The following is a 72,089-nucleotide window of genomic DNA, read 5'->3' as shown; positions in this document are numbered from 1 at the left end:
GGTAGGTGGGAGCAGAGTGCAGTTCTCCCTGTGCCCAGCTGGAACACCTAGCTAGTCTTCTGAAGAACAGAGTGAACAGCCAATGGAATCCCAGCTTATATGAAGTTAGGAGGCCAAAAATTGTAGAGGATATTGAAAAGTAGACAGTGAGGAGATTACAATGGGACAGTAAGGTCCCTGGGATCTGCGCAGGGACCTAGGCTGCTGTGGCCCCTGGCCTGGTGCCTGTCGCAGGATATGGGGAGGACAGTTAGATTAACAGCTCCCTACCCTACCAGAGCAGGGAGGGCAAACTGGCACCAGGAGAAACCTGGATGTGGAAGTCACTGGGGCAATAGAGACAAAGTGGGAGACATGCAGGGGCTGTATACACCTGCTGGACTATGGATGCCAGCTAGGTCATTACCAGAGAAATTGGGGTGCCAGGTGACACTTGGAGAAGGGAGAAGAGTTGGATTGTGAAAGACCTTGACCTGGATAGTCTCCAGACTAGTTAGAGAGTTGGACTCTGTGAAAAGCCATATGCTTGTTAAGAACAACAGGCAGCTGCTTTGTAAGGAACTCTTGCAGAGCAGCTGGATAGCCCTAATAGTGATTTGAGCCATGCCCCTGAGCTTGATTCCCACTGCTCACCCAGAGGCTGAGTGATTCCACATGACCCAAGGCTGACTAGCACTGCTTTCCCTGCAGTGGGCTCCAGCCACAGTGAGCTCAAAAAGAGCAAGGAGGGGGTGAACCACATGGACCTCAGTGCAACTGGTGAATTAAAGGCACAAGCCTGGCAGCTCATGGAGGACCTGGGCTGGAAGCTGGGAAACTGTGAATATTGTGGCCCAGACCTAGTCCCTATCCTCGAAAAATCATAGGAAGGGAGAAAAGTGAAGCCCAGCCCACCTCTTCCTATGGCATACAGGAAGACCAGCAGAACTCACTCAATAGGTTTAAAGTCACAGGAGGCTTACTTTTTTTTATTTTCCTCTCTCTTTTTTCCTTTTTTTTCTTCCCCCAAGTGGGACAATAATACATGGAGTTATAAAAGGTCCAGAGACAGATCCAAAGGGGGAGCACAAGGCTAACCCACAAAATTGAGAAACTTAGACAAATGTCACTTTGCTATCCCATACAGCTAGCATTTTATTGTTTATTTGTATTATTATTTTTTCATTATTTTTACCACTGTTATTTTATTAGTATTTTTTATTTCTCTTCCTTATTTTGAATTTTCTTCATTGTATTTCTCTGTTTAATTGCATTGTTTAACTGGTTTTCCTTATTCTCTCTTTACTGTATTTTAATTTTTCTTCTTTCACTTCACTTGTGTTCCAATAACACACTACTCTTGATCATGTACTTTCTATTCTGGTTATTCAAATCATATATTTCTTATCATATTATTGTTGTTACAGTACTACTGTAAATAATTTTTGTTCCATATAATTGTAAATACTATACAGCAACCATCTCTGATCTTAGCCCACTTCACTTTATTCCTGAACTTTATTATGGTTGTGGTTAATTCCATTTTCTTGCACATTGTGTCTACTTTCTATCCTTTACTCTCACTATATCTCATCATCTAACCTTGCACAATTGCTCTGTTTTCTGGATTCAGCTTACAATCCTTCCCCTCTCTAACAAGGTCTTATCTCTCTTTCACCTTTTATAAAAAAATGGCTAGTTGGGTGAAATATCTCAGTTAATGCTATACTTATCCAAAGAATCTCTTGTCTCTTCTCTACTTGCTGGTACTTTAAATCCCATAGAATACTCTCCTTCTGTCTTCATCCATCTTGCCTACCCTTTTCCACTGATCACATACAAGAATAGGTGGTAACTGCAAACATCAGTATACATGATGGAGGAAAGAAACCACCAACAAAGGAACCATCAAAAGGTAAAAACTCAAGGACAATAAGAAAGCCCACACAAACAGAAGAAAGGGCAAACCTAGAGCATCCAGACAAGGAGATCAAAGAAACCACATCACTGAACCACATAGAATTCCTACCACAGAAGTTCACCCTACAAAGACTACTAGCAAAGCAAAACATCAGGAAGCACAGAAACAAAGAAAAAGAGTCACCTAAAATGGGGAGACAAAAAAAAGAACATGCAATCAAAAGGAATGGAAGACTCCCCACTAAAATAGCTAAGTGAAATGGAGGTAAGCAAACTATCAGACATAGAATTCAAATAATGGTTATAAAGATGCTGAAAGAAAACATAGACAACTACAAGGAACTGAGTGAGAACTACAACAGTATGAAAAAGGAAATAGAAACTATAAACAAAAACCAGGAAGAAATGAACAATAAAATCTTGAAATAAAGAACGCACTACAAGGATTTATAAGTAGACTGGATGAAGCAGAGAATCAAATCAGTGAGCTGGAGGACAAGGTAGAAAAAAACACCCAGAAAGAGCAAGAAAAGGAAAATAGACTCAGAAACAATGAAGAGGTGTTCAGGAAACTGCAGGACAACAAGAAACATAATATCCATATAATAGGGATGCTAGAAAGAGAAGAAGAGCAATGGACAGAAAACTTATTTGAAAAAGTAATGATGGAAAACTCTCCTAATTTGATGAGAGAAAAAGTCACACAAATCCAGGAAACACAGAGAGTCCCAATCAAGAGGAATCCAAAGATGCCCATTTCAAGACACATCATAATTAAAATGGCAAAATTCAAGACAAAGAAAGAGATTTAAAGGCAGCAAAAGAGAAACAGGAAGTAACATACAAGGGAGCCTAATTAGACTAGCACCTGACTTCTCAATGGAAAGGCTCCAAGTCAGAAGGGAATGGAAATGAATATTCCAAGCAATGAAAAACAAAAGCCTGAAACCAAGACTACTCTATCCAGCAAGGCTCTCAATTAAAGTGGAAGGCCAAATAAGGAGTTCCCCAGACAAAAGAAGTCTCAAAGAATACACCTTCACCAAACCAGCACTGCAAGAGATGCTAAAAGGTCTGCTTTAATAAAAGGAAAAAAAAGAGTGAGAAAGAAAGGAACACAGGTACAAAAAATGGTGATGAACAAGTACCTCTCAGTAATAACCTTACACCATAAATGGATTAAATGCTCCAATCAAAAGTATAGAATAGCTGATTGGGTAAGAAATCATGACTCACACATATGCTGCCTACAAGAGACCCACCGCAGGACAAAAGATCTACACAGACTGAAAGTGAAGGGCTGGAAACAAATTTTCCAAGCAAACAGACAGGAAAAAAAAAACAGGGGTAGCAATACTCATATCAGACAAAATACACTTCAAAAACAGGGCCATAAAAAGAGACCCAGATGGTCACTTCATAATACTCAAGGGAAGAATCCATCAAGAAAACATAAACATTGTAAATATATATGCAGCCAACATAGGAGTACCCAAATACATAAAGAAAGATATAGACAACAACACAATAATAGTAGGGGATTTTAACACCCCACTGCCAAAAATAGACAGGTCTTCCAAACAAAATATCAACAAAGATATTGTGGTATTGAACAATGCCCTAGATAAAATGGAATACACACACACACACACACAACCTTTCATCCCAAAGAAGCTAAATACACATGGAATGTTTTCAAAGATAGATCACATGATAGGACACAAAACAAGCCTCAACAAATTCAAGAAAATTGAAATCATATCAAACATTTTCTCCAACCACAAGGGACTGAAACTAGAAACCAACCCCAAGGGGAAAAAACCCAAACACTCAAAATCATGGTGATTGAATAACATGCTATTAAACAATGAATGGGTCAAGAATGAAATTAGGGAGGTAATAAAAAATTTTCTAGAAACAAATGAAAATGAACTCACAACAACCCAAAACTTATGGGACACAGCAAAAGGCAGTCCTGAGAGGGAAGTTCATAGTGATATAGGCCTAACTAAAAAAGATAGAAATATTTTAAACAAACAGCCTAACCCTATGCCTACAAGAATTTGAAGAACAACAACAAAGACAGCCCAGAGCAAGTAGAAGGAAGGAAATAACCAAGATCAAAGCAGAATTAAATGGCATAGAGACTAAAAGCAGAATTCTAAGGATAAATGAATCCAGGAGCTGCTTCTTTGAAAAGATAAACAAAATCAACAAGACTTTAAGCAGGCTTATCAAGAAAAAAAGAGAGAAGATCCAAATAAGCACAATCAGAAATTAAAGAGGAGAGATTATAACTTATAAGACAAAAATACAAAGGATTGTAAGAAATTACTATGAAGAACTATATGCCACAAAATTTGAAAACCTAGGTGAAATGGATGTTTCTAGAAATACATAATCTTCCAAAACTCACTGAAAAAGAAGCAGAAAGCCTGAACAGACCAATAACAGCAGCTGAAATTGAAGCAGTAATTAAAAAACAGCTTCCAACGCATAAAAGCCCTAGACCAGACAGTTTCACAAGAGGATTCTACAAAGCATTTAAGGAAGAACTAACCCCTATCCTTCACAGACTATTCTTAAACATCCAAGAAGATGGAAGACTCCCAAACTCTTTTTGAAGCCAGCATCATCCTAATCCAAAACCATAAAAAGACACAACAATTCTTTCTTTCAAAGAATTGTTGTAAAGAAAACTTCAGACCAATATCACTGATGAACATAGACGCTAAAATCCTCGACAAAATACCGGCAAACTGTATCCAGAAATACATTAAAAAGATCATACACCATGATTAAGTGAGATTCATCCCAGGGAATGTAAGGATGGTACAAAAGAAAAAAGGAAGAAAAATATTCACAAGATAATAAATGTAATGCATCACATAAACAAAAGCAAAGACAAAAACACATGATCATATCAATAGATGTGGGAAAAGCATTTGATAAGGTACAACACCCATTTAGGATAATAACACAGCACAGTGGGAACAGAGAGAGCATTCCTCACCCTAAAGGCCATATATGAGAGACCTACAGCCAACATTCTACTCAATAGGCAAAAACTAAAAGCTTTCCCACTAAGATCAGGAAGAAGACAAGGTTGTCCACTTTCACCACTTCTATTCAACATAGTATTGGAAGTTTTAGCCACAGAAATCAGATAACAAAATGAAATAAAAGGCATCCAAATTGGAAAAGAAGAAACAAAATTGTCATTGTTTGCAGATGACATGACAGTGCACATAGAAAATCCTATAGGCTCCACCAAAAACCTGCTCAACCTAATAAATGAATTGGCAAAACAGTGGGATACAAAGTCATTATCAAGAAATCAAAGGCACTTTGTATACCAACAATGAAACATCAAAAGCAGAAATCAGGAAAAAAAATCCCATTTGATATAACAATAAGAAAAATAAAATACCTAGGAATAAACCTAACCAAGGAGGTAAAAAACCTGTACTCAGAAACATACACAACACTGAAGAAAGAAATTAAGGAAGACACAAACAAATGAAAGCATGTACCATGCTCATGGATGGGAAGAATTAACATCATCAAAATGTCCATACTACCCAAAGGAATTTACAGATTCAGTTTAGTCCCTATTAAAGTACCAATGGCCTATTTCACAGATATAAAACAAACACTTCAAAAATTTATATGGAACCATAAATGACCCCAAATAGCTGCAGCAATTTTGAGAAAGAAGAGCAAAGTAGGAGGGATCATAATACCTGATGTCAAACTATATTAGAAAGCTACTCTTATTGAAACAGCCTGGCACTGGCATAAGAACAGACACATGGACCAATGGAACAGAATAGAGAGCTCAGAAATAAACCCAAGTCTCTAGGGTCAATTAATATTTGACAAAGGGGAAAAAAGCATAAATTGGGGTAAAAATAGCCTCTTCAACAAATGGTGTTGGGAGATCTGGTCAGCTACATGCAAAAAAAACCCAAAAACGAAAGTTGATCACCAACTTACAGCATACACAAACATAAATTCAAGGTGGGTAAAAGATTTAAATATAAGCCATGACACCATTAAAGTCCTAGAGGAGAACATAGGCAGGAAAATCTCTGATATTTCATGCAGCAACATTTTCACTGATATGTCTCCTAGAGCAAGGAACATAAGGGAAAGAATAAACAAATGGGATCTCATCCAAATAAAAAGCTTCTGCATGCTTACAGAAAACAGCATTAAAATGAAAAGAGAACTAACCATATGGGAAAACGTATTTGCCAATGATTCCTCAGACAAGGGTTTGATCTCCAAAATATATAAAGAGTTCACATGAATCCACTCTAGGAAGACAAACAACCAGATTAAAAAATGGGCAAAGGTCTTGAACAGACACTTTTCCAAGGAGGACATACAGAGGGTCCAGAGCATGGCTAGCCATCAGAGAGATGCAAATTAAAACCACAATGAGATACCACTTCACACAGGTCATAATGGCCATCATAAACAAAGCAATAAACAAGAAATGTTGGAGAGGTTGTGGAGAAAATAGTGGAATTACAGACTGGTGCAGCCACTATGGAAAACAATATGGAATTTCCTCAGAAAATTAAAAATAGAATTGCCTTTTGACCCAGCAATTCCACTACTAGGATTATATCATAAGAACCCTGAAACAGGAATCCAAATGTACCTATGCACCCTAATGTTCATAGCAGCACAGTTTACAATAGCCAAGTGCTGGAAGCAGCCTAAGCGCTCATCAACAAATGAGTGGATCAAAAAGCTATAGTACATTTACACAATGGAATACTACACAGCAGAAAGAAAGAAGGAGCTCCTACCCTTTGTGACAGCATAGATTGAACTGGAGAGCACTTTGCTAAGTGAAATAAGCCAGGTGGTGAGGGACAAATACCAGATGATCTCACCTACAAATGGAACCTAATCAACAAAACAAACAAGCAAGCAAAATATAACCAGAGACATTGAAATTAAGAACAAACAGACAGTAACCAGAGGGTGATGGGAGGGGATAATGGGGGAGAAAGGGTAAAGGGTTTTCAGGGACAACTATAAAGGACCCTTGGACAAAACCAATGTGGGGTGGAATCAGGAGAGGGAGGTGGGGATGGCTGCAGTGGGAGTGGGTGGTGGGAGGAAAAGGCAGAAAACTGTACTTCAACAACAATAAAATAAAAAAAAGAGTTGTAAAGAAATGAGTACCATATTGCACCAACAAGAATATGTGTTGTTTACAAAAATAAAACTATTTAAATAAAAATAATAATAATTGTTATTTTAATATTAACACAATTATTTATATTCAATAATTTTTAACACACTTATTTTAACATAATACTTAAGACAAGTAATGCTTACTATGTACCAGGCAATATGTTATATGCTGTTTTGTCTCATTTATTCCTGAAAATAAATCTATGAAGCAGATGTTGGTGTCTACATTCTGCAGATGGGGAAACTAAGGCTTAGGATGGTGAAAAGATTTGTTAAGAATAAGTCAACTAGTAGGGTTGGAGTAGAGACTTGGGCCCAGGTCTGAGGTCAGTCAGCTGTGCAGCACCTTGCTAGTTATGTCCTACACATAAGTTTAAATTTATATGTCTGGGCTTCAGATCAATAGATCTTTCCATCACAACAACCACCATTTAGGTGATTATCTTTCTATAAATAAGAGCATTCCAGTTGATGATCATCCAACATTTTTCCAAGTCAAGCAAGCTGAGGTTCTGAGTTCTATTCTGATGGGATTTGTTTTCCATTTGTTTGTATGTTTAATGTTTCCCATTGTAGACATGTCCTGTTTGACAGAGCTTTAGCCCAATAAACATTATGTCTTCAGCCCTCAAAAATGCTCCTTGATGACCTTGCTGTCCCTTATGTTCTCATTATCAATTGTTAATGATTAACAATGATCCCCAAATTTAGTGATATGAAACAACATAAGAATCTGTGTGTCAGGAATTTGGAAAAGTATAGTAGGAACAGCTTTTCTTTTCTTAAAACATCTGGTGTTTCTCCCAGCCTGGGAGTTCAGTACTGAAAGGTGAAGTCCCATGTGGGAACATGTGGAGAACAAGTATTTTCTTCAGTTTTCAGACTCATCCTGATGAATCAGATATGTCACTTCCTTTGTATTCTATGGCATTAGTAAATCACCAAGAAATGCCCAAATTCAAGAGAGGAAAATTAGATTCTACCTCTTGATGGGAAGCAAGGTTACAATGATGAGAAACATGTTGGATGGGAGATATTGTTATGTTAATCTTTGGAAAATACAATCTGCTACAACCTTCAACTCCACACTTTCTTATATCATTACACTGAACATCAAACACTTTGCAAGAAGTTAGGGGTTCTGGCCAAGATGGTGGTGTAGGTAGAGACTCTTTGCTTTCTCACACAACCAAAAGGGGGACAAAAACCAATCTGAAATCAATAAACAACCAAAAGTGCCAGAAAATCAAACTCATGGAACTCCAACAACCAAGGAATTAAAGAAAAAATCAACCAGAACCACCAGACCAGCATTGCTGCTGTGCAGCAAAGAGAATTGCCCTGCCTGGGTTAATACCTAAGCACCCCTCTCTGCTTACAACCTATCAGCTGTGCCAAGACAAAGAAATATGGCCCAAATGAAAGAACAGAGTAGAGCCTCAGAAAGAGAGCTAAGTGAGGAGAGATTGCCAACCTATCTGATGGAGAATTTAAAGCCCTGGTAATCAAAATGTTCACAGATCTGATTAAGCTTGGTCAAAAAATGAAAAAACAAATGAAGGATACCTACAGTAAAATAAAGCAGAATGTTCGGGGAACCAACATGATGAGAAGGGAACCAGGACTCAAAGCAATGATTTGGAACAAAAGGAAAAAAATAAGCATCTGTCCAGATCAAAATGAAGAAACAAGAATTCAAAAAAGTGAAGAGACTCTTACAAACCTCTGGGGCAACCTGAAGTATTCTAATATCTGAATTATAGGGATGCCAGAAGGAGAAGAACAACAGCAAGAAATTGAAAACTTATTTGAACAAATAATGAAGGAAAACTTCCCTAATCTCATGAAGGAAATAGACTTCCAGGAAATCCAGGGAGCCCAGAGAATCTTAAAGAGTTGGACCCAAAGAGGAACACAAAAAGGCACATCATCATTAAGTTACCCAAGATTAAAGACAAGGAGAGAATCTTAAAAGCTGAAAGAGAAAAGGAAAGAGTTACCTACAGAGGAGTTCCCATTAGACTATCAGCTGATCTCTCAAAAGAAACCTTACAGGCAGGAAGAGGCTGGAAAGAAGTATCTGAAGTCATGAAAGGCAAGGACCTACATCCAAGATTACTCTACCCAGAAAAGCTTTCATTTAGAATGGAAAGGCAGATAAAGTGCTTCCCAGATAAGGTTAAGTTAAAGAAGTCTGTCATCACCAAGCCCTTATTATATGAAATGTTAAAGGGACTTATCTAAGAAAAATATAAAAAATACGAACAGTAAAATGACAACAAACTCACAGCTATCAACAATGAACCTAAAAGAAAAGAATAACAACTGAAACAAAAACCAAGCAAACAACCAGAACAGGAACAGAATCAGAGAAATGGATATCATATGGAGGGATTTCACTGGGGAGGGGAAAGGGAGAAATAGGGGCAGAAAGGTACAGGGAAGAAGAATCATGGTTAGTAGGGATAAAGTAGACAGGGAGATGTAAAAAATGGTATGCGAAATAGAGGACTCAGAGAACTTATATGTACAACCCATGGACATGAATTAAGGTGGGGAATGCTGGAGGGTTGTGGGGGCAAGGCCGGGGGCAAGGTGGGGGGGAAATTGGGAAAACTGTAATAGCATAATCACTTAAAAATATTTTTTAAAAATTTTAAAAAAGAAAGAAGTCAAAAGCTTTTCTGAAAGCCTCAAATGATGTGGTAATGAGGAGAAAAAGAATTTAGTCAATATCTTGAACACCCTTAGAAAAAATTACCATTTGGTATAGAGCATGCCTTAATTCATAAACAGCAGTGTATAATGGAGGCTTTTCCAGTGTATAATGGAAAGTATCAAGAGGCATTTCTTACTCAAAACCAAAGGAGTTCTAAAGTGAGAAAAATTTATAGGAAAGAACTTTAATAAACAATTACCCTTTATTTGTACCTTTAAGCTATTTGTAGTATGCATGTAATTGTCACACTTAATGAAAAATAATATTTCAAGTTCTGTATAAGAGGAAAGTTGAGGAAACACTAGGTAACAGTTGAAGTTCTACCCTGATAAGAAGTGGTAGAGTGAAGATTCAGGCCCAACTCTCACACAATCATAGCCATGCAACAATAACCTGGTGATCTTCCCTGGAGATCAGTTAGTTTCAAACTCTTTTTCAGTTTTTGTTGTTTTGGATGATAAAAATACAACCAAATTTGGTTTATGTAACTGGCAAGTCATGGCAGTTACATGAACTTCAGACAAGGCTGGATCCAGGAGCTCCAACAATGTCCTTGTGAGTCTGTCCCTCTCCATCTCTAGGTTCTCCTTCCTTCTCTTTTGGTTTCTTTCTTAAGCAGCCTCTCCCCATGTGGCCACCATCAGCTATAAGTTTATATCCTAACACTGAACAAAGCTAACTGATATCCAGCTTTGCCTGTCTCTATAAATTTGAGAAAGGGTCTCTTTTATTTATGTGAACTAAACTCTGGTCTCAGTTGAAACACAAATCCATTCCTGAATCATCACCTGTGATCAGGAAGATGAAATAAGGTGGCTGGCCAGGTCTAAGTTGGGCTTTCATCAACAATACAGACTGGGCAATATAGTTGGACTTTCACAAGTAATACAGACTATGGAGAAGTGGTTTCCCCAAAACATATCATGATGAACTATTCAGGGGCAAGATAAAGGACACAGGGCAGGAAGAACATCAGGTGCTGACTACATCCTCATTTTGCAGATGGATTGTCTTGTAGCTGGAAAGGCTGATCCTTATTCCATTTTTATTAGTTGCTTTCCTTGGGCTCATACTGTTCTATTATTGTACCTGTTCCTCCTTCCTCAGAGGAAAAGAGTGGACAAATTTTTCACACTCAAGTGTGACTTGATCACCAAGAGTCTTTACATTCTAGCTTCTATAATGAGCATTCACTTATTTGATCAATTTGACTTACTGAGTATTCACTACACAACAGGCTTGTGCTCGATAAGCACTGCAGATACAGAGGTGAAACAGAGAAACATGTCTTAGATAGATCTGAGCATGTATTAATATTGTAATTAAAAATAGACTATATTTTCATTGTTAAAATGTTAAGGTTATCCAGAAAAGGGAAAATACTCAGGTATTTTCCAATTGAAAGAGTTCATAAATGTGTTTAGATCTGTTTTCTGTCCCCAGGCCTCAGAGATCTGATTCAGCAAGCCTGGAGAATGACGGAAGAATCTGAATTTTTATAAAGTACTGCCAGGAAATTTTGATGAAGATGGTTTTGGAGCCTAACATTGACTACTCTGGCTTTACTCAAAGGAATCATTCTCTAATGATTATATGTCTGAAGTGTAAAAATCTCAGAATCTTTCCTGAAAAGGAGAAATCTTGGAGCAAGGGTGCCTTTCCCTTAACAACTGCACAAGAAGCATCTGATTTGTTCTCACTATGGAGCACTCTCCTGCTCTTTCTGCATGCCAGGATTTACAAGGTAGATGAAGAATGCCATCACTTCCCTGCCCATAGTGCCAATGTCGTCACACTAATGCTGCCCAGTGAAACAATAGAGCTTTTGTCTGAGGGTTCCTTGCCTGGCTGAGTGAGCACACTTAGCTCATGCACATCCAGGTGGAAGACTGGAGAGTGAATGTCAGCAAAGGACTTGGTGGATACAGACCCCAGAGGTATATCAAGCATGTTCTTTTAGGGGTACTGGAGTCATGTTCTAAACTTTCTCTCAGAGCTCCCCATGGTTTTAAGCTCTACTTGTTCATAGTGGTAACTAGCTTGTGAAGGTCCCCATGCTCCAAGGCTTTCTTCCCTCCCTATCTCACATCCCAGTCACTCCTGATGTTTTCTGTGATCACTTCCTGTATAAAGGAGCAGCATTATAATTCTTCTCTCAAAGTAATCTTCTTGGGAAGCCTGAAGTAAACAACCATGTATGCCTGATTCTAAAAATTATATGCTATGCTTACATTTTTCTTAGCAATATTAAGTGCTGACAGTTGCCTCAAGGAAGAGGTTATAGGCAAGTATCTGAAAGAATCAAGCCAGTGCTTAAATTAGAATGAATTCTTCAATATCTGACACCCAAACTAGTACACATGCCCCCAGCTATCAAGCAGAAGATGAATACTTTATATTATTATTATTATTATTATTATTATTATTATTATTATTATTATTACCTTAACTTGGAAAAGAAGCACTCAGCACACATGCTAAATAGTTTTTCCAAAGAAGGATGTGTAGAAGGAACAGACTGATATTAAAATGTGATTATACTAAAATAGTACAGAAAGTGTAGAGTGTGTTTATTATGCAGAATGCATCCAAGGATGATTAGATGTTTGGCAGAATAAAAACTAGAAAATAGTGGAAAAAGCCGAGCAAAAAAACAGCCAGACTCAAAAATTTACTCAGAAAAGTGAACAGATAGAAAACTGTTTCTTGGGATTTGAATATTGATGAATAACTGGCATTTCCCTTCTTCATCTACTTTCAAATGGTAACAAATCGTTCTGATTATAATTACAGAATGTGTCTTTTTTGGGCAATCTGATGGTTATGGAAATCATACTATTTTGTGTTCTATTGATTACCCCCCAAGGTGAATTATGGGCTTTTAGAAGAACCTGAGAATAAATAGTAGTATCAGTGCTTTGATCCCTGGTATGAAGAGAAAAAGAAAAGAAAAATATTTCTTGAATGAACATATAAGGACAAAAATCAGTATTCAGAGAAGGCTGTATTATATGTTAATTTGCACATGGGCTAGCAGAGCTCTTGCAGATGAACATTCAAAATTCTTGTTTTTGTTCTTGCTGAAACTACCAAGGAAAGACCAGTTTAGAAATTTGTTTTCAGTTCTACACTTCTGACCTCCATTGGGTCATAGATGAAAACACAGTTGAAAAGCTCCTGAAATCAATTTTGCTGTATTTTTTTTATTCTGAGAATTTCAGATAATGCTATTTGTCTGCAAATACTTATTAGATATTTTTCAGAGATCATATCATTAAATCCTTTTGTCTACATCTAATTGTAGCAAAACCAACTACTTCAGTTAGGATTCTTAGTTTGCAAGTAATAGAAATTGATTGGGTCTGTCTAACTTAAACACCAAGAAATTCTTTTGGAAGTTCTGGGAAAAACTTTCAGATTTAGGGGAAAGGCTGAAGAACCAGATAGAGTAAACACTACCAGGAATCAGTGATGCCCTGAGGATCCTGGTAGCAAGAACAAATTGGCATATTCATCAGCCACTACATCTGGAATGAACCAGCTTCAGCTGTTTTTACTGCCTTCATATTAGTCCATTAAAGATTCAGAATACTGGAAAAGAAAGAATAATTTATCCAGCTTGGGTTACAGACCCACCTCTTAACAAGAAGAGGGCAGGGTACCTGGAATGACAATTCTACCAAGATGATCTGCAATAGGGAAAGTAATCAGTCCCCCAGAAGAAAATTAGGTCCTAGACCCAGAAGAGGGGGCTGCAGAGCCTGAGGATCTGGCTAGAAGTATTGATAAGTGATTAATAAAAAGCTTGTACAAAAAAAGGTACCAGCCTCAAAGCTCCTTGTCTCACTATCTCATGGTCTTGCTGTTTTGCCGCCTTCTCCAAAATATTTTCTTTATAGCCCTAATAACTAACATACTAGCATCTTTTGGAAAGACATCACTTTTGGAAGACACCCCTTTCTTACCACTAGCTGGTTTCTGCCTCCAGTCCCTGAAACTCCACTATCATTTCTCATTTGTCCTTCAAACTCCTGACACAGAGGCAGCTCTGACAGTCTCCCCTATCTCTACTGCTGTACATGGTACCTTAAAAAATCAAGTTTGAGGAACAAATTGTGCAACTCTCTGAGTTCTAATATATGATCAATTGCTATATGCTAGGAATTTGACATATTCCCTATATTAGGCACTATATATCTTATTCACCTCTGTTCAGGTAAACCCTATAGTATAAAACAAAACTAATAATGGTAATAAAACAACCATTGAGAGTCCAGTGGAATATATTCGAAAGCCCTTGAAAACCACCAAGTTTTCAAATATATCTCCTTGAATCATATTTTTCCCCACAAAATGCTATAAAGCATAACTGAGAAACCCTAAATAATCCCTCTGTCTTTAATGACTCGATAAATATAGGACTGAAGTCATTTACAAAGCCATTAGAATAACTACTGGCTGGAGCACTCACTGAAACAATTTCACAGGTCATTTTTTTTCCTAATGGAAAGTGTAGAGATTTGACTGATTGCTGAATATATAACATTCTCCTCTTTAATGTCTTCAATACGTGTAATTCTGGATAAGAACTCCTAATTTTGTAAACCTCTTTATGTTCACCACCAATCCTGCAATGGGGAGGTAGGTAATGAGGAAGGCTTTGGAATTTGACTTTTCATATTCAAATGCTGGCTTTACCAGTTAGTTCCATGAGAACTTGACAAGGCCCCTCTGTAGTAAGCCTTGTTTTCCTCACCTGTAAAATGGTGTAATGACAATATTTCCAAATGACAATTTATATTAAGCACTTAGTGTCTAGTACTCTATAAATGTTCAATATACATTAGCTACTACTTTTTTTAAAAGTCTTTAAAATAATTACCTTAGGAAAGCAATTGCTTCTGCAAAGGTGAATAAAGAAGAGTAATGCACCTTAAAATATATATGCTGGGTACTCAGCAAGGCTCATTCACCAACTAGGTGACTCATTCCCCACATAATTCATATTTGCGTCCTAGAAAAATTAAAAATTCCTTTGTAGGTTCAGCCTTCAAGGCCACCAACAAATAATTGAAATACTAAGTCCATATACACCAAAAATCTAGCAGAGTCTACAAATAATTGGGGAGTAAAACAACAATCTTCTAGAAGAAATGTCCCTGAAATATTATCTGATTTTTTGAAAAAATGAAAGCACATTAAAGTGTATAGCAAAGCAATTCAAAAAATAACTGAACAAAAAATAATAAAAATTTAATTTAATTTAAAAATAACTGAGCTACAGAATGTTGTACATGACATTATATAATCCTCTGAGTGAGTTAATTAGAACTTCAGGTTAATACAAAACCAATTAGATAGTTCAGTTCACTGAAGCAAATCCCATGATGATAATATAGAATTTCCCAGGAAATGCATTGGAGTTGCTGAAATGGATGCAAAGCATAGAAAATAAATTAAAATTCCACAATTTTTTTCTCCTCATCAGAAAGTTGACTTTAAAATGCCACAGGAGACACATTAATGGTAAAGTCTACATTACTACTAACAAATTAACACCAAAGTAAAAGAGCTAATTGATGATAGCTATTTGGTGGCCAGAATTCAGCATTAATTTTTATGGAAACTATCCTCTCAAGTTCATCAGGGAACATTATACATGTTAACTAAAACACAGGGCTGTCTATGCACAGAATTTGAATCAATAGAAATGTGGTGCAGTATATAAATGGTCTCAGAGAAGATATGTGACTCCAATTAAACAAGGAACCAAAAGATGTCAAATAAATATTTCTCTCAAGGACTCCTCTCAGCCCAAGAGGCCCAGGAGATTTAGCTAGAAGGAAATTTACTAGTAAGCACTTTCCCTCTTTGGCAACACTACTGAGGAATAGCTTTCTAACAGTGGAGCTTTGTTTGATCTAATAATGGACTTTTACACACTGCCCTGGGTTTCACTGATTAGGACAATGATCCACAAATACCTCCAACCCCTACATCCAGATGTCAGAGAACCCAAACATATCAGCAGTATCCTTCAATCCTTCAGATTACCCATTCTTATAGCAGTAGATCTTATTTAAAATGCAAATACTCCTGGAGAAGGCAACACATTATTACTATTGCCTTAGTATGAGTTAATTAAAAGCAACCAAATTCTATTAACACATAGGAAAAAGAGATAGCATATATATGTATGGTATGAAAGAGGGGTGGCTCTGCTGTGAAACGAAAAGGAATTCAGCTGAGATAAGTGGACACTCAAGGAAAATATTGTTTTACGTGTATGCCAATTTTCAAACTGTGACAGATGAGATTATTTTCAGCAAATATTTACTTCCTTCCTCTAATCCCACTTGGAGTGGAGTACTGACTTTTAGCCTGTCCACATGACTCATTTTACCCGATAGAATGTGGACATGTTATAAACATTTCATTTGTTAGCATGCTTTGACTTGCTCTCTTGCACTCAACATTTATGCCAAGAGGAACATCCTTAGGTAGTCACTGATCTAAGGAGGATGAGCAAAACCTATCACATAGCCTTGCATAAGCCAAGTCCAGTCAACCCACAGCATGCCACGGAACCATTTCAGCTGATATTCAGGCCCATGGACAAGAAAAATAAATGCTTTTTATTACAAGCTACTGACTTGTGGTGTGATTTTTTTATGCAGCATTACTGAATGATAATTGACTGATTAATAACAACAGGTAATACCAGTTGAACCCTCACACTGTGCCAGGCACTAAACTAAGGACTTCATGATTTATTTTAATTCTTAAAGAAACTAGTGGGGTGGAAATTATTCCCCTAGTAAAATGTAAAGTGATTGGACTGAAGACACATAATTAGCAAGTGGCAGAGATAAGATTCAAGTCCAGGGCAATCTGATTCTGATGCCCAGTTATTTTCTCCTGTTCCACATCACCTATCTGAGTTCATTCAGGTGAGTTGAAGAGTCAAGAAACCATTCTTCTGCTGGTCTTGAATTCACTTGTCTTCCATTAATAACTATTTATTGTGTACTTACTACATACTATGTATTGAGTATTGCATACAGTAAGCATTAACTGTTTGGCTGTGTGTTAGCTATTATTACATTTATTGTGTGAATAGGTGAAAAAATTTAAACAGGCAATGAGGTCTTAATAAAGGTTCTATAAATAGTATATTTGATGTAACTGAAAAAAGAAATTACTTCTCATTGTTTACATTAAATGATTGATGATCATCAAATAAGATCTTAGATTTAATTTTATTATCATAGCAAATAAATTCATTTAGAACATAAAATAAAATTGTATTCTAATTATTTCACCTTTCTCACTGACAACTGTTATATTCTAAACTATCTCTTAGAGCTTAAACTTTTTAAAAACAAAAAATATCCTAAAACTCTTTTTCTCTTTCTTATATTTGTTAATTGAGAAGGGATTATATGGGGGCCAAAATATTTCTAGATAGAAAAAAATGACTATATTCCAAAACAAGAGTCTAGGGTGTACCAGAAAGACATTTCTGGTACACTTAACACTATTTAATAAAACACGCTTGTTTTAAATTTGAGGAAATCACAGAAAGTGTTCACAATGTCCCTTCACCACACAGCTAAGTATGATCAATTGAAACTTAGAATCAAGGTTCCTCTGATCTAATAAATCAGTAATCTTGTTTTGCCAGAACCAGACCAGAACCAGAAAAGTGAAAGACATTGATCTAGTCCTGGAGTCACAAATATAAACACCTGCAAGTCCCTTCAAATAAAGTAAATAAGTAAAGATGGTCAGGGGTAATACCATAGGGAGTGAAGAGGACTGTGGTGAAATGAGAGCACAAGTCTGTCGCAGTCCCTGCTGGTTGCCCAACAGGAGTCATTCCTGAAACCATGTCCTTGCTAACAGAATGCCGACTTTGTTCAGGGCATAGTATTCACAACACCAAATGATAAATCTTTATTGGTGTAAACAACTAATGGTATCTCCTTATCCTTTGCCAGCTAGTAAGGGGGGCCATGGGAGCTATCTCTGTAAAATGAGATCAAGAGAAAGACTTCCAGGCAGCTTCTGGGAAATCTTTCTTTTCCTTAAAAAGGAGATAAATGGGCAAGGAGCACTCTCTTCAGTGACCTCTTTCCCTTCTTACTGATATGATAGGGAAGAAAAAAAAAGCTTATACACTGCAGATGGCAGCAAAAGATAGAAAGATACTATTACTAAACTCTTGAAGGATGCCCAAACAAACCTGCCACCAGACCCCTTGCAAAACAAGTAAAACATGTCTGTGTAGTTTAAGGCTCTCCTACTTGCAGCAGAAAGCATTCTTAACAACTCTCTGTCCCAACTAATAAAGCAGCTGATATTCAGCTCCTGCTGAATACTGAATGCAGGACTGCAGGCCCAGTGTTGCCACACCTTCCAGTAAGTTAGAAATTTTATTTAAAAGAAGCAAAATCACATGTTTTTCTTTTTAATCTTTTTTATTTCTTTTAGAGTATAGTTGACACACAATATTAGTTTCAGGTGTGTGACATAGTAATTTGGCACCTATATACCTTATAAAGTGACTACCAAGACAATTCTAGAAATCATCTGTTTTTAAAATACTTGCTACTAAATCAAATTAATGAAACATTTTGCATACCAAAAAAACCCCACATACTTTTAGGGCAATTCTGATAGCTATAATTCTATAGTTCTTGATTGCTGTGCATATCAAATTTGTAAATTCTGTACTAAATTAACTACCTTTTTTGCTGGGTGGTCTAGTAGGAAGTCCACAAAAGGACCACCAGAAAGTAATTATTATGAAAGCACTGAATCCTGGAGATGTAATAATCCAGATTTGCCTTTCTAGCTGTGAGGAGAAAAGAAATGACTTCATCATACCAGTGGCCATGGGTTTAAAAAGAAAGTTGAATTATCAGGTCATAGAGAGGATTGAATCTGTTCAAACATTTCAGTGGGTCTGTTTTCCAAATTGATTTGTCTTTCTATTGATAAGATTCCAGAAACTGATTGCAAAGCTACTTGGAGCTCAGGGTTCATGCCACTTTCATCAAAAGAGAGAAAAATATATGGCCTTTTATATGTGAATAATCAAACCGGGACCTGCTATTAATCTCTGGTGTATTGTCTGACTTTGGATACTGACTCAGGCTAGAATAAAAATAGCAGCAATGCTAGTGCTAGAATAAAAATAGCAGCAATGTTAATGACCACAACAATAACAGCAATGACCTCCATAGAATCTAAGCACTGAAACTGATTTTTGTTGTTTATACATTGGGAAACTGCTTTGCCCTGCCCCATATGGTACCGACTGAACTAACTGTAAATTCCATGGGCTTGACTACCTTATACATGCAAGGGGAAGTGCAAGACCCAAATGTGGCCCATCATCTTCCCATGATACTGGCTGGAAAGATGGGCATGTGATGCAAGCAGGGAAAATCAGAGTTCCTTAATGAGAGTTGACACGTGGCAAGGCATTGTCTCTTTCATCTTCCATCATCCTCGACTGTAAAGAAGAAAGCTATGCAATATCAGGCACCCTATAATCATCAGATTCATAAAGCCTGTCTGAAAAATAAGTCAACTGATTTATGCATAGCATTACAGTAAGGAGATGCACAGAGTGCCTGAAAATAGTATTTAAATTCCCTGATCCAACTGTGCCTGGACATTGCAATTAAGTAATACAATGAATTCCTTGAGAAATATTGCTGAAGAGTCAGACTAAAAGGTGTCAATATGATGAGAATATGGGGCCACTAAATATGGTGTAAACCATATTTGACTGCCTAGGATGGGTAGAAGGCCAATTTCAATTCATATGCCTATCAGAAAATTCTCAATGGAAGTACACATTGTGTTTATAGGAACAAAAAAAAGTTATACAGTACATAGAAATGTAATAAAAATTTTCTGCTTCCTATTTTTAACAAGAGGCCCCATCTTAAATTGTCTTCTTTTCATTTCTTTTTCCCCCCAGTGACCCCAAATAAACTATGCAGTTTATAGACACCCAGGACATGATCTCCAGTGAACGATGCTCCACAGACAGGCATCTTGCACGCCAGATAAACCTGTATCTTTCTGAAGCCTTTCTCTTGCTCATTGTTAACAAGTTACATTCTTTTACTGGCAAGGAAAAATAAACATTTCATGGTTCTAAACACAGATGCAGATTTTGGGTCACATAGATTTTGTTTGGAGTCTCAGATCTACCCATAACCAGTTGTGATACTTAAATAAGTTACTTCATCTACATAAGTCTCAGTATTCTCCAAAGTAATATAAGTTTTATTGAGCATTCCACAGGCCATTCAGTATCAAAGTACATAGCACAATGCCTTGCATGTTATATAAGCTCAAATCAAGAGGTATTTGACACTCAGTGCTTTTTTTCTGTTATCTCTATTTTTTTTGCCCTCAGACTTTCAATCTCATGGTTTTCTTTTCTTGTTATTTCACTCTTAATCCATGTTTTCTCTGACCATATCTCTTTTGTTTCTCTCCCAGAATGTAGCATAATGGAGAACACACCATGGTGTTCAATGAATCCCCTGCCCAAACTTACTCTTTGAGCTTCTACATTGTATTTTCAATTGCTTCTTTGACATTTTCACTTAGCTGTCCAACCGACACCTCAATTAACACAGCCAAATAGAAATCTTGATTTTTTCCATATCCCCAAGACTGTTTCCTCAGTCTTCCCCATCTGAGGAAATGGCACTACCATCTACCCAGTGCCCAGCTGAGTTTGTTGATATATTTACCCCCACCTCCAAGTCATCCACTAGTCCTATGGGCCCCACCTTCTGAATATATGATGCACCCTTGTTGCCAATGTTATCACCCAAATTCAAGCTACTATCATCTCATGGCTGATATCCTGTAGTTCCAACAAGTCTATTACTAAGTTCAGAGTTTGCCTAACTTGATTACCAAAAACGGAACTGATCTCCAACATCACTACTGTTTGTCCTTTGGACACTTTAAAGATCATACTCAACCAAGGAGAATTCACTGCATACTATAAAAATCAAAGCACTGTGCCATGAATTTTCTCAATACAGGACAAAGTCCAGGAATTCTTGAGAATCAGGAATCTGAGTGTCATGCTGGAGAAACATAAGCTGACATCAACTGGCACCAGGTCACATATATTCTTTCAAGCTTAGCCTTTCTTTCTAGGTTTATTTTCTCACCCCAGTAACACTAGGAAGGAGACCTGGCTTCTTATACTCATAAGAACTTCACAGAAACCTCATGAATTAATTAGAACTCTGTGAATTTCAAAATCACTACCCAAAGCCCTGAAAGGACAGGTAGCAATTAATCTCAGATTTCTACTGCTCAAACAAACAAGAACATCTAGACTACTGGGTTACTAGACTTAGAATCTTGGCAACAATTATAGCTACCCTTTAGGAATAATAATATTTAATTTAACCACATGAAATTGCCATTTTTGTAGATCAAAATGAGTAAATAATAGCAACTTCTATTATTTAAACTAATAATAGAATCTAATTTTATTTATTGTTTACTATGTGTTAGGAACTTTATGAATACTCTATGTGCATAGTATGAAAGGGCTTAATACAATTAAAGGAATTCATAATTACTTGCAGTAATTATAATAGTTAATAATGTATCACTCAATCTCACAATAATCATATAGAGTATTACTATCCTGTATTATAAATCAGGAAACTGAGAGTGGGAAAGGCTAAGTAACTTAACCCAAATTTAAACTAGTAGTAAATGGCAGAGTCAAATAATCACAGGTCTTTCAGATTCTAAATGCCATGGGTTACTGCTTTTTAAAGTACCTACGATGTACTGGGCACTTAAAATACACTGCTTCGAATTATCACAAACATGCATGAAAAGTAAAGATCATCCCCATTAAAGAGAAGATAACTGAGCCTCCAAGAGGCTGAGTGGCCCAAAGTCTGACAATACATGGCACAGCTGTGAATTTAAACCCAGAGCTCCCTGATTCCACAACACTTATTTTTTTTCAGTATGCCAACCTGATTTCACATTTGGAAGAAACTGGTTTTGCGTTTTTTAAGGAGAGGCAGATACACACACAGGTGTAAGCATGCATGCATACACATACACCCATGGGTACACACACATACCTTTTGGACAATGATACAAATCTCATGGTCTCCAGAAGTCAAAGAAAATAGGGTTTTCTTTTGTTATAAAAATAACCCATTAGTCTAAAAAAATCATACATTGTTAAGACAAATGGGCTGGATTTATAACAAAATTTAACAAACTGTTAAAACCAATCAGCTGTATTTAAAACAAAAGAAATCTATTTCCTTTGACTTCTGGAGACCATGTGATTAGTATCATTGTCCCAAGAGTATCCTGTACATACTAATCAACATAGAGCTCAGAAATGAAACCAAGGACACTGAGCCCCAAATATGTAGTGGATAAAGTGCTGCTGATGGCTTCCTGTTTGCCAGTGAACTTTTGAGCCCTGCAGTCCCTAATTCGAAACCCTCCTGCCTCCTCTCACCTACCCTCAGGGAGCCAGGGCCAACAATGTGTGTGGAATGACTCACCAAAACGTTGTGTAAATGAGCAGATCTTTCTGAAGCTGTCAGCCAACACTGACAAATTTGGTATAGACTGTCAACCAAATGGAACTTGATTCATCTCTATTACGATGGTGGGAATGAGTCAATTCTCAGGAGCCTTGAAACTTTCATTTCAGTTAGTCCAAATAATGTAAAGCAAATGCTTTTAAACCACTAAAATTCAACAAGCTGCCCACACCTTCGCCTAAGTGCCCACCTCTACTCTTTTCCACTTTCCCTTTGCCCTGACACAAGAAATTGCTAATGTCCAAGGACAGCCTTTCACTAGAATCATTTTCTCCTCACTCATATATTGACTGAAGTTTATAGCTGCCAGTATTCTAATTTGATCAGCCATATTTTTTTCTATAAGGCTACCCTAGGTGAAGAACTCAGAAGATTAAAATTAGGAATCACCACCATAATAGAAAAGAATGTGTTTTGGAATAATTACTTATTTCCTAGATAAACACATGAATGCCAAATGTTTATTATCTATTATGTGAATATATTTTCTGTTTTATTAATAATAATATTGAGTTTAAAAGCATGGCTCTGAAATCAGACTGATCTGTGTTAAAATTCTGGCTCTAGCACTTATGATCTATATAGATACAGACAGTTTTCTTAAAAACACCCCACCTCACTTCTCTCACCTGTAAAATAGGACTATGATTAGTTCCTAGTTCATAGGATTTTTTTAAAGATTAAATGAAATATAAAGCTTGTTAAGTGCTTAGAACAATGTTTGGAACATAATAAGTGCTCAATAAATTTCATGTGGTATCCTTTTATCATCTGGGGAGTAGACAATAATCTTTTCTTGTAATCAAGAGAAACCCCATTTAAACAGGCATAAGCAAAAAAATAAAACAAAAATAAAATTTATAAAGTAGAAACTTCTAGACTCACATAACTTACAAGTTTAGGAGGTTCAGCCATAGCTGGGTCTAAAAACTCAACTTATATCACCAAGTCTGAGTATTCATTAGCAGCTTATTTTTACACTTAGAAAGAGAATCTTTTCCCAATAGTTTCATTGAAAGTCAGTTCCGTCTCATACTGATAAAATTCTTACCTAACCATCTCTCAACTAATTCTTGTGACTCTTCATGATGACCAGGCCTGAATCAACTCTCCACACCCAGATGCAGTGGAATGCAGCAAACCCCATTTGAACTCCACAGTCTGGGAGTTGGGGAAAAATGAGTCTCTAAAATAAAACTGATATTCCATTATCAGGAAAAGGAGGGTTGAGCCAGAGAGGTAAAGGTAGCAGGAGTTAAAAGTTAAAAGTTTTGAGTCCCCAGGAGTTAAAACTGGCTTGAGATGTCAAGTCCAAGCCAGTAAAGTTTCTTGTGATTTATCCTATAGAAACCAGCAAACTTTGAGGGTGACATGGAGAGTGTCTTTTTTCCAAAAGCCATTCTCCATTCTGAATCCACTCAATACCCTGAGTCAAGTAAATAGGCTTTAGATTATTTTAAATTCTTTTCAAGACTGCTGTAATATGACTGGTCACACCCAAGATGGCATTTTCTAGTTTAGTTAAAATCACTACTAAAAGTATAAAAATTTGAAGAGGCACCTTTCCCTCTGGAAGAATAGCCTGCAACTCTATATACATTCTTTATTTAATTCTCAACCCTGAAAATTAGGTATCTTTGTTACCATTTTACAGATAAGGAAACTGACACTCAGCAAATATGAGTGAACTACTAAAGCCATGCAGGTTCATGTGAACATGCTGGTTATGTTTCCAATCCAAGTTTGTCAGATTCCAAAGTTTATACTTTCCCTACAATAACTGGCCATCACTCTCCTCGGCAACTTCCCTTTTTGGCTCCTTGTTCCATATTTGCAGTGCTTTGTAAAGTAGTTAGAATAACCCTGAATGAAACTGAAAGTCTCCATACAAAAACCATCTTTTTCATCACAACACCAAATACAGGTGAAAAAGCAATTTTACAATAGTTGAGGCTCTGCCACTTCTCACAAACTCTTTAATTTGGACTATCTCACTCTGCATCTCAGCTCAAGGGCCAGTGCTTTTAAAACACCCTAAGGAAAAATTCCTTCAGCCATTGTGAGTCAAGAAAGTGTGGGAAAGCAGACATTTCTCCATTCCACAATGAGCCTGTTCGATGGTTCTTATACTCACATGCTGTGGAAATTCCAACTCTCACAACAGCTAGCTTGACATGTCAAAGATTTTTCTGAAGTGAAATGTGTCAGAAAACACATGTGTGAAGTGAAATGTGTTAGAAAGAGAAAAATTGTGCTAAAATTGTTCTGTGGTTATTGTTGAGAGATTTTATATTTATTTTCTTTTGAGTTTACAAGCATGGTAGTCATGGGTATCGCCTGAACTGATTAACAGGTGTGGGGTAATTTGGGGAAATTTTCCAAATAAGAGAAATTTCCTACTTCCCCCATTCAGGAGATTATCTGTTAGAGGAGATAGTTTATCTGAGACAACTTCTTTCCTTGGAATGTGGCTCAAATTATGCTATGTTACTTGAAAGTATCCCACCACATAATTCCTCACTGACAACCTCAGTTCAGATACAAAAAGCTTTAAATCTGGACTTCCTGCTTCCAGAAGGACTGAAGAACATTCTAGATTGCATCATTCATCCTGTTAGGCTGAAGCCAGTGATGATCCATCCATTCCTTTATTCACTTAATTCCCAAAGCTCCCAGCTCCATGACTGGCCATGACCAGTTCTCCATATGTTGATAGATTTTGTAGAAAGGCTGTTGGTCCTGGTGATCCTAATGGTTACCTTGACTGAGCTTTTCCCAATTACTTTTACAGGAGGAATGAATTGGACTCTGGCAGTCAGCACATAGAAGATGAAGGTATCAAATACCTGTTCTAAAAATTCCCACATATATTTCCTTCAAACTATGTGATAGGAGGCACAAAGATACATACACACACATGTACCAGATAGACAGATAATCTACAAAGTTAGAACTAATAGGGATTGTAAAAACATTATTAGCCTACAGATTTTTCTTCCAAGCCTGCAACTAATATGACAATTAAGAATAAATAAAAATTTCCATTCTTTTTTCATTTCAAAGGGGCTTATGAAGTGTAGAAATTTACTTTTTAAAACTCGTGATGCCTCATATAATAGCAGTATATATGTATGTGGCAGCTACTCAATAAGTAATTGTTAATGAAAGAAAAAACAACTTATACAACTTTGTAATTCCTTGGCATTTGGCAATTTCTTCTGGTATTGCTGTAATGTGTAAGAAATATTTAATATTTATCGTTTTCCTAGTTACCTCAGAAGCAGCAGTCCAAGAGACAAGAACTAGAGTTCAGTAGCCTGAGGGGTGATTCCAGGAAGCACCAATAAAGGAGAAAGTGCTTTCCCTAGCAGGTTACCACTGAGGGCAATTAGAGCTCAGTGCCCCCAGAGACACTGGGGATGCAATGTGGCCTCAGAGTTCTTGGATGTTTTTTCAGCTACTCCCTTTCTTAACTGAGTGAGGCCTGTTCCTGTAAATATTAAATGCCCAGCACCTGGTCTGTCCCACCTGTGAGCCACTTATGCTCCTGTGGCCAGAGAAAGCCCTGGGAGTATTGCAGGTTCTTGAGGTAGGATGCCATTACTTGTACTAGAATGGTGCATGCAATATATATGTACAATGTATGCCATGGAAGACAGCCTCCTTATGACCCTCAATACTCCCCACCTCCTGCTATTCACAATTTGTATAACCTTCTTCCCTTGAGCATGAGCTGAATCTAATGACTCATTCTAAAGAATACACTGTGGTAAAAGTAAAAGGATGTCAATTTTGGAATTAGGTTACAAAAATCTCTCTCTCCCTCTATCTCTGTCATGGGAAAAACTAGCAGTTCTTCTGTGAGCTGCACAATGGAGAGGCCCATGTGACCTGGCAAAAAGAAGAGGCTCTCAGACCAAGAGCCCACTGGGACTAATGCCTGCTAACAGCCATGTGAGTGGCCTTAGAAGTGGATATAGTTTTCAAATGACTGGAGCCCAGCCTGAGTTCCTGTGAGGGACCCTGAGCCAGAGGCACACAGTGGTTCACACCCAGATTTCTGACCTATAGAGACTGTGAGATAATAAACATCTGTTGGTTTAAGCTGCTCAGTTTTGGGATAATTTGTTACACAGCAAACTATAACTAATACAGTTGCATTATAAAGACCAAAAACATTCCTACCACTTTCTAATGACAAAGTATAAGCTACAGAAGAGGTATTATCTTGTTTTTACCACCAAGATGTACTGTCTTTAAAAGACTTTCAGAGAAGAATTTAAATAGGTCAGTGGAGTTGATGGCCCAGCCCTTTACATTTTTAATTGATTTAATTGGGCCTAATTTATCATCTAGAACAATAACTCATTTATTGGACACAGTAGCTGAAGTTATAATCTTGAACAAATGTATTTGAAATGAAATGTGTTACAGCCAAATGAGGATCAATTAACTTCACACAATTGGTTACTAACTCTTATGTTTATTATGTGTTTGTCAAAGTGATTGAGTGAAACTCTGAGCCCTGCTACTCTTAGTCTTAAAATAACTAAAGCTAGGAAAATAGTCATTAACTGACATAAAGTTTGGGTTATACAATATTGAAATACAGTTCAGGAACTCATAGATTTGAGACTATAGGGGTTTGTTTTTTAACTTGGGACAGAGACATCATGTAACCCTTCATGCTCACTTCAAACTTGAACATTCTATCTTGACCTAAAGGGTAGTCAGTTGGTCAAGTTATTTTATTATGGGATAAACCTATTTTGTCTCCTCTTCCTCAGTCCACTGGTGACAGGATCCCCATTTTAGGGTTGATGGGGATGACCAAACACATGATACTGACCCTGAACAGATGAGATTGACAGTAGTTTATTAGTCTCCTATACTCACAGCCTGGGGGAGGAGGACACTACATGCCACACAGGGCCACATGGGGGTGCTTCTCTCAGGATCATGGTGAATAATCAAGGACCCTGAGAGGGAGGGTTTGTAGTAGAAAGAGGGTGGGATGACCCCTGGTTGCATGGGAGGGCATAGTTAGCTTGCTGAGTAACTTTATGGGCTGACAGGGAATAGAAACCTGCTACTCAGGGGAAGAAGAAATTTGGTCTACTTGATAAGAAGGCTAGGGGATTTTTCCATGGAGCAAAGTGGGGAAGGGAACTTACAGTTAGACTATTCAAGACCCCCCTGATTTTACCAGATATCAAGGAAGCACATAATATTAATTTTACACCTCATACTACAAAACCCTTGGACATTTCCCCTACAAGGGACCCAGGAGTCTCCATTTACAGTTCCTCTTGGGATGTTGATGGGAAAAATAGACTAGGTAAGCTATTAGACTCATGCAACATGTAATAAAATTTACATGCACTTTACTTGAAGATAGGCCAAATATCTACAAAATGATGCACATGTTCCTTTCACAAATTCCCTGAGCAAATCCCTTTGTGGTTTAGAAAATTTTCTTGCTTGATTTTTATGATTTTACAAAAGAAGTTCAAAGTGACAAAGTCAGCCCTCAAAGTCACAGATGATATTAAAGACTACTGTTTGAAGAAGCCTAGGCCCACAATTTCTTCCCTGAAGGTACCAACAACAGAAGTTACATTAACATTTACAGTTACAACCACAGATTTGCAGGTAACCCCTATATTGTCGGCCTACAACAATGCAACAGCTTTCTGGTGTCTAAGACTAATTGGCATAATAAGGAATTCAGAAAAAACAGTTCTGGAAAACTTCTGCATATTGCTAAGCACTAGATTTGATTGGAAATAAAGGTTTAGTAAATTCCTTTTGTCAAATTTCTGTTCCTTTTAGTCCTTTTCATTAACATAAAGTATCACATACCATACTGTTTTAAGAAAGGAGATATCCTCAAACTGTATTACAAGACCACTGTAATCAAAACAGCCTGGTACTGGCATAAAAACAGGCACATAGATCAATGGAACAGAACAGAAAGCCCATAAATAAACCCAAGTCTTTAGGGTCAATTAATATTTGACAAAGGGGGAAGAATACATTGGAGTAAAAATAGCCTCTTCAACAAATGGTCTTGGGAGATCTGGACAGCTACATGCAAAAAGATGAAACTCAATCACCAACTTACACCATACACAAAACTAAATTCAAGGTGGATAAAGGGCTTAAATATAAGTAGTGACACCGTAAAAGTCCTAGTGGAAAACATTGGCAGGAAAGTCTCAGACAATCTGCACAGCATCTTCACACAGCAACATCAATATGTCCCCTAAAGCAAGGAACATAAAGCAAAGAATAAACAAATGGGATCTCATCAAATTAAAAAACTTCTGTATGGCTAAAGAAAACAGCATTAAGATGAAAAGAGAACCAGTTGCATGGGAAAACATATTTGCCAATGATACCTCAGACAAGGGTTTGATCTCCAAAATATATACACATGACTTCACCCCAGGAAGACAAAAAACCCGGTTAAAAAATGGGCAAAACACTTGAATAGACACTTCTCCAAGGAGGACATACAGAGGATCCAGAGACAGATGAAAAGATGCTCAGCATCAGAGACATGCAAATTAAAACCACAATGAGATACCACCTCACACCTGTCAGAATGGCCATCATAAATAATCATAAACAAAGCAACAAACAATAAGTGTTGGAGAGAGTTGTGGAGAAAAGGGGACCTTAGTGCACTGTTGGTGGGAATGCAGACTGGTACAACCACTATGGAAAACAGTATGGAATTTCCTCAAAAAACTAAAAATGGATCTGCCTTTGTCTTTCACTGCCTGGCTTGTTTCACTAAGCATAATGTTTTCCAGCTCCATCCACGCTGTTGCAAAGGGTAGAAGCTCCTTCTTTCTTTCTGCTGCATAGAATTCCATTGTGTAAATGTACCATAGTTTTTTGATCCACTCATTTGTTGATGAGCACTTAGGTTGCTTCCAGCACTTGGCTATTGTAAATTGTGCTGCTATGAACATTGGGGTGCATAGGTTCTTTTGAATTGGTGTCCTAGTATTCTTAGGATAGAGTCCCAGCAGTGGAATTGCAGGGTCAAAAGGCAGATCCATTTTTAGTTTTCTGAGGAAGTTCCATATGCTTTCCATAGTGGTTGTACCAGTCTGCAGTCCCACCAGCAGTGCACTAGGGTCCCCTTTTCTCCACAACCTCTCCAACACTTATTGTTTGTTGCTTTGTTTATGATGGCCATTCTGTCTGGTGTGAAGTGGTATCTCATTGTGGTTTTAATTTGCATCTCTCTGATAGCTAGCGATATTGAACATCGTTTCATGTGTCTTTGGATTTTCTGTATGTCCTCCTTGGAGAAGTGTCTGTTCAAGTCCTTTGTCCACTTTTTAATTGGATTCCTTGTCTTCTTAGAGTGCAGTCATGTAAGTTCTCTATATATTTTGGAGAGTAAACCCTTGTCTGAGGTGTCATTGGCAAATACGTTTTCCCATACAGTTGGTTCTCTTTTAATTTTGATACTGTTTTCTTTAGCTGTGCAGAAGCTTTTAATTTTGATGGGGTCCCATTTGTTTATTCTTTCCTTTATGTCCCTTGCTCTAGGGGACACGTCAGTAAAAAAGTTTCTTCGTGAAATATCTGAGATTTTCCTACCTACGTTCTCCTCTAGGACTTTAATGGTGTCATGTTTTATACTGAAGTCTTTTATCCACCTTGAATTTATTTTTGTATATGGTGTAAGTTTGTGCTCAAGGTTCATTTTTTTTGCACGTGGCTGTCCAGGTCTCCCAACACCATTTGTTGAAGAGGCTATTTTTATTCCATTTTATGTTGCTGCCTCCTTTGTCAAATATTAATTGACCATAGAGACTTGGGCTTATTTCTGGGCTCTCTGTTCTGTTCCATTGGTCTATCTGCCTGTTTTTATGCCAGTACCAGGCTGTTTTGATTACAGTAGCCTTGTAGTATAGTTTAGTGTTGGGTATTGTGATCCCTCCTACTTTACTCTTCTTTCTCAAAATTGCAGCAGCTATTCGGGGTCATTTACAATTCCATATAAATTTTTGAAGTGTTTGTTCTATGTCTTTGAAATATGCCATTGGTACTTTAATAGGAATTGCATTGAATGTGTAAATTGCTTTGGGTAGTATGGACATTTTGATGATATTAATTCTTCCAATCCATGGACATGGTATATGTTTCCATTTGTTTGTGTCTTTCTTGATTTCTTTCTTCAGTGTTGTGTAGTTTTCTGAATACAGGTCTTTTACCTGTTTGGTTAGGTTTATTCCTAGATATTTTATTTTTCTTTTTGCTATTTCAAATGGGATTTTTTCCTTGATCTCTGCTTCTGCTATTTCATTGTTGGTGTACAGAAATGCCTTTGATTTCTGGATATTGACTTTGTATCCCGCTGTTTTGCCAAATTCATTTATTAGGTCAAACAGTTTTTTGGTAGAGTCTATAGGATTTTCTATGTATACTATCATGTCATCTGCAAACAGTGACAGTTTTGTTTCCTCCTTTCTGATTTGAATGCCTTTTATTTCTTTTTCTTGTCTGATTGCTGTGGCTAAAACTTCCAGTACTATATTGAATAGTAGTGGTGAAAGTGGACAGCCTTGTCTTGTTCCTGATCTTAATGGAAAAGGTTTTAATTTTTGCCCATTGAGAATGATGTTGGCTGAAGGTCTCTCATATATGGCCTTTATTATGTTGAGGAATGCTCCCTCTATTTCCACTTTGCCAAGTGTTTTTATCATGAATGGGTGCTGTACCTTGTCAAATGCTTTTTCTGCATCAATTGATATGATCATGTGGTTTTTGTCTTTGCTTTTGTTTATGCGATGTATTACATTTACTGATTTGCAAATGTTGAACCATCCTTGCATCCCTGGAATGAATCCCACTTGGTCATGGTGTATAATCTTTTTAATGTATTGTTGGATGCGGTTTACCAATATTTTGTTGAGTATTTTAGCGTCAATGTTCATCAGGGATATTGGCCTGAAGTTTTCTTTCTTTGTTGTGTCTTTATTTGGTTTTGGAATTAGGAGGATGTTGGCCTCATAAAAAGAGTTTGGGAGACTCCCATCTTTTTGGATTTTTTGGAATAGTCTGAAGGATAGGGGTTAACTCTTCCTTAAATGCTTTGTAGAATTCTCCTGTGAAATCATCTGGTCCCGGGCTTTTGTGTGTTGGGAGTTTTGTGATTACTGCTTCAATTTCTTTTGTTGTTATTGGTCTGTTCAGGCTTTCTGCTTCTTTTTCATTGAGTTTTGGAAGATTATATTTTTCTAGAAATGTGTCCATTTCATCTAGGTTTTCAAATTTCTTGGCATTCAGCTCTTTGTAGTAATTTCTTACAATCCTTTGTATTTCTGTGGTATCTGTTGTAATCTCTCCTCTTTCATTTCTGATTGTGTTTATTTGGGTCTTCTCTCTTTTTTTCTTGATGAGTCTGCTTAAAGGCTTGTCGATTTTGTTTATCTTTTCAAAGAACCAGCTCTTGGATTCATTGATCCTTAGAATTGTGCTTTTAGTCTCTATGTCATTTAATTCTGCTCCGATCTTGGTTATTTCCTTCCTTCTGCTTGCTCTGGGCTGCCTTTGTTGTTGTTCCTCGAGTTCTTGTAGACATAGGGTTAGGTTGTTTGTTTGGAATGTTTCTAACCTTTTTAAGGTGGGCCTGTATTGCTATGAACTTCCCTCTCAGGACTGCCTTGGCTGTGTCCCATAAGTTTTGGGTTGTTGTGAGTTCATTTTCATTTGTTTCCAGAAACCTTTTGATTTCTTCCCTAATATCATTCTTGACCCATTCATTGTTTAATAGCATGGTATTCAATCTCCATGATTTTGAGTGTTTTTTTTTTTCCTTCGGGTTGGTGTCTAGCTTCAGTCCCTTGTGGTCTGAGAAAATGCTTGGTATGATTTTAATTTTCTTGAAATTCTTGAGGCTTGTTTTGTGTCCTATCATGTGGTCTATCTTTGAGAATGTTCCGTGTACATTTGAAAAGAATGTATATTTAGCTTCTTTTGGATGGAAGGCTCAGTATATATCAGTAAAGTCCATTTCATCAAGGGTATTGTTCAATGCCACAATATCTTTGTTGATATTTTGTTTAGAAGATCTGTCCATTTTTGATAGTGGGGTGTTAAAATCTCCCACTATAATTGTGTTGCTGTCCATATCTTTCTTGAAGTCCTCTAAGATTTTCTTTATGTATTTGGGTGCTCCTATGTTGGGTGCATATATATTTACAATATTTATGTCTTCTTGATGGATTCTCCCCTTGAGTATTATGAAGTGACCTTCTGGGTCTCTCTTTATGGACCTTTTTTGGAAGTCTACATTGTCTGATATGAGTATTGCTACCCCGGCTTTTTTTTTCCTGTCCATTTGCTTGGAAGATTTGTTTCCAGCCCTTCACTTTCAGCCTGTGTAGGTCTTTTATCCTGAGGTGGGTCTCTTGTAGACAGCAGATATGTGGGTCATTTTTTTCTTATCCAATCAGCTATTCTATGTCTTTTGATTGGAGCATTTAATCCATTTACATTTAAGGTTATTATTGATAGGTACTTATTCATTGTCTTTTATGTACATGTGTTCCTCTCTCTCTCTCTCTCTCTTTTTCTTCTCTCTTCCTTAAAGCAGTCCTTTTAGAATCTCTTGCAGAGCTGGTTTGGTCGAGGTGTATTCTTTTAGACTTCTTTTGTCTCAGAAGCTTCTTATTTGGCCTTCTATCTTGATCGAGAGCCTTGCTGGATATAGTAGCCTTGGTTGCAGACCTCTGGTTCTCATTACCTGGAGTATTTCTTGCCATTCTCTTCTGGCTTGAAGTGTTTCCATTGAGAAGTCAGCTGTTAGCCTTATTGGGGCTCCCTTGTATGTTTCTTCCTTCTTCTCCCTTGCTGCCTTTAAGATTCTCTCTTTGTCTTGAAATTTTGTCATTTTAATTATGATGTGCCTTGGGGTGGGTCTCTTTGGGTTCCTCTTGATTGGGACTCTCTGTGTTTCCTGGATTTGTGTGACTTTTTCTCTTGACAAATTAGGGAAGTTCTCCTTCATTACTTGTTCAACTAGGTTTTCGATCCCTTGCTCTTCTTTTCCTTCTGGTATCCCTATTATACGGATATTATTATGTTCATATTGTCTTGCATTTCTCTTAATCCCTCCTCATTCTTTCTGAGCCTCTTTTCCTTTTCTTGCTCTTTCTGGATGCTGTTTTCCACTTTGTCCTCCAGCTCGCTAATCCGATCTTCTGCTTCATCGATCCTGCTTTTCATTCCTTCTACTGTGTTCTTCAGTTCAGAAATTGTATTCTTCATTTCCTCTTGACCTTTGTTGAGAGTTTCTATTTCCTTTTTCATGTTTATATAGTTTGCAGTGAGATTGATGTAGTTTCCCTCTAATTTCTGAAAGCTCATTGTGAGTTTATTGAACTTCCTGGTAATCATTGTTTTGAACTCACTATCTGATAGTTGAGTTGCCTCTATTTCATTTAGCATTTTTCCTGAGGCTTCCTCGTGTCCCTTCAATTGGGGGTTGTTTCTTTGTTTTCTCATTGTTCATGGGTTTCTTCTTTTTTCTTCTTGTTTGTTAATTTGAACTGTTCTGATTCCCTGTAATTATGGTGTGAACTTCTGTGGTAGAATATTTGTGTGTTTCAGTGGTGCAATCTCCTTCGTGTATCCTGGTGTTCACAGCTTCCCCCTACTCTTTTTTGGGATCAGTTGGAGGAGTAAGGCAAAATGGTTTAAAACAGCAAGACAGTATACTATGATATTTACTTTAGCACCCAGTAGAGAAGAGATGGGTTATCCTTTGGCTCCTTATAGTGTTAACTATGATCCTCCACCCCACTATCCACGTTTTAGAAAGGATGGAAAGAAGGTAAGACTCTTATTGGGGCCGAGAGGATTGTTAGTTGGATCTAGAAAGCTGTGAGGCTGTGGGAGGTCAGCTTCTAAGGTAGGGTTGGACTAAAGATTAGTATATAGGAGTAGTGAGTAAAAGAATAGAGACAACCCCCACAATAGTATAGTTCAGAAAATTGCAAAGTGGGCTGTGATCAGGTAGGGGTATTGAGAAGCATTTACAATTGTATAGACTAGGTCTCACTAGCAGTAATAGTAAAGTGACAGTCTTGTGGCAGAATCAATGAGGTCTAGATAACAAGAATAAAGAGTATAGAACCTTGAGAGGTGTATTAATGGAACACAGATAAAGGATAGTAACTTATCAACACCTTGTGACTGAGATACCAGGGGGAACCTATCAAATGACAGTATAACCAGCCAAGCAAAGAAGATTATACAGAAAGAAAAAAGAATACCAAAATATTATTAAAATAAAAAATGTCGGAAAAGTGAGAAAATGATAATACAAATTTACAGTAACTTGTAAGATTAAAAAAAAAGGAAAGAAAAGCAGAAGATGTAGTGCAGGAGAGATAAATTTGGAGTGGAAAGAATAATATTAGGTTGAATGGAAGAGAAACATAAGGGACTGCGAGATAAAAATAATAAGAATTAAAAAAAAAGTCACATAAAACACAAGATAAAATCAATCAACCAACAACAGCCAGAGAAACCAAACAAAACCAAACAAAACCAAAACAAACAAACAAACAAACAAACAAACAAACCTCTTGTTGGTTTCTAACTGGCCAGACCAGTTTTTCTGATCTTGCTGGCTTCAGCTGGCTGAGGGGCCTTTGAAATGCTTCTCTCTCTCCCAGTCAGATCTCAGCAAGTCTGTCAGGTACCCTGGGTGTTCCTGAACACACTGGTGCATGAGAGTCAGTCTTCTCGAGGATGGTGCACGAGCCCAGCTGTTTCCAGCTCCGTGTTCCCCGCCGAACTGCACTCCGAGCGGGTGTTGGCGCCTTTCCTGGTTCCCCCAGTCAGGCTGGCTAGAAATCTCTGAGCCAGCACTGCATGAATGCACCCAGCACCACGTCCCTCCCGGATCGTAGCGCAAGATTCCAGGAGCGCAGTGAGAGACTCCGGCCTCCCTATGGGGCATTAGCTAAGCTCGGCCGGCTAGTACTCTCCACCGATCTGCACTTCCACCAGGTTAGAGATGCCCCTGGTCCTGTTGGCTAGAGGTTCTCACTTCTCCCCGATCTCTGGGCGGGTGTTCATATTCCCTGGGCGATTTTTTTCTCAGTCCAACTGGCCAATCTGTTTCTTCTAGCAACCCGTTCTCCCCTGGAGTTGCTCATCCCCATATTCGGGGGGAGGGAGGGAACAACGACTTCCCTCTCCCTGGAGCCCTGGGGCAGAGCCCGGAGCACCAGGCGGGCCTGGGGTCTGTGCACCCCCAGACCCCACGCTGATCCCTGGGCCCCTTTTGTCCTGTAGCAGACTCCTTACCTTCTGGTTTTCCAGTGAGTGCAGTAATTTCTGATGTCCTGCTTTCAAAAGTGATTCAGCAACCCAGCCCACTTGCTTGGCCTCTCCAAGGATCCGTGAGTTTCCCCCCTCTTCACAGAAGCCGAGAAAACCGCTGCCTAGAGTAAAGCCACCATCTTCCCTCTAGAATAAATTCCATTTTCTAACATGCTAGATAATAAGTGCTCCGATGAAAACTGAAAAAGGGAAAGATAAGGAGTGCTGAGGGTGAGGATGGAAATAAGCAATATAGTTATCTGAGAAGGCTATTCTGAGAAGATGTCATCTAAGCAAAGACCTGAGAGGGTTAAGGGATCAGGATGTTTCAATTATAGACAACCGCAAGTGCAAAGTTCCTGGGGGCAGAAGCAAAGCTGTAAGGCTGTGTTTCAGGAAGGGCAAGGAGGTCAATGTGGCTGAAAAAGTGAGCAAAGTAACAGAAGAGGCCATAAATATAAGGTGGGGTCAAATTGTGAGGGATTTATAGGCTGTGGTGAAGATTTTTGCACTTACTCCGAGTGAGATGGGAGGGTTAGGACATGGAAATGGTACTGTCTGATGTATGTTTTAAAGGATCACTCTGGTTGCTGAGTTGGAAGTAGAGTGGGAGATGCAAGTAAGAGATGATGCAGACTGAGAGATAATGTTGGTTCAGACTGTAGTGGTAATAGCGGAACTGGTGAGAAATTATAATTGTGGAAATATTTTAAATGTAAAACCAACAGTGCATAATTAGATTAGGAGTTTAAAAAAAGAGAGAAAAGTTGAAGGTGACTCTGAAGTGTTTGGCTGAAGCCACTGGAAGAAGGGTGCAACATTTATGAGAATGAAGAGGGGAGAAGATTTCCTAGATGTGGGGATGTGAAGTTAAGAGTTTGGAAACATTAGTTTGAAATGCTGACTTAAATGATTGAGTAGAGGCTTCAAGGAGACAGTAGTTCAGGAGTCTGGATTTCAGGGGAGAAAGCCAGGTAAGAGATTGTGATTTGAAAACCAAGGACCAAGACCCGAGCTCTGGGGCTTCCAGTTTTTTTGTGAGGGAGATGAGGAGAAATCAGTTTGTAATCTCAGCAAATGGGTTCTCTCCCAAACTGTTTTTCTTCAGGGCCAAAGAAAGGCCTGGCTGGAAAGCCTGGCTGTTGAAGAATGTTTCTTAGGCAAGAAAAAGACAAATCAGCAGGCACCTCTCTTAGTGTTCTGCACCCTGTGTCTAAGCTGCTACTGACTTAGCTCCCCTTAATTTCAGGCACAGGTTTCAGGGCGGGGGTTGGGGACAAGAAGAAAGCTGCACGGGGTCACTCGAGCTCCCTTTCTCCACCCCCTGCACTCAGGACAGCTGCTTGAAGCACTGGGTATTTTTCCACTGGAGAAGTGCTTAGAGTAAATGTGGTGATAAAAACTCTTCCTTGAAGATGACTCAGCTGCTCTGGTCTTCTGCCAAAGTCGTGTTGGAGAGGGAGTTGAAAGTAACGCCAGACAAGGAGGATGGAACACCTGCAGGAGAAATGTTCTGTGGTCAGAGTTCCACCTTTTACACTTCCTTCCTCCAGGTCATCTGCACAATAATGGCTCCTGTTTACCCAGCGCATGTTAGTGCCAGATACACAAAATGCCCTCTCAGAGATGAGAAAAGACTGCACAGAGAAGTTGGGGAACAACCCAGAGATGTTCTGAGCCTGTGCTATTGAGCCTGTGCTCAAAGACCCACTGGGTCTTTGGCCTTTCTGAATGGAACCAGATTTCTCATGGGGTCTCCTCTCGGAGGTTTTTATATCAGAAACTCAGAGCCCTCCTTTTGTGTCTTATGTTCTCTCTAAACCCTGTCAGAGAATAATAGAGGCTCATGACTAATGGCTCAACTGCTCACTCTTATTTAAAAAGACACATTCAGGGGAATTAAGGCAAAGCATGCTTCTGGATAAGTCATTTATCATCTTTACAAAGCTACCTTTGATGTATAATAAACTTGAAGCCCCAAACCTGCTTTTATTTTGAATCCAAAAAATTGTGAGCATGGTTTTGCTGCTTTTGCTGGGAGAGGAAAACCAATGCGCTTTTTTTTTACTGGAAAATCACTCTGTTTGGCTTGATACATAGTTCACCACTTAATCTCAACAGCCCAGTGTATATAATTGCTGCTGAAAATATAGAGATTCTCTCAGGCAAGAGTATTTGCCATTGGAAGCTTCAGTGCATGGAAAGGCCTGTTGGCCGTATCTCTCCCCTTCTCTGTCACCACTAGCGCCCTGAACATCCGTGTTCCCACATCCAGAGTGAAGAATCATTTTCACCCCAAATGGGAACAATGTTACTGTATTTATAAATTTGAGAGATTCAGACACATCTGCTCATATTTACACCAATTCTGTTGAGGCTGTGAAATTGCATATGCTATTTTGATGAAACTTTATCTTAATTTCATTACTAGCTTGAGTAATCATGTGATAATTACCTCATTTCCAAGTAACTGAGCAAAAATTATATTGAGTGTTTTTTTCAGTTTCTATTTCAAGACTAATGAATTTAATAAAATATTATGCTATTTTACCTTTCTAAATGGAAGCCAAAGCAGTGTATCTTCAAGTTTCTGTGTCTATACTTTGAAGGGATAATGGTTGATCTTGCCTTAAGGAGAGGATTACTAATGGTCTTCCTGGCGGTTTAATCCAGGCACAGAGAGCCACAAAGAAAGATCAAGAAAGATGCCATACAAGAAAAAGCTAAGGATTTGGCATCCAACCAATTTGGGTTAGCAGTCAGATGCTTTCACTAATTAGTTAGCTGTGTTGCCTTAGGCAAATAAATCACATAGCTTCTCTGAGCTTACTCTTCTTATCCAGAATGTGGTTTTTTTTTTAAAAAAAATACCTACTTCTGTGAGTTTTAGCAATAATATGTATCAGGTGCTAAGGATAATGTCTAGCACATAGTAGGTGCTTGATAAATGAAAACTCACAATATTTTTATGAGCATTTTCAAAAGCAGTGCATTTTCTATATCCCAATTGCATGAAGTGTTGTTGTGACAGACTGCACTCAGTTTATCTGATTGGAATAATACCAGATTTTTTCTGATTGCACTTATTTCCTTGTTGGAATAAAAAAATAAACAAAACAGAGCCACCATGCTGTACAACATCACTCCACGATGAAACATCACAACAGCATGGAATGTATGCCTTTCACATTTAAGTCCATATGGATGGCCTTCCTTAGCATTAAGCATTCCAAAACCTGGAGGAACTTACCCTGGAACACAACAACTGACGTAGATGTCAATAATCCCTTCCCGTCTTCTAGACAGACCTTATCCTGCGGGTAGGGTTGGGGACTACCTACAGACTCCATGGACTCCAAGTAGTTACTGTCCAGGAATCTCCTGTTGTCAAAGTTCAGTCACTGAGCTGTGTGTCCTCGAACATGACCTGAGTCTCTTGTGACCCACCAGATATCTTCCTTGTGTGGTGAAGGTAAGTCCTACACCCTACAGTCTGATTGGTTATCTCTAGCCCTAGTTTGGGCAAGACTGTCTTACTTTTCAGGTACAAATATGCATCAGAGGCTATACATGCATAACATTTCTTTTGGTTTCAATTTAGGAAAAACTTTGAACTGGGAAGAAGACACCTTGAGTTCTAGTCATAGCTTTTCTTCAAATCACATGTGTGATTTTAGAAAAGTGTTACAGATTTCATAATGATGACCAAGTCATCTCCTGCTATGTGCACACTCATAATGTGGCTTTGCATCCCATCCCATCAAGAGGTGGAATCTCTTTCTGTACCCCTTGAAGCCAGGCTTGGATAAGTGATGTGCTTCAGTCAATGGATTACGAGTAAATACGATATAAACAGAGTCTTGAAAAGTGCTTACACACTGGGCCTTGTTCTCCCTTGCTGCTGAAACCCATACGTGAGTAAGTTCAGGCTAGCCTGCTGAAACCCATATGTGAGTAAGTTCAGGCTAGCCTGCTTGATGAAGCTAGCTGTGAATGATGTCCCATGAGACTAACCAGTTATAAACACAAGAAATGTGAATGTGACTATTCTAGATCATCCAGCCTCAGTTAAGCCAACCCAGACCAGAAAATCCACCCAGAAAACCCATACAATCATGAGAAAATGTATGACCATTGTTTTTAAGCCAATGATGCTGGAGAGGATGTGTAAGTAACTAAAGCCAACTGATATAGTACATGAGTTTCTTTCTCTGGTTCTTTTTACACATCTTAAAAATGAGGGTGTTGAGCTAGATCAGTGCTGGTAAGTACAAGGAAAAGAAACCACTATTCTCCTAACATAAGACCATGTAAAACAGTTAATGGATTATAGTTCACTTTCTTATTGGACCCAGAACAATGATAGAATGCTTCTCATCCAACATTCTAGTATCTATCCCCAATCCACTGTGCCGATATTGGGATGATATCCATTTGCTAGCTGTGTTCCAAACTAGTAATTCCCAGTCCTGACCAATCACCAAAATCTCCCAGGGGGAGGCATAGACTATCAGGTTACATGTTTCTACTTTGTTGAAATTACATTTGGTAGGTTTGGGTCAGCCTGAGAATCTAAAGGTTTGAAGGTAAGTCGGATAATGAGATAGGTTTAGGAACAGTAGGCTGATTTCATTGGTGTTTTCCAACCCTATCCTCTGATTCTTCTGAGCAAAGCATGTTCCTTAGTCATAGATTTGACTAGATAATAATAATCTTCTATCCCTAATTAACCCCATGCATATGTATACATAAATCTTAAATGAATCAACCACACTACTTTGAGTAATCTAGAATTCTCCCCTAATATTTTTCTTTCAGTATGAAGTGAGCCAGAAAGAAAAGACCTTCTTAGGCATTCAGAGGAAGGAGTAAGAAAGAAAGACTCCCAGATTCAGAGCAATGTAATTTAACTGGTTTATTTTCTGGATGCAAAAACGATAGCTCTTGCTTGGAAAGAGTTTACAGTACTTTTAAGAAGAAACAAATCCGTTTCTAATAATGACCTAACTGTGAGATAGACACAGTCACTTAGAAACAAGATCAAAATATTGAAAGATAACCCAGAGCTGCCAATAATAATAATGACAGCTAATACTTAGTAAGTGCCAAACAGTTTGCCAAAGATTTTGTTGTATTACCTCCCTGGTTCTCTCAATAACTGTATGAGATAGATACTTTTATTGTCCCCATTGAATTGATGAAGAAAGTGAGTTCCAGAGGCAGAAGCAACTTATCTGGTTCACAGAGCTAGTGAGGAGAAGAACCAGGCAAGGTACACCTAGATCTGACTCCAAACCCCACACTCCCCACTAGCATGCCACACAATCTCTAGATGATGCTGTTAATGCAAAGGAACAAAAGCAAGTTCCCTAAAGACATTCTCCTTCTAAAACACAACAACTATGACAGAATGTTAAATCAAATTTAAAACAGTGCAAAGAAAATGAAGTTTTGGTACCTTCTCCCTACATTTTCTCATCAAAACTCACATTCCCATTATGTTTATTGCTCCCTTTGTCCCAGTTTCTTCTTAAAAGAAGTTTTTTTAAAAAATTTATTTTAATCATTGTTTAAGTACAGTTTTCTCCCTTTTACTCCCAATCCAGCCTACCCTTCCAACCCTCCCCATTTCCCTCCCATTACCACCCTCCCCCTAGTTTTTGTCCATGTGTCCTTTAAATTTGTTCCCGTGAACCCTTCCCATTGTCCCCTGAAATTCTCTCTTCTCTCCCCTGTGGTCACTGTCAGCCTGTCCTCTATCCAGTGTCTTTGGTTATATTTTTCTTGTTTCTTTGTTTTGTTGTTTAGGATCCTGTTAAAGGTGAGATCATATGGTATTTGTCTTTCACTGCCTGGCTTGTTTCGCTTAGCATAATGTTTCCCAGCTCCATCCAAGAAGTTTTGATTTAAACGTTTTGGAAGTCACTCTGATTTAATCTGCTTACCTTCTCTTTAATCATTATACCGTGTTTCTACAAAGGGAACTCTCAACTGTTTCTACAAAGGGAAAAATATCACTCTTTGTTTGTCTGTGTTATTCTATTTGGAAAATCTTGGAAGGCTTTGTTTGTTTTTCTTTTCTTTTTTCCAAATTCTACCATTCTCAGGAAGAAAGTCATATATTCAAGAGGGTGAAAAACAGGGGAGCTTGGCTCCAATGATTTGTTTTCCAAATGAAAATGGAGAAATCAATAATGGAGGCAGAATATTTCCATTTATTTGTGCATTCAACACATTTATTGAGAACAATGGACTGACCCTTTGGTAGGTTTATTGAAGCAGTCAATCTCCTGGAGGAGAGAAACATAGTTGGATAAATGTTCTGTTGCATAGAATGTTGTGGAAGAGATACAGGGTCCAATAAAACTTGTAACAGGTGAGTCGACCTCATCAGGGAGGCCAGAGAAGCTTTTCTAAGAAGGAGAATTTTGTGCTAAGTTAACTTGAAAAAGGAGGGGTGGGTGCAAGAAGGAGTTAGGCAGTGAGAATAACCCATGCCAAGGCCCTGTCGGGAGAAGTTCAGAGAAGATCAGTGTAGCTGGAGCAGGAAATGAGAGTGTTACAGCTGAAGGAGACAGCCATCCTGGATGTGCAGAGCAGGATGCAGATTTTGTTTTTTTTCTTCACACAATGAACACATGGGAGGATAATAATCAAGGGGATGGCTCATGTAGATCTGGGTTGTGAAAAGATTGCTCTAGTTGCAGTGATTTATAAAATTCCCATGAAAGAACTTGTTCATCATGTTGACTTGGCACAACCAAGCAACTCTCATACAATTTTTTTTCCTGTTGGCAGAGATTTTGGCTTAAGTGGAATAATCCCAGAAACCTCAGTCCTCAAAAATTCTTGCCATGGACTTGAGCAATGAAGAAATCTCCTGAAATACTATGGCAATAACCAAGAAGACATATCATCTTAAGCTCTCCAGAGCTACTCAGACCTTCACCTGCTTTTGTTTCTTACAGTAATCAGGGCCCTGTGGGATCATCCTGATCATCGGCAGCAACATCTCTATATTTAAATCATTCTTCTAGAATTTATTGAAATTATAAATACTAACAATCAACACTTGTGAGAGTTAATCAGTACTTCAAACTACCCTAATTTTGATCCTTAATGTTGTAGGTAGGTAAGAAAGAATTATGCCCATTTTAGAGATGAGGAATTTGCAGTACAGACAGATGCAGTGAATGATTGAAGGGAAATTACAAGTGACAAACATGGGGCTTGACCCCAAGTCTGCTGACTTCTAGTCTGAAATCCACAACTGTATATTTTAGCAATTTATGGACCACATAAATTTCATTCTTCCTTTTCTAGTTTACAAACAATGTCAACTTGGGTGAGTTTTTAATTTTCCTGGGGTTCAGTTTCTTAATCTATAAATGTGGATAATAATAGAACAATTTAAAAGAGTTATAAAAATTAGATAAATTAACACACAAAATACACTTAAAACAGCCCTCTGCATAGTAAAGTCTCAATGAATATTAGGTATTAGTCTTACCATTATTATTATACATTAAACTATACAGTGTTATTTTGGGTTGGGAAGAGAAATGCCTAAAATAATGTCATTTTTTAAAGCTAATATTTACCAAACAAATACTCATAGTGTTTAAAGTGTTTTATCATGAGTTAGTCATTATTATTATTCTCTTGTTGTACTGATTAAGAAATTGAAGCACAGAGATTAAAGCAATATTCAGAGCCCCTAAGTTGATATGTGGCAGGGCCAATGTTTAGAGCCAGGATAACTGACCTCCAAGGTGGAAAGAATGGAGAGTTGCGGGGGGAGAGTTTCCAAGAACATTTCCATGTTCTTGGAAATAAGTGTTTCTTCTGGTTAGTTGAATAGCCTTACAAAGTTTTTAAAAGCTGAGAATTTAAAAGCTGAAAATACACAGAAAATTGTGTATTTTCTTGCTTCAAGTTTTCATAAAGATCATGTGATATGCCAGCAATATTACCATGCCTTGATCATGCCCTTTATTTCAGAATCATAATCATAATGTTGCCTTTAAATGTTAGCTAGCCTTACCATGAAGTATAAATAAGGAGTATAATAAATAAGGAGGCACTTCAATAAATACTCTAACTAGTGCTATAATATGCTGTTAATGTGGCAGTCTATGCTTGGCTCTTTTAAACAGATCTTTTACATGCCCACATCTGAGTGTATTTACCATTGATGCTGTGATAGAATGTAACACCACTGTAGTTTTACCTAAAATACATGATCCTTCTTATAGAAAGATAAAAATTCATTACTATAACCAAGGCTAGTGCATTGAATTTTCTCTCACTGACAGTTATAGTGGCAAAAATATTTTTAAATTATTAAGGGACTTTAATCCCTTTAACAAAGATTCAGACTGCCATGGCAGATGGCACAGATTTCGAGACGGCAGATCAAGGTAAAGGGGCATTGAATGGCCACAAAGGTTCAGTGTTTTTCCATGTAAACTTGTTCATCATTCAAAGTATCAAATTCAAGTTTGGCCTGTTTAGAATTCATTAACTGAGAAACATAATTCTCTAGACAAGAACCTTCTTGCAATCTAAGAAAAACCTTGAATGTCCCTTATCCTACACAATAATTACCAGTTGCTAAGTCGGGTTGTATGCATGTAAAAATAAAAAAGAATGAATTTGAGTGAGGCTAAATATAGAAGCCAAGATCCAGATTCTATTGTATTAGAATTCCACATGACTCAACCAATTTTCATAGGCTGACAACCAAACTAATTTTAAATCTAGAGACTTTATAGCAGGAAAAAGTATTTCCTAATTAGGCAAGGGATTTGACTGTCATTCTCCACTGTTGGTAGTTATCATAAGAAAGTCATTTACATTTTGAGTTCAACATTCAAATTAAAACTCCAACTTTTCAATTTTGTTCCAAGCCACATTTGACTTCCAAGAAATATGCCCAATTGTTTTAGATGCGTTGTGATCACTAAACCACAGTGGGCTCTAAGCTGGAATTTCAATAAGCAGAGCTTTAGCTACAATGACAAGACTTCACTGCCACTCATTCTGACCAAATCTCAAAGGTGTGATAAATGACAGAACCTCATTTAATTACCATTTGTTCTCTCATGATAGTAAAACTTATTATAAACTACATAAATAATTAATCCATAATGGGGAATATGCCAAAAATATCTAAGTCTGTGACATTAAATGGAGTTGACTCAAGGCTTTGTGAAATTAAAATTATAAAGAGAGGATAAAATTTGCCCTAATATTTAGTACAAATTCCATCTCCCTTCTTGTTTGAATGTCTCTAGTTTTATCTACTCTTTACTCATTATTCAATTGTGCAGTGCAAAGAAATATAAAAAAATTCCACAAAAAATTTACTTCAAACCAGCTGATTAGGTATTTATTCAGTACCTCCTGTGCACAAACCCTTGTGTTACACTCTAGTATATAGGGTCATTTTAATTTCATTGGAACTGAAGTTTATGCTTCTAGTCCATTTCTTAGAGTGGTAAGAGTAGTAAATAATAGCTCTTACATTATCCCAAGAAAAGATCCCCTAAATTCTTGATATTTTAGCTTTCTAAATTCAGAAGGATATGTTAAAAAATGTATTTACCTAGCCATGACTGGCATGGCTCAGTTGATTGTCACTTGCAAATCAAATGGTTGCTGGTTCAATTCCCTGTAAGGACATATGCCTGGGTTGCTGGAAGTCCCCAGGTGGTGCAAGAGGCAACCAATTGATGTTACTTTTTCACACATTGATGTCTCTCTCTTCCTCCCTCCACACCCCTCTCTCTAAAAATCAATCAATCAATCAATCAATAAATAAATAAATAAAGTCTAAAAAAAGTATTTACCTTATCAAAGTCTGAAACTTCAACTTGTATCTTAGTGAATGAAGTGTTTGAATCCAATTTCAGTGAGTTTTCCTTTATACAATATAGCTTTTCTAAAGTTGTGCAAATAGAACTAATAATGAAGGCAGAGCAAGGCATGGGACAAGCAAGTTTTCATAAAGGGTTTACAGGGTTTTATGAGAGGATGAGGAACCTAGGTGAAGCACGTAGCAGGGGATATAGGAGAACCAGCAAGAAGCAACAGTAACATTGGAAGTCTAAAGAGATGGAGTACTCCTTTAAAGAGAGTAATTGAAAAAGAAATGATGACAGAAATGACTGGCAATAGCAGCATTGTTGAAGGCATAATGTCACAGAAATTGGAAGATGGAGGCATAGGTATATAGATGCACTTTGCCTCCTTGCACAACCAAAAGAAGGACAAGTTTAAAAACAGAAAACAACCAGAACTGTCAGAAAATTGAATTGGGTGGAAGTCTGACAACCAGGGAGTTAAAGAAGAAACATTCATCCAGACAAGTAAGAGGGGAGAGATGGGCAGCCAGGATAGAGAGGATGCACAGCAAGTCTGCAGCTGGAGGAGCAGGTGGGCAAGGTGGCGGCTGGTGGAGCAGGCAGTCCTACATTTGCATGTGGATAAACCAGAGGGAACAACTGGGGAGTGAGGAAGATCATGAAACTCAGGGTTCTGGCACAGGGAAATAAAGCCTCAAAACCGCTGGCTGTAAAAACCTGTGGGAATTGTGGTGGCTGAAGAAACTCCCGACCTCATTGTAGATACCCACAGGGTTCTAGAATGTGCACAAGCCCACACAGCTTGGAATCAACACCAGAAGGGCCCAAGTTGCTTATGGGAAACAGGGGAAGTGAATGAAAGCTAGCTGAGAGCCGAGCAAGCAGCACTCTCCCCTTTTGTTGTACCCTTTTGGTCTCCTCCCCCACATACAGCCCACAACACAGCAATGTAGGTGAATTCACTCTGGTGAATACCTAAGGCTCCACCCCTTACTACATAACAGATGTGGTGAGACAAAAAAATATGGCCCAAATGAAAGAATGGATTAAAACTCCAAAAATACAACCAAGTGATGAAGAGATAGCCAACCTATCAGATACAGAGTTCAAAACAGTGGTAATCAGGATGCTCACAGAAATGGTTGAGTGTGGTTGCAAAATAGAGGAAAAAGTGAAGGCTATGCAAAGTAAAAGAAAATTTATGGGGAACCAACAGGAAAGGGAAGAAAATCAGGACTCAAATCAATGATTTGGAGCAGAAGGAGGAAATAAACATTCTACCAGAACAGAATTAAAAAACAAGGGTTCAAAAAAATGAGGAGAGACTTAGGAACCTCTGGAACAACTTTAAACATTCTAACATCCTAATCGTAGGTGTGCCAGAAGAAAAGGAAGAGCAGGAAATTGAAAATTTATTTGAAAAAGTAGTGACAGAGAACTTCCCCAATCTGGCAAAAGAGATAGACTTCCAGTAAGTCCAAGAAGCTCAGAGAGTCCCAAAGAAGTTGGACCCAAGGAAGCACTCACCAAGGCACACCTTAATTACATTACCCAAGATTAAAGATAAAGAGAGAATCTTAAAAACAGCAAGAGAAAGGAGACAGTTACCTACAAAGGAGTTCCTATAAGACTATCAAGAGAAACTTTACAGGCAAGGAAGGACTGGAAAGAAGCATTCGAAGCCATGAAAGTCAAGGAGCTACATCCAAGATTACTCTACCCAGCAAAGCTATCATTTAGAATGGAAAGGCAGATAAAGTGCTTCCCAGATAAGGTCAAGCTAAAGGAGCTCATCATCACCAATCCCTTATTATATGAAATGTTAAAGGAACTTATCTAAGAAAAAGAAGATGCTCAAAAATATGAATAGTATAATGACAATAAACTCACAGCTATGAACAACTGAACCTAAAAAGAACAAAAACTAAGCAAACAACTAGAACAGGAACAGATTTACAGAGATACAGATCACATGGAGGGTTATCAGAGGGGACAGGAGGGGGGCAAGAGGGGAGAAAGGTACAAGGAATAAGAGGAATAAATAGACAGGGGCAGGTTAAGAATAGTATAAGAAATGGAGAAGCCAAAGAATTTATGTGTATGACCCATGGACATGAACTAAGCAAGGGGCAGGGGAGGGAATACAGGTGGGAGGGGGTGCAGGGCAGAGGGGAATTAAGGGAAGAAAACAATGGGACAACTGTAATAGCATAATCAATAAAATATATTTTAAAAAGAAATTGTATAAACACTTTACATGCACTACCCCATTAAATCCTCAAAATAACAGCCTATTTTGCTGCTTATTTTTAGCTGAGAAATATGAGTCATAGAGAGGTTAATAAACTTGCCCAGGTACACATACAGCTGGGAAGTAGCAGAGGCAGGATTCAAACCTAGGTCTGCTTCCAAAATTTGAACTCTTAATCACTACGTTGTAGTCCCCCACAAATATAGATTTTACAAATCCAAAGGTTTGCACTGCTTGGATCATAACAGTACAGGAGTGTGGAGTTAGTCTCCATTCAGTCAATGGTACTTCATCTGGCCAATGTCAAAAACCTAAGAGTGATCCCTGAACAACCCTGTCACATTATAGACTCTCAAATTATAGTCCATCTTATCAGTTCTACCTCCAAAGCATATCCCAAATCTGGCCACCATTCTTCAGCTTCACCTTATTGTCCCAAACCCACAAAGCCATCATCTCTTACCTAAACTACAATAGTGGCCTCTAAATGGTCTCCTTGCTTCTGCTCTGAGCAGCCAGAGTGACAATTTTTGAAAGTAAATCAGATTATGACACTACCTTGTTTAGAATTCTCCAGTGGGTTCCCATTACTTATAGAAAAATATCTAAAATTCTTTTCATAGTTCACTCGGTCCTTCAGCATCTTCTCTGTCTACTTCATATTTATCTCCAATAACTCTTATCCCATTGCACTGTGATCCAGTTACACTGATCTTTCTGTTCCTTAACCATGACAAGATAGGTTCCAAGGTGGGGTGGGCCATTGCTCTTCCTTCTGATGGGAGTGCTTTCCCTCCATATTTTATTCAGATATGTTCTTCTTTGTCAGTTAGGTGCCAATTAAAGCATCATTGCCCCTGTGAATCCTTTTCGGAACCCTAACTTTGTATCCCCTCCTCCTAGATACCTTGTTTCTGTTTCTTCACAGCACTATCACTACATATTCATTACATATTTATTTTCTCCCCCCCCCAAGCTGAAATATAATTTCTATGAGGGAAGAGGCCCAGTCTGCCCTTTCCCCTCATTTTTCAGCACTAAGAACACTACCTGAAACATATTAGTTGCACGTAAAACACTGAAGGTGGTATGACTGACTGAATGAATAAATGATAAATTAAAGGAGAAAGTAAGGCTCAGAAAAATTAAGTAGGATTTACTTAATCTACTGTTCCTCAGCTAGTACAAGGTGAAGTCAGGATCAGCAAGGTAAGACCCAGAAGGTGCAGAGATTTCTAAGTACTAGGGAACACAAAGCTCAAGAGGTCAAAAGAGAATTGGTATTCGAGTTAAGTCTTAAAGAGAGTAGGATTTTGATGTGCAGACATAGAGGCTAAGGCAACCTAAACAGAGGGTACAGTGTGTGCAAAGGCAGAGAGGGGGAGAAGTTCAGAGCAAGCATGTTCCCTTACAAGAACAAAGTATCAAATTCAAAGAGATAAGCAAAGAAGAGACAAAGGTTGACACATCACCTCCCACTCCTCAGCCTCCAAGCTTGTGGAAGAGTTTTTTTGCAACTGACACTAGATTTAAGAGATTCTTAATTGTATCTTTTTATTTTTTTAGCTCATCTTTTGCAATGCCTAGTCTACTGATATTTTGCTTCCATCATGAAGCTTTTGTACAGCACAGATTTAATTACCACTAGGCTGCTTTAGTTGGACTCTGACAACACAGTTCTGCCAAAACTTGGTGGTGGGTGGGAAGAAGTGGGAGTCAAGGGATGTGGCCTCTTAACTCCCCTGGGGACTTTAGGGAGATGTTTTCACCTCTTTATTTCTCAGTTTACTCACTGGATGAGATCTAGATGCACGGTAAATTCTAAGTCCATGGTTTGACGTAGTGAATTAATTTACCAATCACTAAGTTCTGAAGTCATTCACTTATTTGTTCATTTACCCAGTGTTCATTGGTTGTCAGCTTTATGGGGGGTGTATTAGTTTCTTAGGGCTGCTGTAACACACAACCATAAACTGGGTGGCTTAAAACAATAGGAATTTATTTTCTCATAATTTTGTAAAGAAGAAATCCTAAATCGACGTGTTGACAGGGCTACAGTGCTTCCAGTGGCTCTAAGAGAGGATCCTTCCTTGCATTATCCAGCTTCTGGTGGCCCCAGACATTTGTGGGTAAGTGGTAGCAGAACTCTAATCTCTGCCCCTATATTCACATGGCCTTCTCTGTGTGTTTGGCTTTAAACCAGCTTTCTACCACTTCTTCAGCATGTGACCTTGAACATGGTGATAAATGTAATCATCTAGGCTTAACCAAGGGGTCAAATGACATTAAATACACATTTTGCACTTTGGCATATGACTGGCACACAGCTAGTATCCAATAAGTACTTTTTTGAAACTGTTACCCTCTTTAGTACAGCATTTCCAATGGTGAGGTTGTCTACACATCCACAAAACAAATTTGTGTCCACATCAAACCACTGCAAAAGAGAGTGGAGGTTTTAATTGGGAAATTAAAACAAACATACAAAAAACTTACCATAGAAAACATGAGCCTGAAATACCCAGATTGACCCCCTGTGTTGATTGCTTTATCCAGATAAATGTGCAAATGCCAATGTAGAGACATCCAAATAGACAAAGGCTGGATGTAAGGGTCATTCAATACCTTTGTACTTTTTAATGGGCAATTTCAGATTTGCTCTGCTCTCTTGGAAAGATATAGTTAATACAATAGATTTCTTGGTGTAATAAGTCTATTATACAAAAAATAATAATCATTTTTATTCCTTGAAATCTTGACAATAGGGAACAAGAATTTAATTTGCAGAGTTTTTTGGCCTTTAAGTTTCCAGGGTTTATGTACCTCAAAGAATGCATATTCCTATTGCAAAGGCCCAAGGCTTTCTCCTCCCTATGCTTAAGCACCAGCAGTCTCCTTCTAAGATGCAGGGCCTGCTCTCTACTTGCTTCTCCTGCCTCATCATTCATGCATTAATTCAGTAGATATTAAGGAGCAAAAAGGTGCATATACTATGTGCCATGTACTCTCTTATTTCTTTTTATGAGTAAATGAGTGAATTTGTGTTTGTTTAACCAAATTGGGATCATGTTGGGCATGCTAGGTTTTGGGGTTTTTAAAAAAGTGATCCCCATATCCCCATCTCCCTCCTCTTTGACAACTATCAACTTGTTCTCTGTATCTATGGGTCTGTTTCTATTTTGTTTTACTTATTTATTTGATTTGGCTTTTTTCTTTTAGATTTCACAGATAAAGGAAGTCATATAATATTTTTCTTTGTCTGATTCATTTCATTTAGCATAATCCTGAGGCATGCACTCTTTTCTTTGAGACACAGAGCACACTTAGGTTTAAAAATTTATCAGGTTTTTTAAATATAGATTTTTGTAGGATTTTTGAGTCTGGCACAGGAATCCAAGCAGGGTATCTGAATTATAGAACAAGTTATGATCTCTCAGGCTACAGGGCAAGTCTGACAGAAATGTTTCATCTCTTCTGGAATATTATATGGTTACTCTATTACATTGAGAGGAGGCAGAGTAGGGTGGGATTGCTGAGAGTGGGCCAGAAGAAGTTTCTGCCTGGAGATTATCAGTTCTTTTCCCTGGTGTCTCAAGTTTGGTTGGTGTCACTGTCTATGTTGTGTGCCCTAAGATCCTGACCTTTGAGCAAATGCCTTAACTTCTATTACCCCATGACTTTAGATACCTAGGTAAGAGTAGGACCTGGTACTGTTCTATCCCCTTAATTTCACTGAAGCCTCCATAATGATGGCAGCACTATGTGTTGTTTACTATCATGCCTGCCTTTGGTATACAGTAACTGTTCAGCACATATTTGTGAAAGTAAGGGAGGGAGGAAGGGAGGAATGAAGGAATCATAATATATCAAATACTGTGAGAGCTACATTCATTATTCAATTTTGACTTTCTAACTATCTGTCCTGTTGATATTATCTTTATCTTATAGTTAGAACATTATCATGCTTTTAGATCCCCCTCAGCTTTAGCTTATGGTAGTCTAACCCTGTTAGGACCTCTCTATTCAACCTTAGAGCCTGACTCCTATTAATTGCCTTTTTCTCTCTCTGTTTCACAGTTAAAACTCCCAAGAGACAGAGAAACACATTAACTCACTTTATCTTTTCTATTGTTGAACCTACCACCTCACAGGTCATTAGTTATTAATGGCTTGACTCATTTTTTGTAGGATGTTCACCTTCAGGCCAATCAGTTATGGTTAGATTTGTTAGCCAATTTATTAGATATTTACTTTCTTATAAATATTTTAATAAACATTTTTCCAGAGAAAAAGGCAAAGCTTCCAAGGTGAGCCCAATCAGTGGCATATCAATTTTTTAGCAATAGTAGTTCATTACCATATTGGCCAATATATCAAAAAGACATATATATCTGAGACCTAAATCATCTTACTAGAATGACAGTGAAGCCAATAAGATGCACCATCCATTTAGCTTAGGGGATTAAGCCTCATTTATTCTAAGACAACTGTCCCAATAGCAGTGCCTATAAAATCCTTCTCTGCTCCTCCACTTGCCACTCTGCATTATCTCCATGTCAGTAAATTATTTTTGTACAATGAATTCACCCATATAAAAAAAACTTACAAATGTAAATATGTTCACTCCTGATTAAAGAAAACTTTATTTGTTTCATTATTTCATAGAGTACAATTTATGCCATTTTCCCTATAAGCACCAGTGGAGAGAAGCAGGCATGAAATAAATTGTCAGTTTCAAAGAAATCACTGTCTTTTGCTTAGATAACAAAAAGATTTAGTGTGTTGGGCCAAAATTGAGGGAAAAAAAGAGAATTTCTTCTAATTTTTAGGAGATACATTATTAAGTGAATAATTTGTGACAATTAAGGGATCAACAAAGTTGAAAAACAGCAGTGGTTATGGCTCTCTTACTATGATATGATTCTGTGCTCAACACATCCTGTGTCCAACTCTCCAAACCTCCCTTAAGCTTACAAATGATGTTTCATTTAGTTTAAATCAATCAAGTGTCTCTAGAGGATTTCACTAGAAATCCAAATATAATTACACAAACACACAAGCTTCCTAACTATGCATGTGTTATACAAACCAACAGAAAAATCTGTCTTAAGTGCAGTGCAGAAAAAATAATGGTTAATAAAATTCATTTTGATGTCTTATGAATAACATTATAAGTAGAGTTAGATACATATATCCTAGCAAAAAATAAAGTTAATAAGATAAGGACAGAACATATGGTCTGAGTTTTATCATGGTTGGAATTACCCCAAAGTAGCCTCTCTTCATTTAAAGGAGGTTTACTGTTTCATAGTTTTCATTTCAGAAACATATTTATTCAAATTTTAGAAAATGACTAACTTCATTAGCATTAATCAATGCAATGGTCTGAAGATACAGCTGGTCTTTCGTGCATTCATTAGATCTATATAATGTCTCCTTTCAAAAGAACTCCAACCCCTGTAGAGAATGTTGAACTCATGTTAAATCAAAGTATCATGAAAATGAGAACTGTGTCTAAGGTGAAGAGCAGTGAAGAGGAAACAAGAAGGAAAAGAAAGAGGCAATGGAAAAGCTTATGTTGGGTGGAGGTTACATAACCAGTCTGTAAAAATACCAAAATATTAGCTCTCAGTCATTAATGCAGATAATATGATTACAGAAATTCTGTTTCTGTGAGGGGAAATATTTGAATCTCTTTCTTAGGATTACACAGGTAGGGTAGCTTCTTGGAGTCACATTTTAGTTATATGCTGATAAAAATTTAATGTTCAAATCCAATGATATTTATGTTAGCACATTTTGATATGTCCTTATCTAATAAAATTTCCTCCTGCTTCTCCTGGGTTTTATGTGACCAGGTTTGTTTGTTTGTTTCTTTGTTTGTTTTTTAATAGTCCACACCATTGGAAAGTACTGAAGGTCAGAAAGGAGAATGAATGGAAGGGGGCAAAGTTCATATGTATTAGAGTGTAATAGAACGTAGTCAACTGGAAACTGCTGGCACATGCTCCCCACTCTTCCTTGGCCAAAAAGAGGTGGGAGAAACTTGGTGGTAGACTTCTTCAGACATAATGGTTGTTGGAGTCCTTCTATGACAATCTCTACAAAACTCATAGAATAGTGCACTCAGCCTGGTTCATGCCAATTTCCATGCCAGATTCATGCCAGGTTCATGGTAAAGAGAAAGTAAGCAAGTAGATAATGATGAGATCATAAACAATATTAGCATTTAAAAATTTCCATTTTGTGAACAAAACAGAAGATGGCTTACACAATTTATACCCTTATTGGTATTAAACATTAATTATTAAAACATTGATAATCACTTGGTTTAAAAATTAAACACTGACATTCCAACAAATTACATGTAAAAAATTAAGTCTACTGCTGATGGGAGCAATCAGAAGGGGTAGATCCTGGAATCTTTAACACTGAGAGACTAGGGGTAGAAGATAAACAAATGGGAAACTCTATGGAATCCCAGACAAATATTTTTTTCAGAACTGCATCAAGGAATCACAGAGAGACGAGTGCTTTTCTCCGGGACCAGCATTTTTAGTCCATTTAGTTTAGCACAACCACTTTGTGCTAAAGTTTAGTTTAGCACAACCACTTTGTGCTTTAGTTTTGGACAGCCACTTTGTGCTTGAAGCTGAGGCACATCCCAATTCACACTGCATGAGATCCCATGAGTAGTGCAAGAGAGAAGCCTAAAGTGCCTAAAGCATGAAAAGAAGCCTAAAGTATGAAAATGTATATTTCTGTTTTTTTCTTTTTCTCTTTTATTTATTTTTTTGTATTTTCAAAACAGCTCTTTTATCAGAATATTATGAGTAACCAGTGAAATAAGAATTTTTTTTATCTGTGAGCATTTACATAATGACCAGGCAACTGACTCACAGTGTCTGTGGCATTATGGATGAGATGAAATAAATTCACATGGATTACTGAGTCCTGTGGAGGAAAAGAGACAGCATGACTTCTCTCTCAAGGGAAGAGCAAGCCTCAGAGTGCCTCAGCCACCCTCTCAAGAGGAGAGTACCCTGACCCTTGCCTTGAGAGACTTTTATGGAGTTCCATTTGCATAGGAATACAGGGTGTATATGTAAAGCGCATTAATCATTATTAGGCAGTAAGGATCAAACAATAGATAACAAACATACAAAGAATTCTGAGGGCCTAGTTTAGGTCAGGGTCAGATAGCTAAAGGGCCTTAAACTTTGGGAAACAAACTCACTTCCTGCTTGGGCCCTTATCATTTAATTGAGAACATTATAAACAAAGTAGATTTCACCAGATTTTATAGACTCTTTCTTAGGCCTGATTGCCCTAGGGAACCCGCCCTTTCCATAACAGGGCTGCACCCACCACCAACATTGTTTTAGGCTTAAGGCATTGTTTCAGGCTTAAGTCAGGCAGGGGAAGTAAGGCAGCCAAGAGATTAGGAGACTTCTCTCAGATAGAATGAGGACTCAGGCTGTGTCAAAGCTGAGGGGCGAGGGTCTATCACCCCTTTTCTGTAACTCCCAAGTCCATCCCTGATCATGCCTGTCTTAGGTATCCCTCCCTTGAGGAATCTTACCTGTCATTGGCTAACCGATCAAGCTTTGGGGGCCAGGAAGGGTGAAGTAAAAGAGGCAGAGGTGGTGCCCCTGCCAGGGAGGTAAGCTTTGTCTCCTTAGTGGCTTATGGTTCGAAGGTCACTCACTCAGCCTTAGCTGAGGAGGGCAGGGGGAGGTGGTTACAGGTCCTGAAACCAGGCAGGGCAGTTCCCAACAATATAATGGTTGAAAACTGTGACAAATATTTGTTCCCATTATTTTAGAAAACAAATGATCATCAGTGGCTTTCTGGAGAAAACTCACATTTAAACTCAAAGATCAACAAATGATTCCAAATCAAGAGAATTAATTAGCAAGAGTTAACTTATTGTCATTTCAAACATTCTTTTCCAGTTTATTTTCATATTTATTGATCCAACAAAAAAAGTTAGGAATATTGATGGCAAGTGGGATACAGGTAACTGAAATTAAAGTAGAAAATTTTAGCTCTTGCTTATTCTTTAAAAAGAAACTTAATTGAATTCTTGTAACTTCAGAACTCATTAGAAACCTGGTTTAAACTGAAGGTGGCTGCCCTGTTTGGAGTATCAAACCCTACACCAAAAGTATGGAATTTCGATTCCTGGTCAGGACACATATCTATGTTACAGGTTTTAATCTATGGTCAGGGCACTTATGGGAGGCAACCAACTAACATTTCTCACTCACATCTATGCTTCTTTCTCTCCCTTCCTCTCTCTCTAAAATCAATAAACATATTCAAAAATATTTTAAATAAAAAATAAACTGAAGAAGGCAGTTATTTTACCTAAACTCAGGCATTCATGCTATCTGTCCCTAGTGTTTGAATTTTGTGTAAATGGCAGCATAGCAGAGAGAATGTCTGGTAGGAACTTAAGACAGCAAAGGCCCCGTGGTACACTCCTACCCTAGCAATGATGTGTCCAGAGTCCTAGCTCTCTGTAGTTGCCCTAGAACCTACACTTGTCCCAGACTGTGACCCTGCAACCTTCCACAGGCTCCCCAAACCCTGGATAATCCTTCAGTACATTCCCTTTTGGCTAAGACAAGATGCCCAGAGTTGATTTCTATTGCTTAGAACCAAGAATCCTTGTCAAAAACTTGTGAAATGGTCACCTGACTCTTTGTTGATTTCCAGATAATGAGATATGTAAAAGTGGGGGTATTTGTGTTTTGTGAGGTTCTCTATCATGCTTCTTGGGGTCCTCTTTACCTTGGGTTCTGTGAGTTAGAAGAAAAGTGGGACAAGTGTTACTCTGGAGAATTGCCACTGAAGGGGGAAAGAAAATCTAGGGGTGTTCTTTACCCAACCAGTCATCCTCTTTGGGGATTCCTGGAAAGCTTGTCTCTTTCAATTTAAACTGCTCTTAGGAAACTAAAGCAAATGATAAAGGATTACAGAGATCAAAATTTACTTTTCAAAAACATTTGCTCAGAAATGTCCAAATCCAGCTTATGATGGACAGATTGAAAACTAAAGAATGGAGCTTCCTGATTTTTCCCATTAAATGTTTTTAAAAAGAGAAAGAAGTGATAAAATAGCAGGTCTTAAATATAAATGTGATGCTTCAGTATTCCTTGAAAGTTAAAATGCTGTTACTTTGCACTTTGTAATATGTGAGGGGAAAACATAATGTCAAATTATATAAGAAATATTTAACTCTACTAAAATGGTTAGTGTGTCTCTGGGGGGAAAAGAAATTTTACTCACTTGTTTTTAAAAGCAATACTGAGAGTATTTTCAGATCTTGCAGTGAGTGATACAAGTGTTTCAAAAGATAATGGATTCTATTTTTAGTTTTGACAGCTCTAATTTGTCCTGTGGTTTCTTTTTTAATATGTTAGTGGATACTTCTTTTCTCACCTAAAATTCCTTCTGGACTTTTCTCCTTTTATGAGCAGAGTCAAATTCAAAGAAGAATGCTATTTTCATATTCCTAGGTTGTTCTTTATTTCTTCTTATCTGCACTTCATCTCAAGTGAGGCTTAATTAATCATTTACAAGCCAACATGCTAAGATTTTAATTAATGGTGGCTTGTCTATCAAGTTAATGTACTTGGAAATTATCTCCTTCTAGAGATTATTACAATTTGCAGACACAAATCCTCTATTTATTATATAAGGGGTTTAGCAGACACTAATTTTAAAGATAATGCATGGGAGAAATTATAGGACTTGTGGTCAAGACAGCAGCATAGGTAAGCATGGCTCTCACATCCTCACACAACCAAATCACAGTTAAAAATAAAATACAGAACAACCATCACTCAGAACCATCAGATATTGAGTTGAATGGAAGTCTGACAACCACAGAATTAAAGAAATCACAACCATCCAGACTGGTAGGAGGTGAGGAGATGTGTAACAGGTTGGTCCCATATCCACATGCGGTAGATAAAAATTCAGGAGGCATATCTTGGAAGTGAGGTGTACCAGCCCCATACCAGGACCACCAGCCTAGGGTTTCAGTGCCAGGAAGATAAGTCCCCATAACTTCTGGATGCAAAAACCAGCATGGAATGAGTCAGTGGAAGAAACTTGTAGAGTCCCAAGCAGTTCCTCTTAAAGAACCCACACATGCACTTACTCAGACTCACTCCCTTTGAGCTCCATCACCAGGGTAGCAGTTTGAAAGGCACCAGTGGCATACAGGGAGAAAGTGAAGTGTCTGGCATCAAGGCAAGAGCTAGGGGACAATTTTCTCCCAGACAGACAGTTGGGCAGAGGCTATTGTCCCTTTTCTGAACCCTCCTCCCAAAGAGGCACAGAACCAGCAGGCTGTTGCCATATCTGAGACTCCATCAATCTGGCTAACACTGTTTGCCCCACTGTGGAGATCCCCATAGATTCCATCCCACCCAATTTATGGCCCACCCAAGCTGCTTTTCAATATTAATGGTGAGTTTTGGTTCATGCTTCACAACTTCATAAATCCTCTCAAACAAGCAATAGCCAGCCTCAGTGAGCTTGTAGCCCCTGTACTACTAGCTAAGTGGCTCCAGGCCCAGCACTGCCAGCAGCCAGCCTAGATTCAGAGCTTTGCCTGGGAATCTTTAAGCTGAGCACAGGTAGCAGCCATCTCAGATTACTTTATAGTTCAATCAGGGTGTCCCTGGGCAGAACACAGGTGAGGGCTAGCCTTGGCCTGCACCACCCAGGAAACCTATGAGCCTATGTACTCAGTGGACAGCTATAGACCCTTTTGGACCACAACCATCCTACCCCTGCACAGCTGACCCTCCATGGAGGGTGGAGGTTGGTGGTCAGTGGTCACATCTAGTCCTTGCAGTTGATTGCCCTGGGTAAATTCCTCCCATTGATCTGCCAATAGCAATCAAGGCCAACTATAAGTGGAGGATGTACTCAGCCCACATGAAGGGCAAAGCTCACGTACCCAGCTTGGGTGATAGGGAAAACTGTGACCACTGGACCCTACAGGACACCCACTACATCAGACCATGCTACTAAGACAGGGTATTATAGAAGCTCTACTTAATACATAGAAACAAACACAAGGAGATTGATAAAATGAGGAGAAAAGAAACATGGTCCAAATGAAAGAATAGAAACTCCAGAAAAAGAACTAAACAAAATGGAGATAAGTAGTGTATCACATGTAGAGTTCAAAACACTGGTTATAAGGATGCTCAAGGAACTTAGTGAGGACCTCAACAGCATAAAAAAAATCCAGTCATAAATGAAGGATAAACTAATTGAAACAAAGAACAATATACTGGGAAACAACAGTGAAGTGGGTGAAGCCAAGAATCAAATCAATGATTTGGAACAAAAGGAAGCAAAAATAAATAAATAAATAATCAAAACAACAAGCAGAAAAAAATTTAAAAAGTGAGAATAATGTAAGCAGCCTCAAGGAAAACTTCAAGCCCTCCAGGATTCACATCATAGGGGTGCCAGAAAGAGAAGAGAAAGAGCAAGAAATTGGAAATCTATTTGAGAAAATAATGAAAGAAAACTTCCTTATTTTGGTGAAGGAAATAGACATGCAAGTCCAGGAAGCACAGAGAGTCCCAAACAAGATGGATGCAAATAGGCCCACTCCAAGACACATCATAATTAAAATACCAAAGGTTAAAGGTAAAGAGAGAATCTTAATCTTAGCAGCAAGAGAAATCTTAGCAGCAAGAGAAAAGCGGTTACCTACAGGGGAGTTCCCATAAAACCATCAGCTGACTTCCCAAAAGAAATTTTGCAGGCTAGAATGGATTGGCAAGAAATATTCAAAGTCATGAAAAACAGGGACCTAGGTACAATCAAGATTGCTCTACCCAACAAAGATATCATTTAGAATTGAAGGGCAGATAGAGTTCCCAGACAAGAAAAAACTAAAGTTCATCATCACCATGCCATTATTATATGAAATGTTAAAGGGACTTATTTAAGAAAAAGAAGAGGGTCAAAGCTATGAACAATAAAATAGTAATAAATATGTATCTAACAATAATTGAATATAAAAACAAACTAAGAAAAGAAGAATAGATACAGAATCATTAATACAGAGAGTGTTTTTATGGTTGCCAGATAAGAGCTGTGTATGGCAGAATGGATGAAGAGGTGAGGGGATTGAGAAGTATAAATAGATAGTTACAGAATAGCCATGGGAATGTAAAGTACAGTGCAGTGATCCCTCACCTGTGGTGGGAGTTACTTTCCAGAGACCCCCGCGATAGGTGAAAATCCTCGAAGTAACAGTGTTATATTTATTATTATTGATATATATTTTAAGGCTTTATAAACCCTTCCCACACTCTTATAAACACTTATGTGCTTTTAAACACTTTCTACACTCTTAAACCTACATAATTCTAATGATATATAAAATTCTATATGGGTACTCACTAGTGAAGTATACTACAACTTGAATAATGAAGATTATGAATTATGTAGCTGTGCAGTACTAATGGCAATGAAGGTGATGATGATGAGATGAATGTACTGCACAGCCAAGAAGAGCATTACAGCTCTTCTGAAGGCACCGCTTCATCAGGTGCTTCATCAGGTGGTGCAGTATCTTCGCCCTGGGCCATAACTTCTATTTCCGCTAAAGGCGTAGGCATAACTGATCTGTTCATCCGAGTGATGAACATAGTTATGGGGAGTTGCTGGCACTGCTTTTTACCTGCAGAGGCAGTTTCTCCATGCAGAGAAATGCTCTTGAGTCCAAAGTGTCACTGAAATTTGTCAAACCAGCATATGCTGGCACTGAACAGGGTTGGTCTGATAGGAGAAGCACTTGACAGTCCTGCTTCTGTGTTGTTGTCCTCGTCTTCATCCTCATCACCATCGTGGATGTCTGTACTTTCTGCAAAACAATCATAAAGTTTCTTGACCTTCATCCAAATGGTGTTGGTATCCAGTGAAATATTCTTTTTCCTGAAGTCCTTTATCCACAGGACCAATGCAGACTCTATCCTCACAATGGCCTTATTACAGGAAGTGACCACCCTCTTTACAGTCTTGTTAAAAGTCATTGTTGCCGTAGACCTAATATTCTTCTCATCTTTCTTTATGTAACGAACAGTAGATTTGTTGATCCTGTAATGGCGACCTACAGCTGCATAGCTTTTGTCTTCCTTTTACATGTTGAGAAGTTCCACCTTTTCTTTGATGGTAAGCATATTCCTCTGGTGCTTGGGTTCACTGCCAGAAGCCTTAGAAGGTGCAGAACATTTGAGTGGCATCATAGGGCTTGAAATAAATTCAAACTTTTATGAAAATTTCACAAAAACACAACACCACAGAGCAACACTATGCGTAGCGATCAGACATCAATGTAAAGTGGACAAGGAGAGATGCTGAACATATGGGCACAATGTGGGAGAGCAAACAAGCCGATGTTATGGTCACTGAGTCAATCAGTGCCTGGGATACAGAACACAGTGCTGTGATTGGTCACCTTCTATTCCATCAGCCAATAGTGTGCCATGTACAATCTCATGTTGGCAAACTTGCACAAGTGGTAGTGGCATATTGCATTTCCATTGTATACAGTACAGTATTCATCCACTGATGAAATACATACTGTATTTTATTTTGATTTAATATTCTTTTAATATGTTTGAATGAATATTTTTATATTTTTATATTGTTTTAAATTTTTAGGCAAAAATAATTAAAATCATAAATATTATATAAATACCTATATATTGCAAAATCCTGTGATATAGTGAAAACTCCATGATACAGAATTAGTGTTGCGCGTGGGTCACCGGCCAGCAGTGACCACGGAACGCTGTGGATGGCTCGCCGAAACACACGCGAGAAAAAACAACACATGCACAGAGACAAGCTAGTTTCTGTGGGGAAGTAGGGACGAAAATGGCCACCTCCCCCCTAGTGGGGAGCGCGCTGATTTACCGTCCATACCTGCTTTTATTGGGCTCATTTTGCATAATAATTCAGGTAAAGTACAGTACTCATTAGGGGAAGTAAGGAACTATAGAAAACAAAGAACTCTGCCGGTCTTTTGAGTTGGGGTCAAAGAGCTGTAAGACTGAGGAACAAACTAACTTCCTCCTAAGACCCTTCTCATTCAACTGAGAGCATTCTAAACAAAGAAGGTTTCACAGTAATTTACATGTTCTTTCTTAGGCCTGATCACCCCGGGAAATCCGCACTTCTCAGTACCGAGCGGCACCACCCTGTCATTGTTTCAGGCTTAGGTGGAGCAAGGGAACTAGGTAACCAAGAGATAAGGAGATTTTCTTCCAGACGCTGAGAACTCAGACTTTGTCAAAGCCGAGGAGTGAGGGTCCATCACCCCCTTTTGCTGCAGCCCCCCAAGTCCTTCTTTTGGGGGCCTCCCAAAGTGATCGTGCCTGGCTTAGGTCGTTCCCCCTGTGGGGAATCTTACCCGTCTTTGGCTAACCGACCAAGCTTTGGGGGGTTCAGTCATGAATAAAGCAACAGAAGCAGCATTCCTGCCAGGGAGATAAGCTTTTGTCTCCTTGCTGGCTTACAGTTCCAAGGGCGTTCCCTTAGCTTTAGCTAGGCGGGGGTTTCAGCCTCTGATACCAGTCAGGGCGGTTCCCAACAAATTAGGTATATATTATTTAAAAATTCCACGATACAGTGAAGCCACAATAAGTGAACCGCAATATAGCCAGGGACAACTGTACAGGAAATGGAGTAGCCAAAGAAACCATATGCATGATCATGGACATGAACAATGGTGTGGAGATTGCCTGAAGGAGTGAGGGATTCTGGATGGAGGTGGGCCAAAGGGAAAAAGATTTGGACAATTGTAATAGCATAACCAATAAAATATAATTTAAGAAACATAATTCATGGATGTCTCTTTCCATCAAAGTTTAAGCTTCCCAAGTCAGTAGGTAAGATGAAAAATGTGTGCTGTCAAAATTACACTTTGAACAAGCCCTTAAATGGTACCGTGGTAACTGACCAACATGACGCTGTCTGTCAGTCCTGCATACCCATGTCGATCACCCTTTCTTCTTCACCAGATCACTGGCATTTTAAACTCTAGAATCACATTAAGCATGGCTTGGTGCCCACACTGTGAGGTAAGCTTAAAAAGAGTAGATTCCGATCATACTGCAAGCTCATGCCAAGTTAGGCACTCTGATGGAATATGGCCAAATTTCTTACATTCTTTCAATTGTTTACTCTTTTTCTCTCTTTTACTTCCCTTCCACCAACTCCACCTTTCTCTCCTTTTGCCAAGCCTCTACAGATGAAATTAAGTACAGAATATGACACCACTATAATTTTTTAAAGCAACAATAGTTTCATGGCTGAGATTTGAATGTTTGATGTTTCTATTTTTTAATATTTGTATTGTTTCTCTTACTCATACAACCCATACTCTGTATTCAAATTCCTTGGCAGGAACCTATGTCAAAGTTTCAAAAAATAACCAAAGAACTTTACTTGAAATAGTCAGGTACGAGACCAGGTAGACTGTGTAAATCTGAGGTTTGCTGAGTATTCACTCATGAGAATTTCAAGGTTAGTCAAGAAAATAATTTTCAAGACTGGTAAGTCATGTGTTTTTGGAATTGTTTTCTTCGTTGTTTTGACCCAGACATGCAGAAGATACTGGCATTCTTGATGTTCTCAGAAAATATTTGCTGAGTTAAAAAAAAAAAAAGGAAAGGAGAGTGGGACAGGAAGAACAAGGAATGATAAAAGGAGCAAGGAGAGAATGTGAGGAGAAAAGGAAAAAGGAAAGAAGAGGAGGGAAGAAGGGGAAAAGAAAGGAGTTAAAATGTAAAAGCTAGTCTGAAGGCTGGTTCTACAGGTATAGAACTCTACAACCTTGGGCAAGTTGCATTCCCCCTTTGATCCACAGTTTCCTTAGCCCAGTGTCTAGACAGTAATCAAATGTCTGACACTGAGTGATTCAGCAAATGGAAGCTGTACCTACTGAACATTTACCAGTAATATTAATGGTATATAATGGGCCATAATTAGCATTCTGACTATTTTTGAACCATCACATATCTGCTGTATTCATGAAAAGTAAATATATAAATGTTTATATCTGGAGACAAAGAGTTGGCCTGTACGAGTTATGTTGCCCTGAATAGTCTGTCCACAAAGACTAACACAAAGCAGGAAAAGTCTTCTGAAAGGTTTTCAAAAGACTCAGCCCTCCCAGGCAAAAATATATAATCAGGAAACACTGGTGTAACAAAACCCTGTGGCCTGTTAAGTCATTACTAACAGAGCTGCCATTTCTGGTTCTGTGCCACATGGTTAATATATATAGTAGCCATCCTCTCCTTGCTCAGTTATGGAAGTGTTCCTGTTCTCATTTTTCAGGCAAGGAAATGGAATTCAGAGTTTATTAACATCCCCAAGATCACATAGGTCATAAATTTCTGGGCCCAAGTTCAGTCTCACTTGTACTGATAGCACCACGCCTGGGCTTTTCCTACCACAGCATCCTCGAACTTGTGACTGTAAGCCTGCTGATTAACTCTACAGAAAGTATCCAGGGTCACGAGAAGCAAACTGTTTATCTGGGAAGAAACACTAGTAAAAAAAGTTGGGTGTAGATACAGGTGTTGAAAGAGAGAGCTCAAAATAATACAAAGTTCATTGACTACCAGGTGTCTTTGGGGCAGGATGGTGTTTCTGTTTTAAATAATATGAAGTCCTGATGAATAATGGCAAAGGACCCTGCAGAACTGCAATTCTAGAGTATGTATTATGTACTCCTATAGATGGTAGCTCATTTCATGCTTAGTAACTCTTTGGGGTTATTATGAGTAAGAGATGGAGTTTATATTTGGAACAAAAGCAAGCTGGCTCCAATGACTTTGTTCCAAACAGCTGTATGGGTGGGTCTGGTGTTTGTTTTTCCTCTGGTAGTTTTGCCTTAAATATTAGTGAAGAGATGGGATGATACCCCTGGGCAGCAACATTTAGAGCAGAAGCCAGGATTAACTGCGGATGCTACACGTAAATCAGAGAATCTGAGACTTCCCTCTTTCCTTCAAACCTTAATTGCCTTGTTGGTAAAGTATGGCTGAGAATGCTCAACTACACCACTTTAAGGAGGATCATCATGAGTACAAAAACTTGGTAAGAAACACAAAATCTAATGGTTAAATCCCAGGTGTCCAAATCAGACTACCCGGATTTGAAACCTGGCTCTACAATTTAGTAGCTTATTTGCAAAATAGGGGTGATAATGGTATATAGCTCATAGGGTGGCTGATCACATTATACACCATGAACACAGCATGATGTGGGCCATCATAATTGTGCACTGTGAAGGATTTATACATTTAGGAATGGAGTACAATCTTTATTTCATATTTTATACAAATCAAATTTAGATCAACAATGTAGGCAATTCATCCTGTTTACTTGGAGCTGTATTGCTCTTTCCAAAAGCACCTAAGGCTAAGAAAATTGAGAGCAATAAGATGAGGAGTAATGTAGTACATGAAGGTCTTGCAGAAGTAGCTTTTTCATCTGCTTTGTGTATTCTTGCCTGAAAAAAAAAAAAAACACCTTCAAGCATGTGCTCTGCTGGTTGATAGCCACTGTTTTGAAAGCCAAGTCTACATCTTATCTTGTTAATATTTAAAAAATTGCAATGTCCCTCTTGGTACAATGAAGTTACAGCAGTCTCTGGCTTTCCAAATGCACTGAGCTATTGGGAAGTCATTTATAGTGTAAGAGCAGTAGGATATGAGGGAAGAGGTGGGCCAGAAAAGAAGGCTATATAATTCATTCCCTTTTTATTTAAAAAGAACATCCCAAATTTCTTCAACAAACTATCTGTTCTCTACTCACAATAAATGTAGTTTGGGTAGAGTTGACATTACTCACCACTTTCTCCTTAGTTGAGCAGCAGGAACTGGTCCAGAGTTGGCCAGTGGACACATTCCATCCCCCTGGTGACAAAGATTGGTTCCAGGACAAGCACTTGAACCAAGTTAGGTCAATAAAAATCAGCTCTGGGACATTCTTTGATGGAATTTGCAAAAACAGGTTATTATTTATGCTAAGGTCACTAGCTGAATGAAATAGAAAGTTGGAGTGGTTAACAGCCATCATGCTACCATTTTAGGTACAACTTCAATGAATCTGGAGCCAAGCAAGAAGGTGGTGGAACTTAGAGACAGAGAAAATGAGATTGCATCTTACCCCTGTATCACACACACAGGGCTGTCCGACCTGTGGCCTGTGGGCCACATGCAGCCCAGGATGGCTGTGAGTGTGACCCAACACATGATAGTAAACTTACTTAAAACATTGTGAGATAGTTTTGTGATTACATGTCACAATATATTTAATGTGTGGCCCAAGACAATAACTCCTCTTCTTCCAATGTGGCACAGAGATGCCAAAAGGTTGGACATCCCTGCTACCTGAACCAGACCTACCTCTGGACTTCTGTTGTAAGATCAGTAAATTCTCTCTCTCTCTCCCTCTCTCTGTCTTTCTCTCTCTCTCCCTCCCTTCCTCTTGATCTTTCTATCTCTTCATTCCTCCCTCCTTCAATTATTATCATGATGATGTATATTCAAAAGGCTGCATCTCTCTGTAGATTCTACAGTCTTATTCAGGAAATTCAAGCACAAAACCTCAGAACAATTGGAAGGCTAGCTGACAGCTTGAACAGAATCTCATTTTTCTGTGGGAATCAGTTCTCCAAATTAAAGAAAATACCCATGTCTACATTGTGGAACACAAACTCATTTTCCCAAGTTTACAAAGCTCCAGATAGATACCCCACTCTATTAAAATGCTAATGGATTTTATAAAGCTATGCTGAATAAGGAAAAGCAGATGCCTTCCTATGTGATCAGCTCATGGGGCCCTTGAGTCCCATTCATAATATTGGAGGTAACACAAAGAACATTGAGGGTGTCAGAGAATTGAGAGGAACAATGGGGGTTTCCTTTCAATTCAGTCCACTATTTAAGCTGACATAGGAAAAAATAAGCTAAGTCTTCATTGTGTTCACCTTGCCTTTCAGATGAACAATACAAGCCAAAGTAGATTTGAAAATGTTTTATTATACCCTCACTGAGGAGAGGAGAAACTACACCTAGCTACATACAAGTTAGTGCCCCACTGAAAATTCCTAATAAAATAACCATAGCTGCTGGATAATATGCTTCATTGTGAGTGTTATAAGGGCCCAGTACTGTTGCTTATTTTCTGTGGTTAATTTTTAAAATCTGGGGTGATTGGCATGCAATTAAAACTTCAAAAAAAGGAAAAAAAAGTTTTACTAGGAACATCATTGCACTTGGGTTTCTCTTTTTGGCTTTCTCTGAGGCAATAATTTCATTTGCTCATTCAACACATATTTATTAAGCATGTACTGCATGTAAGCATGGTTTCAGAAGTACAGCTGACACCAATGTAGTCAAGGTCACCATCCACCTAGAACTCACTTTCTAAGTGGAGACACATTAAAAATAGATAAGCATTCAAATAAACATGAAGAAAGATACAAGGTACCTGTGAGTGCTTTGACAAATATAAATAGTGTAAAGACAGAGACTGGTGGGGAGTGGCATCTTTAGACAGGTGATTTAGTGAGGCCTCACAGAGGAAGTGAGGGACGAGGGGCAGCAAGTATAGGTTTCCAGATTTAGCAAACAAAAATGCTGGATGACCAGGTAAGCAAGAATTCTTTTATAGTCCTGGTGACAAAAGACCTTTTAAATCTAGTAATTCTAAAAGTACAAAGGCTCAGAAGTAACACTAAGCTGGGTGTCCTCTAGAAGCAGCTGGGCTGGTCTTACTGGAGTTTGGGGTGAGAGGGCAGTGATGGGGTGTGAGGGTGGGCATGGAGGCAATCAAGGTAGGAGGCTGGGTTGTTTCTGTTAATGTGATGGGAAGCCATTGAAGAGTTATTATTCGGTGAATAGCCTAATTGGCCTTGCAGAAGGCTAGATCATGGTGGGTGGAGTCTGCAGGCAGGGAGCCAAGCAGGAAGCTCTTGCACTGGTCCAATTGTAAGAAAATAGATCTGTCAGGGTTTTTGTGGCAAGCACTAGAAACTGACTCTGGCTATCTTTACCACCAAAGGGAGTTTTTTGAAGGGAAAGGGGAAGTGTATGTGAAGGCTGAACAAACAAACTTTGCAGATGCTAAGGAACCAGCCAAGGCCATGCCCTGAAATAGCACAGGTGCCAGTACCACACCTCGGCCCTTCAAAGCTGCATTCTCCATGTTGCCACCTCCCTATTAATATGTCCGCACTGTCCCTGTATCTCCACTTCAATTCCTTAAACTTTGAAGGTCTTGTCAGAATCTCTGGAATGGCCTGTCTCACTGATAGGCCCCTACCTTGGCCATAAGGGCAAGGAAAGGGCCTCTGGCCCCTTTGAGTCCTGTAGTAAGAGTTGGGGGGCTCTGCTTCCCAACATGATTGACACAAATGATTTCCCCCAAGAAGGAATCATGTTCAAACTTTGTAGTTCAAAAAATGGTCAATATTCACTAATGGATATTTGCTACTCAGCATGAGGAATGTGACCACACATCATAAATCTTGGAACTGCCTATAATTTGTTAAAGAACAAAGATCAAAACAATTAGATGGATGTTCTTAAAAAAGCTAAATGTGAGCACTTAATATCCAAAAGTTCTACTTGTGGGAGAAATAAAACTTCTCAATAGCATATATAAAAAAAGGTTGGGGGAATTTTAGTGTCTGGTAGGCATAATCTGAGTCAACAGTGAGCTGTGTCTGACCCAACAGCATAAATCCCCAAGGAAACAAAACCAAAGGTAATTAAAAATGTAGGACTGAAAACATACTTTAGGCTTTCTGTCTGATTCCTAGGTATTTTTACAGAGTTTATTTTTATGGCTGAAAGAATGATCTCTAACATTCTGAGCATCACTAAGCTCCTATTCTTTCTGGAATCCTGGGCCCAAAAAATGATGTTGAAACCTTGAGAAGAAATTAACACTTCAGTCTCTGTGGTCAGACAAACCTGGACTGGCAAGTGATTAAACCTAAATCTTAGTTTAAAAGAAGATGAAAATAGCCCCAAATTGGTATCATTATCGTAAAAACTGAAATGAGAAAGTACAGGGAAACTAATGTCTAGTGTCCAGCATATGGTAAGTGTATGATAAATATCAGTTATTGCTTTCCAAAAAATGTTTTGTAGCTTCTAAGAGTAGCCAATTCTGTCTTGGAACTCAACACACATAGGGCAATTATTAAATATTCATTGAGTTAAAATATCGGCTTAGAATTGACTAGGAAAGAAAAGGGGACTTGAAAACAAACATGTATGCAATAGAAAGAACCCAAATGACTCAATGTAATTCATATCTCATCTGAGTAGACTTGACAGGTACAACTCAAAATCCCTGTTTCTGTGACTTTACCACAGTTGGTAGAAGTTCCACAAAGATTCAAACTGTATATAGCCATAATCAATGTGCATGTTTTACAGTAGCACTATCCATGGCTCTGAGCCATACCTGATTTTTTCAGCCAGCCACCTAGAAATCTAGAACCAAATACAGTAATCATAAGTAAAATTCACAACCTTCCATTCTACATTCTACTTGAAAGGGTCAGGTCAGTTTCCCAGACTCTCAGGCTGCTAATGGCCTAGTCTAGCCAGTTTCCAGCCCTCCAAACTACCTAAGGCTGGGTTATCCCAACTGGCTTGGTATCCTGCAGTTTAATTGAAACTCTCTCCTACCAAGCACAATAAACATCTGCTGCCAGCCACAATAGCTGTAGCCAGTCTGACCCTCCTGCACCTGGGAACAGCCGAGCACCTTACCTAAACCATTGTCCCAGCTCACATCCTGGAACCCTGAGGCAACCACCTGGAAAAACAAGAGAGTAATCCCTCTCCTGTCCCCTCACAATTCCCAAGCTTTTTCTTTTAAAAACCCCACTCCTGCCTTCCTTTGGTGCTGAAGTTGACCCTGACTCAGCCCGCCTTTCAGCACAGAATCAAATAAAAGGAACTTGGATCAGGTTACCCGGTTCCTCCTGCCTATATTTCTTGCACATTTCTAATACTACTAACACACTTTTTAATGAGAAAGTTAGAGGACAAGGTAGAAAAGTGGTACTTAAAATTTTATGCAACAAGGTATAGTTCATAGAAAAAGACTGCATCATGTTAACATCAAAACCAGAACACTGATGGCCTAATTTATCAGATTCATTTTCTGTCATATGTATAGTTCATATATTCTCCTTGATACTTTATAAAAATATTTCAAATAAATTCTTAACTTTATGAATTGTCTCGCTCATCTTCCATTTCAATTTTTCATAAAAGGGAAAAATTGATCAGTAGACCAACTTGTGAGGAGGAAGTAGACAGGCTTTTTAAGCTTGGGAGCAACAGACATTCATAGGGAATATAAAAACAATGTGCATTAAGTTCTAGGCCAGAACTCCATAAAATATATACATTTTTTTAAAAAAATGGTTTTTAATAATTCATGAACAAGGGCATGCTTGACTTGGCTCCATTTTTCTGTGGATTATCATGAAAACTGTCTTTTATATCAAGTTTCTTTGTATCATCTACAATCAGCCAGAGCTTATACATTCTCTGCTAGGCACTTCAATGGAGTCAATAAATTGAATTCCCAGCAATAAGGAGCAATCTGAAATGAGATCTCATAAAAATTATATTCCTATTTAACCCTAAGTCATAGATTCAGCAAAATGGAGCTTTTTTTGTTTTGTTCTGTTTAATGCTGTTTTCTAATATACAATAGGTATTTTTGCTGACTTTAGTTCAAACACAATCCTGCATACAATCACTTCTTCCTTTTTTCTTTATTCATTTGCTCATTCATTATACAGGATCCAGCACAAATAATGCCTGTTTTTATTACAAAATCTTTTATTACAAAATCACAGGCATGTAATGCTGTTACACTCAAGAATACCATATGACATCTTAGGTGAAATGTTCAAATTAAAACTATAAATTATTACACCCATGTTATTATCCTACCAACCCCACTCAAGTAGGTGTTCCTTCTGCCAGACCTTGTATATTTGAAGATAAGTTTATGGTAGGGACTATGCTGCATGCCAGATAAGTGCAGAAAAAATCATGTTGCTTTGCAGCTTTTTAAAAAGTGAATTTTTATTTTTATTTTATTTCATTTTTATTATTTTATTTTAATTGTTGTTCAGGTACAGTTTTCTGCTTTTTACTCCCATCCCAGCCCACCCCCTAAATCCTCCCCACCTCCCTCCCATTTCTACCCCCCAACCCCCTAGATTTTGTCCATGTGTCCTTTATACTTGTTCCTGTAAACCCTTCCCCTTTCCCCCCTGAAATTCCCTCCCCTCTCCTGTCTGGTCACTGTTGGCCTGTTCTCTATTTCAGTGTCTTTGGTTATATTTCGCTTGTTTGTTTGTTTGTTTTGATTAGGTTCCTGTTAAAGGTGAGATCATATGGTATTTGTCTTTCACCACCTGGCTTATTCCCCTTAGCATAATGCTTTCCAGTTCCATTCATGCTCTCACAAAGGGTAGGAGCTCCTTCTTTCTTTCTGCTACATAGAATTCCATTGTGTAAATGTACCATAGGTTTTTGATCCATTCATTTACTGATGGGCACCTAGGTTGCTTCCAACACTTGGCTACTGTAAATTGTGGTGCTATGAACATTGAGGTGCATAGGTTCTTTTGGATTGGTGTTTCAGGGTTCTTAGGATATGATCCTAGCCATGGAATTGCTGGGTCATAAGGCAGATCCATTTTTAGTTTTCTGAGAAAATTCCATAGTGTTTTTTCCATAGGGGCTGCACCAGTCTGCATTCCCACCAACAGTGTACTAGAGTTCTCTTTTCTCCACAACCTCTCCAACACTTGTTTGTTGATTTGTTTATGATGACCATTCTTATAGGTGTGAAGTAGTATCTCACTGTGGTTTTAATTTGCATTTCTCTGATAGCTTGCAATACTGAGCATCTTTCCATGTGTCTCTGGATCCTCTGTATGTCCTCCTTGGAGAAGTGCCTGTTCAATTCCTTTGCCCATTTTTTAATTGGGTTCCCTGTCTTCTTAGAGTGGAGTCCTGTAAGTTCTTTATGTATTT

This window comes from Phyllostomus hastatus, unplaced genomic scaffold (assembly GCF_019186645.2).
Source record: "Phyllostomus hastatus isolate PE091 unplaced genomic scaffold, TTU_PhHast_1.1 phas_contig_16, whole genome shotgun sequence".
Classification (NCBI taxonomy): Eukaryota; Metazoa; Chordata; class Mammalia; order Chiroptera; family Phyllostomidae; genus Phyllostomus; species Phyllostomus hastatus.
This window is presented reverse-complemented; position numbering follows the sequence as displayed.